Source organism: Rhagoletis zephyria, unplaced genomic scaffold (genome assembly GCF_001687245.7).
Source record: "Rhagoletis zephyria isolate East Lansing unplaced genomic scaffold, Rhagoletis_zephyria_1.1 Rzeph_scaffold_00611, whole genome shotgun sequence".
In the NCBI taxonomy this organism is placed as follows: Eukaryota; Metazoa; Arthropoda; class Insecta; order Diptera; family Tephritidae; genus Rhagoletis; species Rhagoletis zephyria.
The window spans coordinates 147,511-219,599 of NW_016157695.1; the positions used below are offsets into that span (position 1 = coordinate 147,511).

The 72,089-nt window shown below is 34.9% G+C and overlaps 1 protein-coding gene across 1 annotated transcript; it reads left to right on the forward strand.

Annotated features, from left to right (window-relative positions):
* Positions 1-14,192: 14,192 nt before the first annotated feature.
* trbl (tribbles pseudokinase 2) lies at positions 14,193-29,298 on the forward strand. The gene is made up of 2 exons (XM_017613103.1): positions 14,193-15,593; positions 27,660-29,298. The coding sequence occupies exons 1-2, from the start codon at positions 14,731-14,733 to the stop codon at positions 28,366-28,368; spliced, it is 1,572 nt and encodes a 523-aa protein (XP_017468592.1). The 5' UTR covers positions 14,193-14,730; the 3' UTR covers positions 28,369-29,298.
* Positions 29,299-72,089: the final 42,791 nt, after the last annotated feature.

The window sequence follows — 72,089 nt, forward strand, 5'->3', positions numbered from 1 at the left end:
ACTTCGCAGTGAGCGCTTGGAGAGCAGCGCGCGTTTGGGTGCTTTGTGTAGAGAACGCTACGAATCAACAAGTTTTCGTCGCTCATTTTGCCAACTCAAGATATTCGAGTGCTCTATGTGCGTAGCATTTACCTAAGCACTTGCGACAGTCTACTACACTCAGCTCCACAACGAACGAGAGATCACATTGATTTCTCCATTGCCATTGGGAAGCGCTCTGCCTTTTTGCACACTCAGCGCCAAGTCAGTTAAGTTTAACGTCGGCGCAAATTCAAAATTTTGAAAATTTTCGTTACAAAAACGAAATTCGAATGCGCTCCAAACAGCCACAGTCACAAGCAGCTGCCTAGGCAACGAAGTTTAGCCTTTTGTATGGCGCTTTGGTTGTTGATCGTTTTGGCGCATTTATGGAGCGTGTGTGTGTATGTTTGCTTATGAATGTTGTTTTTTTTTTTGTTAGTAGTTGGCACTGGACTGTTAAGTTAGCGACTGCGCGCCTTTTGTTGCTGGGGCAGTGTACGTTGAGTCTCGAATTGAATTTTTGCGCGCAACACCAGCAAGTGGCGGTTACATTTTAAATTGACTCACGTCTTATGGGTTTGAGCGCTGCTACACACATACATACATGCATGCATGTGCATATACAAATGTATGTTTGTATGTACGTACGTAAATTTTTGCAATTTAATGAAATGTCTGATTGATGAAATTCAAGTTTTTGTGAAATATGTAGGTTTTTTCGTTCGGCACTAAGGCTCGTGGGAAATTGTATTTAAGTTGGGCCGATATTATTGGTTGCATATGTTTCGCATGAGAGTTGTCTTGTCTAAAACCTTGTTTGATCTCCAACCGCGTGGATAGGCCTAAGAGGATCCCAAAATTTAGGTATACAGCATGCTTGGTCTGCAGGCTGACGCTAAGACAGCTGACACATACATATACCAGACTATTCCGACCATATTCTGCAAAAGAGTTGGTTTAGGGCGCCGTGATCACTTTTCCAATTCGTTCTTGGCACACACGTTTTCTGGCTTTTCTTTTCTTCTCTCGAATACTACGTCTTTTTTGCTTTCTCAGAAGTCGATCTGGTCTATGCCATTAACGATGATACACAATTTTCCAATCGTTGCACCAAATATCACGACTGACCTATCTTACCTCTGAATATACGCAGGTAACTGTTAACAACGCGAAAGCATCCAAGGCGTTAAGCCCAGACGGACTCTCTATAAAGATGCTGAAACAGCTAAGACCCGTGGGAGTCGAGTACAAGACCGCCGCGTTCAACTTGTCACTGTCCACCCTTATCATCCCCGAGATGTGGAAAATGGGTGGAATCATTCCCCTTCTTAACCCAGGAAAGGCGGACGCAGGAGACTCGTACAGACCCATCTCCCTCCTATCTCCAGTGGTAAAAACCATGGAAGCACTACTCCTCCCCAGACTGACGAAGCATCTGAAGCTAGCCGAACACCAGCATGGATTCCGGAAAATGCATAGCACGACTATATCATTGAACGCCACCATCACACAGATTGGCGAGGGTCTGAACTAACGTCGGCCCTGTGATAGGGCGGTCTAAGTTCCAGTTGACTTATCGAAGGCATTCGAGACGGTGACCCACGCGACCCTCTGCCATGACGTCCTGAACTCGTCGCTTCCAGCTTGGACAAAATGGTGGATAACCAGCTATCTGTGTGGCCGTCATTCTTCAGTCGAATTTCGAAACGCCAAGTCGAAGTCGCGTAGAATTAAACAGGAAGGGTCCTTCAAGGCGGCGTACTCTCCCCCTCTACTGTTTAATCTCTACATGGCAAAACTCAATCTGCCGCCAGCTGGAGTCAACTTGGTAAGCTACGCTGATGATTGCACAATAATGGCGACGGGACCCAACATCGACAGCCTTTGCCATCAAATAACCGACTATCTCACCGATCTTTCAAATTTCTTCACTGCAAGGAGCCTCAAAATCCCCGCCGAAAAATCCACCGCCACACTTTTCACAACCTGGACCAAAGAGATCAGGCTAGAACTGGACGTCTTCGTCAATGGCTCCAAAATACCGACGACCAGTCACCTCAAAATTCTGGGACTGACGTTCGATAGCCTTTTCTCCTTATCCGCGTACGCCTTAGCCACTTGCAAGAAACTACGGTCCAGGAACAAAGTCCTCAAGTCCCTAGCCGATAGCACCTGGGGAGCCCATAAAGAAACCCCGCTCGCAACCTACAAGGCAATCGGCCGGTCAGTGGCCAGCTACGTAGCGCCAGTGTGGACGGCGGGTACGAGCGACACGCAGTGAAGAAAACTGCACACATGCCAGAATGCAGCTCTAGGTTGCTATCTCATGTCGCCCGAGCATTACCTCCACGAAGAAAGTCAGATGCTGGCGGTGAAAGAGCATAACAACATGCTGTTGATGCAATACCTCGTGGGATGTCACCGGAACGACTGGAAGCTACACATGGAGCCGTACGTAGACCACCCGTTTGCTACAGCGAGATACAGAGCGGTGCCCAACAGCTCACATTACGATGCAGTCCGAACGACCCTCAGCACACAAAGACAAAATCGTCCTAGGGGTTCAACTACTGCCCGTCTTAACAGCTATCGCTCTCGGCCCACATGTGGCAAAGTCCTCACAACTCCCAGTACATGTTCACATGCACCTCCAACTCGACGGCACTGACACCTGAAGCGCTCTGGATCGCGGCCATCGCCGCCGCCCGCTTTCTCGGCCCCAGGCTTGCGGAGTCGGAGGATGAAGATAATAGTTCATGACAGAACCTGGGGAGTTGAGCACTGCTGCTAAAACAACAACAACAATTGACCTATCCTAGAACCTGGTAATAAAGCTTACCATTGCTCAGAGTATGTGCCAGAATCTATTGTTACAGACTGCTATGCTTACGGTCCCGGGTCACCAAATATCTCTCTCTATCTTTCGGTATTTCGTTGAGACTAAGGCTTATTTGAGCGTTTATGGCGTTAAGAGCAGTGGCGTTAGTATTCATAAAATATTCAGCCTCATTGCGTAAGTCGTATATTCGGATAAATCGTACGACTCGACAACATTGGCATTGTCTACTGTCGTGCTGAAATAAGTAAACGTCGAAAATCGTCGAAAACTATGCAGTGCTGTCAAGTTTTTCCGTTTTATACACTAGTCGAGTCGAAATTTTAGGCAATGACATGCAATTTTCGACTCTCGAAAAATTACTTGCATTCGACACGACTCTCGCAATGAGGATGATTAAATATTGATGCTAGAAAAGCCAACATTATAGTGTCTTTACTTCCCTCTCATATCTGGTATTTAATTGGTGAAGTAGTCGTTTCCCACTATGCATAAACCTTGTAGCTGATCTGTAGTCGACTAGCACCAATATTATAGTTGGGCAATATTATAGTTCAATGCCTCAATTTTTGTACCCGAAGGTACAAAAAAAAGTTATGCAATTTCGGATTTCACTCACAAACACACCTACAGAAGAATTAAAAAATACATTCAAAGATTGCTAAAGGTCGGTACGTTTGCAGGCCTCACACCCCGTTTTCAAATAGCCAAATTTTCTCCATGAGTATGGGCTTGATTTCAACTACATACATATCTCCATACGAAGTTCCAGTACTGTACCATGAATACTTTCAGAGATATGCAGTATAAAAATTCGATTTATATGGGAGGTGCCACGCCCCCCTTTCCAACAGCTGCCCTCTTTCTTCATGAGTATGCGATTGATTTCGTATATCTCCATACCAAGTTCCAGAACTATACCATGAACACTTCCAGAGATATGCAATATGAAAAATTTGGTTTGTATGGAAGATTACACGCCCCCTTTTCCAATAGTTCCAATTTTTCTCCAAGAGTATGCGATTTATTTCGTTCATCTCCATACAAAGTTCCAGAACTCTACCAAAAAATTTCCAGAGATATGCGGTATGAAAAATTCGATTTGTATGGGAGATGCCACACCCCTTTTTACAATAGCTTAAATTTTTCTCCAAGGGTATGCGATTGATTTCGTATATCTCCATACCAAGTTCCAGAACTTTACCATGCACACTTTTAGAAATATGTAGCATGAGAAATTCGGTTTGTATGGGAAGTGCCACGCCCCCTTTACATATAGATTTTTTTTTAGCCTAAAAACCATCTTTGGGACACGTGCGGCAGGTGGCAGTTTCAAAAAAAATCGATTCAACCGCTCTCGAGCCTTGCGAAAACTAAAAAAACGGCTTTCAAAATATATATTAGTTGAGATATATTATATTTATATTTTGACAGTATCCGTTGTTTCTGATTGGCGCAAAAAAATCTTGCCTAGTGACGAATTCGCCCCTTGATATGGTCGTTGCTCAAAGCTATTTATATTCGAAATTGCATGAAAATTGGAAAACAGGAATCTATAAGCTTATCCAGGCAAAANATGGATCATATATGCTAATATATACTAAAAAGCTACTTACATACCAAATTTTAAGCAAATCGGACCATAATAAGATTGTTTCGAATAGATCGGTCCCTGGTCCTCTTTCCGGAAAAAATGGAGCATATGCATATGCTAAAAGTTACCTACGTACCGAATTTTAAGCAAATCGGACCGTAAATACGATTTTTTCAAATAGATCGGTCCCTGGTTCGCTTCTCGGAAAAGTTGGATCATATATGCTAATATATGCCAAAAAGCTACCTGCGTACCGAATTTTAGCCAATCGGACCGTAAATACGATTTTGTCGAATAGACCGGTCCCTGGTCCATCTACCCGAAAAAGGTAAATTTGTTTAGCCTAAAACATGGTGGTTACCGAAAGCTATTTATATACAAAATTTCATGAAAATCGGTCCAGCCATTCGCGAGATTACCTGTTACAAAAAAGGGACTTCTCTTTATATAATTAGTATAGATAGTATAGATATAGATGTACCGGACTTTCAGATTTCATGACCAGTATGACTAAGGAATTCGTCAATATTTAATAAAAAAAAAGAAATATACAATGTCTCTTAAGGAATGAAATGTGCGTGACCCGCCCACTTATGACCACGTATGGGTATGGAAGCTAATTTACTCAAAATTTATACTAACAACAATCCCTTGAAAACCAGTAACATTAATATGGAATTTGGAAAAATGGGAGTGATACCGCCCACATATAACGATATAAGTTTATCTCATTATGTCTAACTGAACGTTCTATCGAAGATGTTTGAAATAGCGGTAAAACCACCTCTACATAGTAAGGTAGCAGTAGTTTTCGGAGAGGTGAAAAACGTATATTTAATAGTTGCGCCGTGTATTTAATGTTCGGATACGCATGAACTTAGACTTTTTTACTTGTTCCGTTAAGGATTATTCCAATAGACAAATAGATTTCTAGTTGACTCAGTGAGTAAATGCAATGCTTTTAGATGCAAAATCTACAATGTGAAGTCGTTTATTTCAGAATACATACATTCAATATAATTTACAATTGATCAAGTCATAACTCATCTTTGTATTAATGTTTATTTACATTATTTATCTATTGCTTTTGATGCACTTTAGATAAAATTCCAATCCCTACTCGTAATAGAAGTTCAAAAATCAATAATTTAATATCGAAAAAGACGTTACAATGGCATCATCAAGCGAAGCCAGAAGAGCATTCCTTTGCATTTCCCAATAACAACTAACAAAAATCACTTTGCACAGCGCAAGCGCATAACAAACAGCCGGCTTAAATTTATGTATGTGTGTCGTATGTATATAAATTAGAGGGTTGGCGGTTGCATGGGATGGGAAGGCATCTGTACGATGGGATGGTGCATACTACGCGCAGGACATGTGTGAGGTGGTTTAACAACTACCTGCACAACATGCAGCTTGCAACCCTTAAAATTAATTTATGTACATATATATCTGTACACACAAAGGATATTGAAATGAATAAAAAAAAATTTATGATATGATGGTGACTTTGGTTACCCGCATGGTGGTCCACACGACTAGATGGTGGGGGCATGTTTTTACCTTTTGCCTATCATGAGTTTCCTCGATTAATGAAATTAATTTGAAAATCATCACTGACTAGGAATTGTGAAAATAACAGCTGTACTGAATATCTCATACCAATTAGAAAACTTACAGTAGACTTAGTATCTTAACCATCAACATGAAATCCTATTTTTGTTGCCGATTCATTTTTACCGAGCAACGTTTTGCCGCTTGGGGCTAACGCGTAATCGCGCTCTTTCTTTGCTTTCAAATGCTCAGTATCGATTTTCGTATATAATTTCAAATTATTGTTTTTGAGCAGAACAAATCAATTTTGTGTTTTTTTTTATTCATTTATTTTATTAAGTAATGATTTCATCAGCTTATGTTAATTATAATGACAATGCTTTGTTTTGTTTATCATTGTTTTTGTTATTGTTGACTTGACGCTACCCAACTTGTATTACGTCGTATTTCCTAAAATCACTTATCAGCTGCGGTTCTCAGTGAGCGCGAGTGAGAACGTTCTCAAAAGTTCGCGCTGACGCAAACTAGGGCTGCCAGTTCTAGGTAGTTGATGTGTAGATAATATGGATTTTGGAATTTTTTCAAGATAATATGCGGTATTTACGAAAACAAGAACTGAGCTCGAGGTAAAAATGCGTTTACTTGTGAAATCGTTAGCTTAATTAATTATGATTCAACTTTTAGCTTACAATTCATATGTTTTGTTTAGAAGTTCTTGATAACAATGTGGTTTGGGTTTTGTTTTTTTTTTTTTTTTGTACCTGATACTATTTTATGCATACATTTTTTGTAAGCAGTCAGCATACGTTTCTCAAAACAAAGAACAGCTGATGCGCAAAAACTGTATTGAAATAGAGGTCATTGCTGCTCATGAATGCAAGTGTCATATTGCGAAATGTTTCAATGACAAATAATTTCGCGCTGCTTTGGAGAACATCCGCTCTGGAATAATAGAAATATTGTAAAATGTTTCGATGCTTATTCCGCTCTTCAATGGAACTCTTTCTTGGCAGCTGTTTACTTTTATGACAGTCTACATGCGTCTATTTATGAAGAGCGCGTGAGCAGTTCTGCTCTTTTAATTAAAAAGTACCAGGTTGATGAAGTGCATATACTTTTTAAAGTTTTTAAGATTTGGATAGCTTTAAAATATAATTTTGGAAATAGAAAAAAGAAATTGGATTTCGATATCTATTAAGTACATTTTTTACCCCAAAATTTAGGTGGCAACTCTGAAATACGCTGGAATGAATAGTACATAACTTGAGCGTATATGTACCGTGTATACATAAAAAAATGCTGATTGAAATTAACAAAATAAAAATTTGTATTACATAGAAGAGTAGCAACCCTGACGGAAAATATTTTCTGACCAAAGTTGCGAACAATACCTTTTCTTTGATATCCATATTGCGATGTTTTAGATAAATTTTGTAGAATCGAAAATAAGTGGTAACCTTACAATATTATCCTAAGGGGTAACATTTTGTATATAGGGAAAGCATTGTTTAAGAACTTCTCTTGGTACCCATGAATAGTAATATTTTACCTTTTTTTGCAAAAAAAAATAAATTCATATGCGATTCAAAATAGGTGGCAACCGTATAAAAATATTTTTGAATTAGGGATCTTTAAAATACCTTCCATTTGATATCCATATTATGATGTTTTAATTAACTTGTAACTTATTTCGAATAGGTGGCAACCTTATACGAGTCTTCTCGGCGATAGTGCCTATTCAGATAACCTTAAAATCCTTTACATTATATGTGTACAAAATTTCATCAAAATCGTTAGAGCCGTTTCCGAGAACGCTATGGTTATATATCGTCGATGTTTTTGCAAAACCGCCCATCGACCCGTAGCGAAACCGCCTAAATCGCCGTTGTGGCAAAAATGAGATTTGGTAAACCTGAACTCCAGGCATCGAGATTTATGCATAAAAATCGTTAAATCGTTAAATCTTTATTAAAATGCCTTCAAAGAATAAACCGTTTTTTCGCTCTCCTGTAAAATTTGAGTGCCGTAAGATAGGATATGACTCTTACACACTTTCCTGTGAAGTACTATGACAACTTTTTGCATTTCACCATTTTTCGAAAATATTTTCCCCAATTTCAGTGCATGTTTTGCTTTTTTTTATGTGCCGCTGCAAGTTGCTACGTGCCACTATTGTTACGGCTATGGTGGCGCTGCGGTTTATTATGACTTTGTTTTGCAAATATGTTTTGATAAGTGGTTCACATGGTTACTATAGTATATATATATATATATATATATATATATATATATACAGTAGGAATGCACACTGATGTACATAAAAATAAATTATTAGATTTAAAAGTGGACAGAATTCTCGCAACAACATTCAATTGGCTTCAAATCATCTCAAAAATATAGTATCCATTTATGAATACTTTATGAGTTCAAGCGACATTAGTGTGACCTTCGATGCCACTTTCGTCTAGTTAACATAAGAGTTAATATTAAAAACAAAAGGTGTTGGTATTAGGGTTTGTACTAGGAACGATCCGATTTCATGTTTGTCAAAAATTATCACTCGCTTATTGATTTATTGTGATTATAGGCTATATAGATTGCTATTACTTAAATATCGATTGCGCCCGCAGCGTCGAAGAACGCTCGGGACCAGTCAACCCGACACCCCGCAAAGCCCGCGTATCATCACATCTAGCAACAGGTCTTAGACCTCTGCCTCCTCTCAGGTTAAAACCTCGACCCACTTCCCTAACACATGCACACAGATCAGGGATTAATTAATTAATAAATTAATTAATTAATTAGTTACTTGTAGAAATTTGGGAAATTATAATTAAAATTTCAAGGTCTAAACAGAAATTTTAGATGTACTTTTCATAAATTTATAAAATTTTGCAAAAGTATCATGTGTTTGAGCATTTTTGAGTTTAAAATAAAAGCCTACAAGTTTTTAACAAAATTTTTATTTTCTAATGCAACCACCCTAACAAAATGTATACTACCGTTCCTTAATTCGAATCAAATGCGTCCACAATTAGTTCATAAGCAGCATTACTCTAATCGGCAACAATGTTGCTAACGAGCGTTGATCAGTGCAACAAGATCGCTAGAAAAATGCACAAAAGCAACTTTAGCCTTATTTGATAAAATGCACGCACGCGCAACTGTACAAAAAATGTTGAGAAGCTAGGTACATACATATGTATATGAAATAGAGAGAGATTGGAGAAGCGAATATAACAACAGCCAGTGATGGTTGGCAATCAGAAGGTACATTTGCATCCTTTCTTAGATGCGTTTAGAATAATTTGCAGAAGCCTATAAACTTTAAATGAATTCTAAGGATTTGTATGAAATACACGGCGGAGTTTTGAATTTACATTTTTGATGTTGAATACAAATACTGCTGTTCTAGTGTTCTAATTAAAACTTAAACTATATATGTACATACTAGGAATATTAATGCCGGGATCCCCATAATAAAATTGTGTTTTTTTGACCAGTGTTGGCTATATTTCTTTTTTATTTAATAATTAATACTTTTTTTATAAATGTCTAGCTCATTATACATATAACACCGCGCGATAGTAAATTTTAAATACAAATTTCAATATATTCGCGAAACCATGGGCCAAATATAATAAAATTGTGTTTTTAGTTTTTCACTCTGACGTCAATAATTCAAAAATGATATAAAAAAATTCAGAGAAATGTGCTTAGAAAAGAAGTATGGAAATCAAATTAAAGAGGAAATCCTGTAGAATTTAATCAGATTCAAGTTTTTGGTAAGTATTGAAAGTATGTATGTAAAAACAAACAGTTCTTATTTAATTTAAAGAATGCTAACATATGAAAAATTGATACAATTTTTATTTATTTTTTTCATATATTAACCACATTTTATACCCAAACAAGGTACAGCTGATAAATCTAATTTTCCATCGCTTCTAAACTTATGTGTTGCAGCAACATACTTCCTTCGCATCATTGTTGACAAAGGAATTCCGGAGAAACAAGAAAGAATGAACAGCAGCACCGAGACCTATGAAGCGGACGTTATGCACGTCGATATATTCGTTCTCGGTTCTTCTCTTCCTTCTAGTTTCTCTGGAATTTCTCGCTGAGCCATACCTGAGCAAGCAGAGAAACGGGTAGCTTGAATTGTGATGGACAGTCCATTGACTGCGTGCCCTATAAGCCGAGCCGGCGTATATGGTCTGTCGTCAACTGTACTCATATGTACATATGTGCATTTCGAAGCAAATAAGAGTGGAAGCGTTGTTGCTTTGAGGGTTGAAAATTTGTACAAATGTATGTGCCATAGAGAGTTGGATGGAGAAGAACATTGAAAACTGTATGGAAATTTGTTAAAATTTATTTGTATGAAAATGCTAGGAAAAATATGCAAGCTGAGGGGGGGTTGCGTAGGCAAGGCATTAAATTTCGATAGCTCAATGTTTTTTCCTGATTTTTGATGAAAGGTGTTTTTGGCTTGTTTTTGTAATTTACCTTGAAATCGTCATTGAAGGTTAATTGCGGTTTATAACGGCGATATGAAAAAAGAGTAAATATTTATAAGTCATAACTTTGTAAATTTTTACGATTATTAAAAATTTAAGCAAGAATTATCGCCTAAAATTCAAAAAGACGTAACAACATCGCACGATTCAATAATATTAATAAGTTCGCCTTGTGAATTATTATTGCTTTTTTCCACTAATTTAGCACAGTGCGTAGGCAATTGGCTGAGTCAGTGGGATCGCCGGTTCGAATCCTAATGAAAGTCTGATGAGGAAATGTGGTGATTTCCAAAATAGCTATCACTTCTACCATTTTTTCAAAAAATAAAAATTATTGTTGCCTAACTAAGGAGTTATGGAAATCAGTTTTTGTATCTTTTGTAATCAAGATACATACATATGTATGTAAAAATTCGCCCTTTTAAGGATCGATAGTACTAGTTATATTACGCCCTACAAATACCATAAAGGACTTACATTCAACAATTTTATAATGAGCTCGAGGCCATTTTTAAATGAAAAATTTATTGTGGAAAAGCAACAACAATTTGAAAAAATGGTAGAAGTGATAGCTATTTCGGAAATCACCACATTTCCTCATCAGACTTCTTTCAGTAGGATTCGAACCGNTGCTTTTCCACAATAAATTTTTCATTTAAAAATGGCCTCGAGCTCATTATAAAATTGTTGAATATAATTGTTAAATGGCCAAAAAATAACAAAAAACAAATAAAGGACTTACGTTTATATGATACGTATTGCTTGCCTCCCAACTAACTGCTCATCAATTCCTTTAGACACGGATTAGGTGAGTGAAATTCGTGTTGATTGTAGTGGAATCTAATATTGAAGGTTACCACGATATCTAGGTTCTGTCCATAATTATCAAATATATAAATATTTTCTTGACTGCCGAAGGTGTCTTCGCCGAGGCTCGTCATTCCAGCAACATACCATAAACAAACACAAGCAGCCGATTATACTTAGCATTTAGACATTAGTGACCTTCACGAAGCCCCATATCAGTTGTAGCTCTGGAAAGAATGCACTAAATCAACGTGTGATGCACCTGTCGAAATAATTTATTTACTATGTTGCAGTACTCAAAGATTTGGTCACAATTCGATCCCGTACATACATTTATAATATCTTCCTGACTAAATCTGTCGTATCTGCTGTACTGGAACAGATTAATTATAAACGTATCGGAAATGATGATCTGAACATTGGCCATCCATATTGAAGAATGGAAAGACGGCGATCCATTGCATTTACATATATACATATGTATTTGTCTAATAATCCTTTATTTAATCTTCAGCTGATCTTAAAATTTTAATTACCAATTATGTATATAATTCAATTTATATACAATTCCGGACCACTGATTAGATTATCAATGCTAACCATTCTCTTATCTTTATCGCCGTTTTCTAACCACGTATTTCATAACATCCTTCGTCATGTGCTATGGTACTTGGTGTAAAGAAACGGGAAACAACGTGACTAGGGTTGCCACAACAATCTTATATTAGTTCCCAAAAAATTACCAAATTTCATAAGTTATTCCCAATTTTATTTATTGCGGAAAAATTTAATGTATAGATAACATGTTTATATATCCATAGACACTAGGTCGCTATATCGGTCTAAGTGGTACCGAAGCAATATATGTGTCGATTCCTCGTCATTCTCAGAAATTGTTATATGTATGTATATAAAAAGAAAAGTCCTTCCCAATGAAAACTCTTACGGGCCACATCCCCATGTAGAATCGAATTGACCTGTTTTGATATACACGCAAGCCTTACCACGACTTTTTTTTTAATTAGATAGAGCTTTGTAAATTAATTATGAAAAACATATTTTTTTTTATATAGTTAAAACCATAGAAAAAACTATGCAAACAAAAGTTTGCAATTTCTACAAAACTTAGAAAAATTAATACAATTTTCATCGAAATTTCAAACCTTTTAATCAAAATTTCAGAAAAAATCAGAAATTGTTATATGTATGTATATAAAAAGAAAAGTCCTTCCCAATGAAAACTCTTACGGGCCACATCCCCATGTAGAATCGAATTGACCTGTTTTGATATACACGCAAGCCTTACCACGATTTTTTTTTTTAATTAGATAGAGCTTTGTAAATTAATTATGAAAAACATATTTTTTTTTATATAGTTAAAACCATAGAAAAAACTATGCAAACAAAAGTTTGCAATTTCTACAAAACTTAGAAAAATTAATACAATTTTCATCGAAATTTCAAACCTTTTAATCAAAATTTTTAGGAAAATTTCGGGTAAACAGTTTAATAGCTCCGTTAATTTTAGTATAATAAATGAAAGTTTAAATAAGCTCAAAATTCTAGTTAATTTTTGATTTTTTTGCATTTAAAAATAAACAAGATCGTCGGGAAAATTTTTCCAAAAATTACCGAGAATTTTGGCCACTTCGAAATTGCACCTTGTTAGACTAAAATGTAATGCATACCCGGCATTTTTGTAAGAATTTTGATTACAAATTTTGAAATTCCTATGAAAATTGTGTGCAGTTGCCATTTGTCACAAAACCGAATTGGCTACCTTTTCTACGGAACAATTAATACGTTTATGCACGTATTTTTTTAACAAACTATATTGCAGAGAACTTTTTTAATTGAAAAAGCCGTAAAAAACATTTGGCTGTAAATAAATTCAAAGTTTGTATGGCTCAATCCATTTCAAACGTTGTTTCCTTTGTTTTGGAAAATTATAAAAATTAAATTGAGCGAAAATAAAAAGCAAAGCCAACTAAAAGTAAAAGAATTAACATTGAAATGCATCAAAATGAAAATAAGGGAGCACGAGTTTCGATGTGAAGCAGAACTCTCTGGGAAGACAATACTTGTAATTTTGTACCATGATCAATCACTAAATAGATATGAAATTTTGAGATGTGCCGTTATTGCAGAAGACCATCGATATACATATTTATATGAAGTAAATTTTTATTAAGGATATCGCACCTTTAATATAAAGAGGTGCTATTAAAAATTTAAGGTTCGTGGGAAAATGCAATCAAGCTAACTTGGTCATACTTTTAACAGAACTTAATCTCTAAAAAAGAAAATTTTGAATAACATAGATCGACCGCTGATATGCTCTGTATTTGGTACGCTCTTAACATTTGTTTAAAGTTGCAGAATATTGTTCATGAAATAAAATAAAACTAAAATGTATGAATTGGATTAAAAAAGGACGCATTTTCTGGAAAACGTTACCAAAGTACTATCGATAGAAAAATGTACCACTTCTGGTACCAAAGTATGAAGTCTGGCAACCGTGAAGAGAACGTTCCAAGAAAGAAGATAGAAGCTTCTTCTCTGCATCGAGCCAAAAACGTTTTAAAATTCGCAACAAAAAATTTAAAACGCGAAATCGTAAATTGACTAAACAGCGAAAACACGTACAACAATGTAGCGTGGCGTGTACAGTCGGTGAGAGAATACAAAAGGCAACACACACACACGCATGCTTTGCAATGTAACGTGAGAAGAGTGCGAAAAGAGCGAGCGAACAAAGAACTCAAAGCAATATAGCTGAAGAGAATAGCAAAACAAACATGTTGAAAATGAACACATACGAAAGGCAGAGTCGTTGTCGTCGCCGCCGTCGTTGGAAAAATTTTCAAATACACGTTGCTGGCAGTGAAATATTTCAGTTGATTTTCAGCGAGTGAGCGTGGTGGTTGTTTATTTAATTGCAGGCAGTACTGACAACCGTGCGACGGTAACAGAATTTTTCGAAGCACATTTGGTTGTTCTCAGTGTGAAAGTTGATATAATATTAAAAGAAATAAGATGTTATACCACTGCCTGGCTACGAAGTTTTAAAGTAAACGTTTCGTAAAATAATTGGATTAATTAAAGGATTCATTTTTTTGTGAGAGGTGGTAACTCATAGCTAACAGTAAATAGTGAAACAGACTGCCAAAGTAAAATTAGAATAAAAGGAGAAACAATGGCGTTTATATAGAAAGAAAGTTATAGAAAGGAGGGGTGAAGCAGAAGAAAGAATAAAGCACTAGAATTAAAGAAAAAGTGATAAAACGCGAATTTGTATATACCAGAGACTGTGATAAGAGCCTGTAAATCTCACAACTAAACTGTAACGCTGTAAATTTATAAAAGAAAAAATAAAAAAATAAATTGAACTTAAAATGGATACCATCAGCAGTGTTAGAACACAACATCCGTCAGTGCCTACTACTCCCAGCAGCGAAAGTCACATCAAAATGATAAACTTCGCACCTCCATCACCCGCCTCTTCCATGAGTTCTGAATCGCAGGATGTGGTGATAACGGCGACAACTGGTCCTTGTTCGCCTACAACGCCGTCAACAACACGACTGCTTCACAATCATGACAGCGAAGATCACTTTTGTACACCCAAGAAATCGCTGGCTGACTCTGGCGTGTTGGAGCGCATACGGGAAAAGCTTGGCACGCCTGGTGCCGCTTGCGAAATACATGCCTTGCGCCTGGAGCAAGGTGGAGAAGAAGAGACTGTGAAAGTGATTAAAAATCGATTTCTCATAAGCACACAGGTGTGTCATATATCACCAGCAGTTGCGGCCAAAACACCCGCCTCTTATCGCCACCTAATCGATCTGACTGCGTCTAGCCTTAAATGTACCGATGTCTTTACGGACGAGGAATTTATTTGTAAGATTATCAATGAACCTTATGGTAAAGTGCAACGTGCCTACTATGAAATAAAAGGGGCTGGCGAAGTGGCGCGTAGCTCCATTTTTGGCCATACACTAATACGTGACATACACGACATTGTGCCAATGGATAAGCAACGCACCTACCTGATAATTGCACCCCCAAAGACGGATGAAGGAGCGGAAGGCGTCTATGAGGATCTGCATACGTACATAAGAAATAAAAGGCGATTATGTGAGAAGGAGGCGCGGGCGCTGTTCCATCAAATCGCGGAAACCGTGCGACTTTGCCATCGAAAGGGAATAATTTTGAGGGACTTGAAGCTCAAACGATTCTTCTTCATCGACGAGGCGAGGTATGTATAAACTCTAATTATTTTAAGGTTATGATTGGGGAATGATTAGAACGATCCGTACCTACATATGTGTTTATCAGCCCACTGGTCAATTAGTAGCGCAAAATTGGCTGTGTTTAAAAGAGAAAGGATATGTATCACTGCTTTTTTCTGCAACACATTATTTATCAACATTTTATTTTAACATTTCAGCATACCGGTTAAAAATTTAATTTTTCACAAAATGTGCCTAGTAATGGTCATTGTAACAGAATCATTAATCATTAACGAAAATAATCGTTGATTTCTCATTTTATTTAGTAAATTGCCACAGCATAAATCACTTGCCTAATTTAATCTGAAATGTCAACATAAGCGTCAAGTAACCAGTCAACAATCTACCACAAATTAAAGCCGCCTAAAAAATCTTAAAAATACTTTTACAAACGTCAAAGTCACCGTCGTGTGGAGCAAACTCCACATATGGTATAGTTGTCAATTCTTGCCAAACCTTCAGTTGCGTTTATGTTCTGCTATTTAACAGAACCCCTTTACACCCATTTGCCTTATCGCTCCTCACCAGACACTTATTTACTAGTTATGTGCTGAATTGTCGATACCCAATACTTGAAAAAATGTCGGTACCCAATACTTCCTTTTCGATAAATCAAAGTGATACTATTCGAGTGACGAAAACATTCAGATCCATATAATTTGCAGAAATATATTTTTGGCCAAAAATGAATGAATGAAAATTTAACCATTCCTATTCTATGCGTGCTTAATGTTTTTAGATACTATATTTTATTATTTTATTTTATTGGTCCCTAGATTCGGCTATTCATAGGCGAGGCTCCCCTGAACTGCTTTTACTCCATATTTTTGGATGCTGTGCGACAATATTAGGAATTTGCAACATTTCGGTACCGAGTTTTGAAAGTATTGGACACTTTTTGAATCGGTACCGAGTATCGATCAATATACAAAAGTATCGACTCAGCGCATCACTATTATTTACTAATGCTGGGTTTAGCACTAGTGTTTTTATTTTATTTTATTTTATTTTTTCAAACTACTAAATTTGGTAATCCATGGATTGCGTGGAGAGCCAGTGAGGGAGTAATGACATAAATGGAGCTACCTACTGTTGTTTTACAGTTGCTTAACAGTCTCCAATGTACGGTGTTGATAAATGATTGCGGTGTTTTGCTCTCAACACGAAGCCATACATTTAATCTTTTGTTTTTTTATTTGTGTTTACGGGGAGATAAAGATTTGTGGCCTTAGGACATACATACATGTGTACAAATATATATAAGTGTACACACACTTGTATGCATACATTTGCGTTAATAATTTTGCAATGCGCGCTGCTGTGTGCAAAAGCCAAATCGGAAAACCAACAGCCAACTCAGCGCATGGAGCTCTGTTAAAAAACTCGTTATTGCCATTAACGCGAGCAAACTTGACTCGACGAACGTCGTTTTTTAGCCTCTTCGCGCGCACTGTTCCGAACATAATAACAATTGCAGTTCTCCTCTCCTCCCCACAACTACTGGGTACGCATTCGCAATAACATTGAATAAGATTTACAGACAGACGGATGGTGTTTGTGGGCGCAGCGCAGCCCAGCATAGTTGGGGGCAAAAAGGCGTGTGAGCGACACAGCCAAGCTGCGCTCAATGCAATTGTGTGGTGCAATGCACGCTGTGCTTATTGCAGCACCAATAACAGCTTTAGGCACTGAAATGCAATGCAATGTTGGTTTGGTGTTGTTGATGGAGGCCATTTATTAAGCTATGTCGTTGTTGTTGTTGTATGTCTGTAGAGAGCGGCAACTGTTTGATAATCAATGCTGAGGATTTATTATGCCGCCATTATCGTGGAGGCAACAGCATTGTGGCAAGGCGCACGTGCAATGTGTAATGTGCGTATACGCATGCAACAACAAGGACAACATATGTAAGTAGCAGACTTTTTTCTGCTGAGAGCACTAAATTGTGCAAGAATTCACTGAAATTCGTGCTCGAAAAATTTAAATGTTACTCATTTATCATTGAAGGCAATTTATTTACAAGACATAGCCGACAATCGAAAAATTGTACGAGTATTTATGCATTTCCAAACACATCGAGCAGCTCGCAAATTGCCGCATTTTTTTATATACATATGCATAGTATGTATTTGATTGTGTGCATATGTACATATGTATGTATGTATATAGTACACTAGGGCAAACGAGGTGTGCCCCCACAGCACTAGTAACAAATTGTCTGCGTCACTGCTACGCAATTTTGTTATTGCACATGCACACTCAGCGACATAAGTACTCATACGGTAAACAGGTAAGTCTTTTATTTCGAAAACAATAGAAGATTGCAAAAATTTTCATGTATTCTGAATGTCGCAGAATCGGTTTTGAGCCATGGTACAATAGTTACAGGTATTGCCTTCCCAGAGAGCGCATATTCCGATCTGCCTTATTTGAAACATCACTGTTGCCCACACTAAGAGGTTTACTGATAGGGAAAAGGGATATTTCCATAGCCCATATACCATATATGTATTTACACGATTTTTTTTAAACAATCCTTTGGCAAAAGCCAAAAAAAAAAAACATTTGCTTAGTAACTAAATTCAAAATTTGTATGGCTCTCTACATTCCCAACGTTTTTTCTTTTGATTTGAAAAAGTATAAAAATTAAATTGAGCGAAAACCAAAAGCAAAGCCAACTAAAAGTAAAAGAATCAACATTGAAATGCATCAAAATGAAAATAAGGGAGCAAGACAGTACCCGTAACTTTCGTAGGTATAATGGTTTTGAGCATGATTCTATATTTTTTGGGGAATTCAATAGCTTGACATTTTCGAATATAATTAAAGCACTTCATTTCTGAAAAAAAAAAAATTGTAAATGTCTAAATGATTTTGGTTTTAGTGTAGTTTGATTTTACAACTTAAAAAAAAAAATTACCCTACCCGGAATTGGCACTTTTAGCTTTTGTTTGGTTAATTTTGTGGCACACTGTATACAAAAACTGTTGACTTGTATTTTTTGGGCGCTAGTCTCACTTTTATTGGTGCTTTTAATATGCCGCAATTATTATGGTGAGAAATATGTAGTAGTATTTACTAGTTGTTGAAATCATTCAAAAACTGAGTTGATCAAGAGCAGCAAATGAGTTGTTTGAGTAGATAAAGAGCGCGCTGGAGAGTGTGTGATGAGTGGTTTTCAAGATCATTACGAAATGTTGATTAGCTCTTTTTTTTTTATGAAAACAATCTTTAATGGTTTCAAAATATTTTTGGTGTACCTAAAGACTGTGACAATAAAATAATTCGAAAAAAATTTTCAACAATAAACAAAAAAATACTATCTAATTAAAAATTTGCTGGGAAATATTGGAAAAAAATTATTGAAAATTCTTATCTTAATATTGTTTAAAATTAATAATATAATTCGGCGAAAATTTGAAGTAAACAAATTTTTAACTTAAATCTACTTAAAATTTAAATTTAAAATAACTCCAGCTAAAATGAATATTTTTTTTATATTTTTTTCCTCACAATTTGCCAGCATTTCAATTTACAGCAATTTTATTGTATTTTTCACATTAACCCTTTCCCATTGTTATCTCTTCGCACCCATTTTTAAAGTAGTGTAGTAACACAAAATCTGCAATCCGCATTTCGGGATTGTCGCAAGCGCGCGATGGTTATTTCCCAGCGCAACAGCTTTTGTGTAATGTGTATACACTGCAATGCAATACACCTCGGCATTGCTCGCTATCCGGCAATTAATACAACCACCCACCCAATTCACACACAGTCAAACACACAGCCACTTGCGCTCACACACTCTAGTATCTAGCCAGCGGCCAACTGGGAACCAACAAACCGGTCGGTCAAACAAACAAATATCTGTTCGCCGCTGAATTGCTTTAGGCCAGTAATTTTAAAACTCGCTCAGCAGTTAGACAAGTTGAGTCACTCACCCACCGCAGGCTGCTTTGGTGGCTGTATAATATTGTCACAACATTGACTGTTTTTTTTTTTTTTTGTTGGCGCTCCTAGAGAGCTGTGTGTAGTTTTTATGAATTGGTTAAGCAAAAAGTAGTATGTAGCAACAACAACAGAAAATAGTCAAGATTGTGCATTGTGCTCTTTATTAATGGTTTACATTTGTCTAAAGTAAGTTGTAATGTACAATAGGAGCTTTGGTGGCGTTTCTTCAAAAAAAAAAATAAAAATACGTTTAATGATACAACAAACATTTTTTACAAGAACAAATCCTCCATTTTTTTAATCTTTTCGTGTGATTGCCACACACACTCACTTTGCTCACAAACTACTTGTCATTTACACTCAGCAGCGCAAAAAAAGAACATATAAAACATTGAAAATGTTGCTAACATTGCCGCAACAGCTGCAAGAGCCGCCATTCTTGTTTGGCTACACTGTACGCTGTTGCCATGCCGTGTTTAAGCAACATGCTGCTGCTTGTTATTGCGACAAGAATTTTTGCGATTGCGAATGCTGCAATTCTTGTTCTAGTTATTAACATCGTGCATACATACATAGTTGATTTGATCGTTTTGTTGTTGCTGTTGTTTAGCACCAATAACGCAATCAGCTTGACTTGTTGCCAGCAATTTCAATGCTTTATTTTCTTGTGTCGATTTTTCGTCCGCCTGTGTTTTTGTCGTTTTTTGTTATAGTTTTTGTTTTGCCGCTTTTTTTGTTTTTTTTTTCTTTCGTTTTGCCTTTACCAATTTTTATACTTTTGGTGCCATTGCCATTGCAATTTGTAAATTGCTAGCGTTTTCCGCTCTTCTGAGTACTGTTGCTAAACACAGACAATGCCTTTGTTGCTGTTGTTGTTGTTATTGCTGGCGTTTAGTGTGGCTGCCACTGTCAGTGCTGCTGGCTGACGGCAGCCGTTGGCAGCAATGATGACCATCACTGTTGCCATTGCGCACTTGGCTGTACTTTGTTGTTGTTGCTGCAGTTGCTATTGTTGTTGTCATGTGGTAATAAGCGCAAACGCAACAGTTGTTAAGTGTTGATGTTGTTGTTGTTGTTGTTCTTTTTATTGCTATTGCTATTCATAGCTCATACGCCGCTTGCGGTTGTGGGCTGTCGATCTCGATTTTGTTTCATTTGCTTTTATTTATATTTTTTGTTTGTTTTTATTTCGTTTGCTTGCGGTGACGTAGGCGTTATTGAGGTTATTAGTGCTACGTTAAGCAACAAAAACAACAGCAGAACATTGTGTTATTGATTGGCAAGAATTAAGGCAAGCGAATTAATTAATTTCTTGCTGCTTTTGCAATCAGAATTCTTTTTATGAAATAAAGTTTGCAATAAAAATTTTATATATTTTTAATGAAATAGGCTATTGCAATAGCATTTTTGTTTGAAATAGTCAATTGCATTAATTAAGTGAAATAAATTGCCTTATATTTCAGCAATCACTCGTCAGTCAGCATACTTAGCTTGAGTTTGGTTAATTTGCATTTGAAGGCAGCAATTGTGTGCAAGGCCACAGCTGGTGTTCTACAGGCAGTTTGTTTGTGGCAAACTAATTTGAATACGCCTTAAAAAGTAATGTTTTAAGTGCTCAATTTTGCCTAAAATCACGAAACTGAAAATTATTGCATACCACAAGGCGCTCAACGTAGTTTTTACTCACTGAATACTATTCTGAGGCGCAGGTTCGAATAGTCCTTAAAAAAATAGTATTTGAAGCACTTAATTGTGCCTACAACCATAAAGCTGAAATTTATTGCATACCTTAAGGCGCTAAACCTGGTTGTTATCAGCTGTATCGCGTTACAAGCGCTTGCTTATTACATATATTGCAAGAAATCAAAATATAAATTAAAGCCAGCTGCTACTTTTCTCTATTAAAGAAATTAAAACTTTGCGAGTTAGTATTATTTAGTCTATAATCCTTGCACTAATTAGCATAATTTCAGGCGTCGTAGGGCGGCCGTTCGCCTAACGTTCCCCAAAACAGTCAATCAATTTTAATAAATATGCAACAGTTTAACGTTTTTCTACTAAATACAGATTTCGAGCGCCTTTTTTCTCGCTTGTTCCCACTTCGCTTACTACCCTCCAGTACCCTCTTTTTTTGTGCCCTCTTTTGAAATGCAAATTACAAAAGCCGCTGCACTGCACTAAATTTTCATGCTTCATTGGCTGCCTAATCCACACATTTTCAAAAAGAAAAAAAGAAGACAAAGGCCTTCCAACACTTTTTCCATACCTGCAGCGAAATGCTGTCGCACTCTGTCATTGTCACTTGTCAGACAATTGTTGTCAGACACGCAATTTGCGAAAATTTTGCGCCACAATCCATTTTAGCGTCTTTGTTGCTACTCTGCCACAACTGCAATTGTTTCAAGCCTGTCGCTGAACTAATTCGGTTTTACACTCAAACTGTGTTGCCAGATCAGAGGTTTTCCACCTAAATAAACCTAAAGAGACTTTTGACTGCCCTAGGGGTAAATTTAGGGGGACCAAATATTTAGGGGAAAACTTTAGAAGGAAAGGGATTTTTGGGGATAATCCGTTATCTATGTTAACAGTTTTATATACATAAAACCATATCTTCAAATTCAGCTACCAATGCCAATGCAAACCTATGTATTTATGTGTAAATATGCCATTATGTTTTGGTGCCAAATGAAAAATAACAACTATAATTAGTTAAAAGTGTAAGTGAAATGAAAAATGTAATCCCTCTGAAACGTGTACTCAATAAAAATACACTGTCTACAATTGACATTGAAAAAATAAAATTCTGTAACGGTGACAACATTTTTTTTGTATTGACAAATTTTAATCTTTTCATATATCGCTACCTAAAGGTGAAAAGGTGCCAAGTCAATTATTTTGAAATTGTTCAGGAGATACGAAAAATCGATGTAGATTCGCATTATCTGTCATTCTGCTTAAATCTAAATTTTGAAAAATAATGGACTTGGCACCTTTTCACCTTTAGGTAGCGATATTTTTTCGTAATAAAAACTGTGACAAGAATTTGTCAGTGATACAGAGTAAGTAGAGCTGTTAGGGTTACGAAAGGGAAATCTAGGGTAAATCTGCAATAACTTGGCAACACTGCACTCAAAGCAGAAATAGCAAAAAAAAAAATTAGCTCACCCCAGCACGCATTTTTGTCTTTTGTCCTGTGCCTTTGTTCAGCTGTTGCATTTAGCAGTCACGCGAGCGCATAAGAAGAAGTCAGTTTAGAAGGGTTGTTCCTTGTTTTGCTGCTGCGTCTTGTAAGCAAATAGTTTACTGTCCTTTAGCGCTTAGTCCTGTGCTGGAATTTACATACACATGTGCGCATTTTCTTGCGTTACAATTTTCTTTACTAGAACTGTTTTGTTTTTCTTCGTAGTTTTTTTTTTTTTGTTCTTTCCTTTATTTGTCGCTTATGCATAAAGCTTAGTTTTTCGCGCTTTGTTTCTGGTTTTTCTTGATCCTTTATCAGATGTGTGTTGCTTTTCTTTTGTATTGGCGCGCTGCTTGTTGGCTTTTCATTTTCCACTTTCATTTTTTTCTTTTCATGCCACTGGCTTTGATATGCAAATTATCGCCACCTTTGGTATTTCGACTACTTTATTATTCAGCGATAAAACCCGGTTATTGCGTGTTTGCCTTATCGAATTTTTGCTGGCCTCATGGGTGGCGTGTTTGAGGCATTCGTTGACGATTTTGCGCGTTTTGATGCCCACTGAGCGTGCAATTGTTTCATTTTAACGAGATCTTATCCTTTTAACTGCTCTGGAGTCATTTAAAAGTGTAAGCACTTCTATCCAGCTTTATTTGCTCCCATCGACCAGTATCTGGTGATCTTCAGAACACGATAAGCTGTTTACATTTTTGAAATCATATGAATTTAACTGCTCGTAACTCATATGAAGTCTATTGCCAGTCTGGTGATCCTCAGTGAGCGATCAATACCTGATGATCCTCAGTAAATATCCATATCTACTTCTCTGCTTTAAAGCCTCTGAACATATTTATACCCCATATGTATACAAACCGCTCGTTCATCCGTTTAGTGAATGAGCGCTCAGTTAGTACGCTTTTCGTAATTGTGTGTCAGTAAGCGATCAGGTGATTCTTTTCTTGAGGTTTTACCTATTTAACTGCTATTTACTGCTCCTAAAGATTTACTAGATTTATCGATCAGTGTCAGGTTATCCTCGAAAAGCGATTTATATATTTTTTTGAAATTATATCCCTTTAGCTGCTCCATACGGAGAACGGTATTAAACATTTTTAAGTGCTGTAAACGCCTACGATCCATATGTGGTAATACTCGGGGGAGTGTGGTTTTAAGCACTCTATATCTTTCATATCATCTTTCGATTTCTTCTTAACAGTTTTAAGGCTTGCAGGAGTATACCGATATTTAAAAGCAGTTTGCCTACTCCGGTCAGCGCCTGTCTGGTGATCCTCAGTAAGCGATCAGCAGTGTTTTTTTTCAGATATTATCGATTCCCCATCATATCTGCTTAATTGTCCTAGCTTCCTTCTAAAAACTACATAAAATCAAAGATTATTCTAATCCAACTGCATACAATAGCCTTGTCTTGTTAAATTCTCTCTGCCTCTCTGCCTCCCAGAAGCATTCATTTTTATTTAGTATATTTTCACCATCTACTTCTATTATTATTAAATTTTCAAGTTTACATCAGACTTTCAGCGTTTCTAATTTCAAGTTCATTTTTATTAGCACGATCGTCAGCGCCATTGTCTCATTGCCAACTTGTGATATTTCTCACTATTATGTATGCAAACATCAAAAAAATTGCGTGTCTGCAATGATTTTTACATGCAAGGTTCCTTCTAAATTTATGCAATTACAATTGCAATGCCATTTTTAAGTGTTGCTAATATTTTTATTTCTTTTTTAAGTTTTATTTTTTACCTTTTTGTTTTTTTTTTTTAGTTTGTATTTTGAAATTTCTTTTATTTTTCTTTATTTATTTAATTTTAACATCTTTGTTTTATCTGATTTTTTTTTATTATTAAAAATTGGTTGTTTAATCTTTATATTTTTTTTAATTTTTTTTAATTCAATTATTTTTTTATTTAAATTATTTTCCTTTTCTCGATTTCCAACTAAAAGCTTATAAGCTAAATTAACGCCCTTGTTCTCTTCAATTGCGTAGTTCTGCTTAAGTTTTGATCGTGCGGCTTTGAAAAAAGAAAAAAAAAAAATATTCAAAAACTTTTAGACAATTAATAGTTTTATCTAGCCTTGACTCTGATCTACAACCTGCAATTTTACTCCTAGTCTCCCTCTTCGCCACTTTATTTCCATTAAATCACATTAAAAATCGCCTACTAAAAAAAAGCTATTTAAACAATAAAATTTAACACATTTTTAAGTGTGTGAAAATGCGTAAATGATCGCGCGCGCTCTCTCAAGCAAACATTCCAAAGCAGACCTTCAAAGTATTTATTGTTTTATGATGGCTTCATAGCTGTAAAATTGCTTAGTTTTTTCCGCGCGCCTACGAGATATGTGAAAAAAGTAAAAAAAAACATTATTGCAAAATAACATAAGCACACAATTTTGTTGCTCTCCACGCGCGTCGAAGCTTGCAAAATGTGTATGTAAATTCATATGCCGTCGCCGCCACCTTAAATTACAAAATCGGTTCTTAAGCGCTCATTTTCCTAGATTTGTAGGCAAGCACGTGCCTCCTCATATTTTGCTTGGAAAATTTTTATTACATTAGCAATTTTTAATAACAAAACCATAGCTCCGGACTCACTCATACTCTGCCCGCTCTTTACAAGCGAGGTCAGCTGGTGAAGATCACTGAGCGCTTCCTCCACTCTTCGCCTCGTGCGATCGCATGCTTTTTTTTTAGCTTGCCTTGTTTTGACTTTTCATGTTTAAAGCACACATGGGTTGTTGTAATTTTATTGCATTGTTGGTAGATATTGTAGACAGCGGTTGTATCAGGGTCAGCACGAGGTTTTTTACTTCGTTTTGATTTGATTGCGCTATTCGCTTCATACATAACGTATTCTCTATATATTTCTTTCGACGTCGAAATGCATACATATACTATTTCTGTTATTATTATTTTTTTTTTTTAAATCTTTTTTTTTTAAATCTTTTTGACGTCGTCTCTCAGTGAATTTTTTCGCATAATGTTGCCTCTTAATGCCAACCGAGCCAAGCCCATTTGGTGTGCCGATCTACGCTGCATTGCTCACCTGCCCATTTATGGCACTCTTTTTTTTTTTTTGTTGTCTTCGGCAATATTTATTTGGCAATACTGCCATTACTCTGTTATTGTTATTATTACATATTTAGCTAATATGTTTGTCGCTCATCATACGAGAGGGTGCTCATGCCGGCGATCCTTAGCAGCATGCGATCGTTTTCGACCCGTATACAGTTCGATTTCAAGTCATTAGGTCACTACAGTCAGCTTTTTCCCATACAAATATCCACCTTCGCTTTGGCCAACGCCTACTTTTCGTTGCTTTGACAATTAATTCAATTAATGTATTATTTTTCCCCTATATCGGCTCGTTTAGTTTTCGTCATCAACACCTATCGTCTGTAACGATCGGCTTCATAGACTTTATAGCTCCAAATCTTCAACGCCATCGCTGTGGATTGCTCCACTCTACTTCAATCAAGATTGATTTGTTTTTGCTCAATTGTTGTTTCAATATCAGCCNAGAACAATTCATCTCAAGAAATGGACCGGTAAGTTGGCCACCAAGATCATGCGATTTGACGCCTTTAGACTATTTTTTGTGGGGCTACGTCAAGTCTAAAGTCTACAGAAATAAGCCAGCAACTATTCCAGCTTTGGAAGACAACATTTCCGAAGAAATTCGGGCTATTCCGGCCGAAATGCTCGAAAAAGTTGCCCAAAATTGGACTTTCCGAATGGACCACCTAAGACGCAGCCGCGGTCAACATTTAAATGAAATTATCTTCAAAAAGTAAATGTCATGGACCAATCTAACGTTTCAAATAAAGAACCGATGAGATTTTGCAAATTTTATGCGTTTTTTTTAAAAAAAAAGTTATCAAGCTCTTAAAAAATCACCCGTTACTTACAAAATAATACCCATATGGCTGAGCTACGATCGCTTTTTTCACAACACTTTGTATGTATTGCCCAGTGCTCATTCGCTCATTACATTCTGCCGTTTTGGCTCAATCAATCGTCATGTTTGTTGCAATTATTTCACAGTTTCAAATACATATTATATTGCCTGCTTGGCGGTTGCGGTTGATTGGCAATGGCGGTTGGGCTGGCTGTCGTCATAATCCGATTGCGCTGCCGCCACCTCAGTCGCCACCGTCGCCGCCGCTCGCACACTCTTTGGTTCGACTAAGACCAAATTTGTAATGCCAAACCCTTTAAACATGCGCCAAATGAGTGAGCAATTCGAATACGCGTTGGCTTCATTAAATATTCAAGTTTTTTTTTGACGATCAGTTGAAAGATCAGTGAACGTAATAATGTTGATCTGTTGCTCCATATCTGCTACAAAAAAAAAAAACTCGATGGCTGCAAGAGGCCTACTAAATATGTGGTGGAGTTTTATGGTGGCGTGCTCTCAACTTTTTTGTTATTGAATAATTGGTTTTAATTTTTAATTCGCCTGCGCTGCCATAGATTACTCAATTACATGCGTTTGAGCGATCGATGCCGACATTGAAAGCGCGCCGTTGCACAAAAGTAATTTTTTGTTGTGCGGTGAGAAATTACATTTCATTTACATTAGGGGTATTCACGATACGGTGCATACTGTCTAGCATGGTGGTGCATAGATAGCATAAATAGCATGATTGTTGTTATATCATGTGTTCAAACAACAACAAAAGTAGCCAAGCATGTTATTTATGCTATCTATGTACGATGCTTGACAGTATGCACTGTATCGTGAATACCCTTATTGTCTTTTCCTACATGCATAGTTGACCTCTTTCGACTTTTCATTAAATTATCTATCCTTAAATTAGTTATATCCTAACCGCAAATCAATCACTAATCTCATTTTATTTATATTATTTTTTGCAGAACGAAAATCCAATATGAATCACTGGAGGGCTCAATGATTCTCGACAATCCCTCGAACGATACACTGAGTGACAAAATTGGCTGTCCGCTCTACACCGCACCTGAATTGCTCTGCCCCAATCCCACCTACTTCGGCAAACCAGCCGATATGTGGTCGCTCGGCGTCATACTCTACACCATGCTTGTCGGTCAATATCCATTCTATGAGCGTGCCAACTGCAATCTCATCACCATCATTCGTCATTGTCAGGTGCAGATACCAATTAGCCTTTCCAAGCCCGTGCGTTGGCTGCTGCTGCTGTTGCTTTGTAAAAACTACAATGATCGGCTGCGCGCCGAGGAAGTATTTCTCACGCCATGGCTGCAGGAGCAGAAACCCTATGGCAATTTGTACCTGCATGTCGATACGAATTTGGATGATTTGGAAATGGAAGATGATGATGACAGCGTTGCGTTGACGCAATCACCAACAGCGGAAAAGGAGGAGGAGGCTGCGCTACAGCAAATGCATTTCGAAAAAGACTGCCAAGGGAACAACGCTAACGCGGATGTGCCCACAAACCACCACTATATACAAGACTGTCAAGTTGCTGATGACTGTGATATTAGCGCTAATGCTGCGGAACCGCTCAACTATTCGCGACATTCGCTGCAGACCGTCAACCATGCCATGCATTTAGGCGGTGACGTCGACGTCGAAATGGGATGATTACACACACGTGTGTATTTTGTACGTGCCGTTTTGAGGGCAGCAACAATTGCGGCGATATTCGCAGCGGGAAGTCAACATCGATCGTGGTCGTCGTCGTGGTGATGGTGGTGGTCGTCAGTTGCAAGGCAGGATATGCAAGCGCAGGCGCTGTAAAATTTCTACCTTCACTCCCTCCTCCTCCTACTACTACTACTACTACTGCTCTTCAGACAGGCGTATCCAAGCTCTATTATTGTTGCGTGCCGTCAGCTCAACATGAGTTTATTGTTGTTAGTTTACTGGAAGGTAATTAATACTGTATTAGTATGAAAAAGTACAACTCAGCTGGCTACAGCGCGCGAAGATGGCATTATTCGCGCGGGAGTACGATGCACGTGCTTGGAAGACAAGTACCGGAGCGCTGGCGGTGCCTGTGCGGCAGCTAGCAACTCGCTGAGACGCCAAAGACTTCGATGCTGCAACAGCAGTGGTGTTTCTGGCCTAAAGTGGCAACGTTGACTCTTTTGAGATGATTGAATTTTTTCTTAAGTATAGTGTAACAAATTGTTCCTCACATCACCCGCCTTCGATTGTTTTTCCCCCCCCCCCCCCCCAAGCAAATACTAAGTATTTTTCTTTCAAAGTAATTTTATTGGTGAACAAAAAATCTGAATTGCCTTTATGTACATAATTATGTTAATACTGTAGTTACAGTGAATTTGCGTATACTTGAATATTGTTGAGTTTTAATTCTTCCTACACCGAGATGTACAATTAAAATATAAGTTAAAAAAATTAATTTGCAAAAATTGCAACCACTGTACTTTTTAATAGTTTTGGTTTTGTATTCTCTTAATCTTGACAATAATTTTAGTAGAATCTGAACTTTCTAATAATGTTGCTTAAACATTTTAATTTTTTTTTATTTATAAAATAAGCAATTTCTTCCAAAAAATATAACTGTATATTTTTAATAATTTGCTCGTATTCATAAAAAAAAATGGTTAAAAATTATATAATGAAAAACAATCACGGGTAAACAGATAAAACCCCAACAGAATAAAAAATGAATGAAGCCAGAAAAAAAGGAATTAAAAAAAAAATGCAAAAATAAATACAATTTGAAATTTGATCTCAGCTGAATTAAAATTATATGCGGTTTTATTTGAAAGCGATCGAATAATAATATGAACGGAGCGGTAAGTATCTATGATAAGGTCATTCATTGATAAGTTTTGAGGTTTTTTTTCAAATTAATTTTAATTACTTTATTAGATATATTTATTATAAATGTATGGTTAGGTTTGGTTTTTGGCCGTTCATTGTAATCTTTTGTTTTTTTTTTTTAGCTCTAGACACTCGCAATAGGGGTGAAATGATCTAAACTTATCAGTATGGGGTGGCTTTATCATTATTTCGGGCAATATGTAAATAATATGCAGCTAAGGAGATGCTCGGTTCGCAACTTGGCGTACGTTAAAAATTTCCTTGGATAAGGGCAATATTTTTATATAATTGGCATTAGGAATTTGTGCTATTTTTTCAATATTTTTCAAACATTTAGCTGTTTTCTATTAAAATATTTGTTATTATATACTTGGACGCGAAGAGGCTTATTTTATAAATTTTTTTTACGATTAAATCCGGCAAAAACAGTCACCTTACAAATGATTTTATCAGGATAAAAAATGCCCAAGCACAAATATTGCCTCTGATAAAATTTATATCAGGCAGAGACGTGCCGTTAGTCCCATTATTCCTGGTTGCCGAGGAATTAAAAATGTATGTACTTGCTAAAAATATTGCATACACCCCTATTCGGCAACTCTTTCGTATTCGGGTTTTGCTACGAATCGTAGAAATAGTATGCTGCAATCCGAATCGTATTTGTCGAACTTTCGAAATTCGTAACAATTGCATGCCTCATGCCTAAAAACGAACGAGTAAGCTTTTTTGGGTAACTTTGTACGAAAACAATTCTTTGTCGGAGGCCAGATAAAAGACGTAAATCGATGTGTGTTTGCAGGAAATATTAGTGGTGTTCATTTATCCACTGCTTTAAATAAACGAGTAAAACAGAATCTTTGTTGCCCCTTATCGAGAAACTTGGGTCCGGTTTAGTTATTTGTATAATCATTTTCGGTTGTTGTGTCCAAACGCATAATCCGAATGCGAAAACTTTAACATGACGTGTAATCAAAGGATTATAATTTTGTTTGGCTTTAAAAACTATGTTATAACAAGATCTCATTTTTAAATTAAAAATGTGTTTAAGGTAATTTCATGAATTAAAAAAAAAAATTTTGCAATTTTTGGCGATTTTTACAGAAATACCACTTTTATTTTTAAATAATCTGGACACCCTATTCCTCACTAGCCGAGCCACACAAAATATTTATGTATGTAGATATGAGGCCAAAGTTCGAGGGGTATTCAATGCGGGCGTTTAGAATACGAAAATGTATCCACCAGTTTGGCATTTTCTAGATAGGCCACGAGGCAGTGCTTTTTTACTTTCATACAACTACGAATATATTTTTAACCGACTTCACAAAAAGGAGAAGGTTATCAGTTCGTCGGGTTTCTTTTTTTTTTTTGTGTATGTTACCGCATAACTATGGACCACATTAACCGATTTCGATAATTCGTTTCGCGTCGGTCATACCCATACTAATCTCGTTTAGATCCGAACATTGGATCATGAGATATATATACATATATATTTTTTTATATGAGAATTGAAGTCGGTTTTTTTTTTGCAAAAAATTACTTGTTGCTTAAAAATTACTTGTTTACTTGTAACTACATATGTTTGTATGTATGTACATACTTAGTAGAAGTCACGTTCACAGAAACTTTAGCGACTCGCTAAATGTTTATTGTCACTGTAATGCCTGGAAGCGTTGGGTCACGGAGCTCAGCGGAGATAGGCGGCATGTGTGGGGCGCATTAAACAAGCTCGTCGAACGCTTTCAAGCTGAGCGTGTGAGCAAATGAGCGCGTGAGCATATCACAAGTTGAGTCTTTTTGCTGTTTCGTTTTTTTTTTTTTTTTTAAATTTACTAGAAATAAAATTAACTTAAATTGCGAGTAAACACAAGTATATGAAATACGTACAACTAGCACTTGTACAAATATACCGACATACATACATTAATATACACATGTACAGTATAAGTATGCATATATGTAGAAGATATTTCGCAACCTGACTTTGAAAACGTACAATGAAGAGAACGAATAAGCGAGGGCCGAAGTACACAGTCGTATAAGTACATACGTACATATATGGCGTACTACCAGGGATGGAATTTCAAAATGTGCCAAATGGTCTTCAAAAATATTGCCAAAAACAAGATGAAAGTGCCACAAAATTAAATTTTTTTAAGGCGTTCTAAGAACAATATATTTGTAGAAATAATATTTTTAAAATACACTGAAGTAATAAAAATTATTAATTAGCTAAATTATTACAGTAAATCACTTGTATGAAGGATTCCTTAGGCATATACATAAATTCATACTAAAATTACACAGAATTCCAATAACGGAGGAGAAATACACCAAAATATAGGTACATATGTATATGTACATTAGACTGCATCACCAAAAAAAAAAGTTGCGGTTTTTCCGCGGGGACTACAAAATTGATTATATTTTAAGACGTTCACCAAAATATTTCGGAAAAATATTAAGATTTAAGCGAGCTGGACCGATTTGAAAATGCCCCCAAAAATGGAGTTTTTTTATAAATTAAAAATAATTTGTTGCTTGTTGTTGCGAAAACTTACTTTTCGTACTGCGTGTTCATAATAGAATTCAGTGGTTTGTATATATTTCTCACGGCCCTCATTTTAATTTTTAGTACTTTTAATTTTCACTTTTTGTATTTTTTAATCTATAATGTGGTATGTGATTTTTTGTTATATAGTGGCCTTTTATTTAAAATTTCTGTATTTTATGATTGTGCCAAAACAGAATGAATTGTGCCAAAAGTGCCTTTGTGAATAAAAGTGCCAAAAATGGCACTATTGTGCCTACTTTTCCATCACTATTGAATAAACATACATAAATGGGAAGTTTTAAAAATGAAAACCAAAAAAGAATCAGATAATAAATAGTAAAATAAAATGAAAAGTTAATATACACAATATTTAATTCAACTTAACTATACTTAACTAAAAAAAATAGATTTTCGTAACCATACGGGACTTTTCTTTGTTTTTAAAGGGTTTTTATGTAACTTTTCGGTTTTTGTTCGGAAGCTTTTGTGAAATTGCCTATTTTTAGGTATTTTTCGTAACTCTTTGTGTTTTATTTGGGTTATTCGTGACTTTTCGGTTCTGATTCGGAATGTTTCCAAATTCTTTTGGAATTATTTCATGTTTTATTCGGGTCCCTTCGCTATTTTTCTGATTGATCTCTTGAGATTTTAGGGATATTTCGGATTTGTTTGTAATTTTTCGGAACTTTTCGGGGAAATTTCTAAATTTTCGCGTTTTTATCAGAACTCTTCGAGATGTTCTTGGTATTATTTTCAGATTTCCGGAACATTTCTGGATTATTTACTATTTTTGATGTTTTATTCGGGATTGTTTGTATTCAGGACCATTTTGAAAATTTTGAAACTTTTTTTGAGATCTTTCGCGGTTGTTTCGGTTTTATCGAAATTTCTTCGGTATCTTTTGGAACTTTTTCGTTACCCTAATTTTTGGAGACTTTTCGAATTTAATTCAAGACTTTTATGGATTTTTCGGAAATCTTCAGGTTCAATAGCATATTTAAATCTCCTTTCCATATATATCTAACTTTTTTATGTATGTATGTATGTCTACGGCATAAATTGAAAACCGTCCGGTTATTTTTCATAAAGAATATCAGTCAATTCTTGCCCGAAATATTGTATTATAATTTTTTTTGCTTAATGCAAAAATGATTCTCGATATGGCCTCCTATAAAATGTACAAAAAAAATAATAATAATAATAAAATAGAACAAAAATCAATAAAATTAAAGAAAACGACAACTTAAAGCAAAAACTACGCATGTAATCACTTTTACAAACCTTTTTTCACTCAATAGTATTTTTTGTGGGTGGACCTGCGAAGTTTACCTCCATCCCAGCGTTCCACCAAAACCGGGAAACTTTGTCTATGTTGCCCTTATGTTAGTTGTTTTAGACCTAGAATGAAAGGATTGATCGTTTTATTACACCAAATTTTCTTTAATGGAAAAGGAAAAGAGAAAAAATCCTCATAGAATTTTTATTCATGATAAGAGAAAAGGTAAAAGAGAGAAAACTGCCAGGGAGTTTATGTGTACAATCGGGCTGATAATAAATTATACGAAAGTTTTTTTTAAGTAAATTTCATAAGTTTTAATACCTTTTCGTAATCAGAATTTTACACCTTCCATTTACATACGTACGTATCACACATAGATATACCTAGCCCTCAATTTCTCAACATTTCCGCTTCGATAAAATAAGAGACCCCATAACCTTCATTTATTTTATCAGTTTACTCGCCTAATTTACTAGTTATTCACCTTCGTCACCTGCTTTTCAACAGTGTGATAACAAAAATCAGTGATTTGTAAATACATATGCACCAAAAATGACGTAAGTGCAATTCACAAATACATACACACGTACAATATATTTGTACAAATGCTACATTTTCAAGTTCATTGAACAATTCACATACAAAATAAATATAAATGTCCTCGAATCGCTTACAAGTAGATATGTATGCATTTAAGCGCTAGCAGCGAGTTTCAAGTGTGTACAAGTAAGTATTGCAACACTTTCGCACAGTGGGTGTTATTAATTAATTGCTAGCGTATGAAAAGGTTAAAAAATTTACTGAAAATTGGCTTTTAATTTAAAAGATTATGAATGTCATGCTTTTGAGTCAATGCAATTGGACCTTAATACAATTTATGTACATGCATTCGAAATAAATTGAGGTTAGTTCATTTGTTTCAGATACATACATACAATTGTGTGTGGAGCAATGGGTTAAGGTATCTCATTGTTATTAGTCCAAATGAATGGATATGATATCTTAGAAACATTTGCATACATGTGAATATTTCGCGTTTCTTCGTCACGCTGATTTGAGTAATTGGGTATGACAAGGCGTATTCGGCATCATTTTTTTTGCTCTTTCTCATTGTTGTTTCACATACAGTTATTTAATAACAAAACCATTTGTTAGGGGGGTATTTGATGAATGTGAATGCAATATTTTGCAATCGGAATGTCCAAATGATTCTCATTACTACAGCAACAACAACAACGTGTAATTATGTGTTGAGTGCTATTTGAGTGACGCATACTTATAATACGTTTACAAAAAAAATTTAAGATTGTGGGAAACTTTGTAAAATTCAATGTCAATTGAGCGTAACCGTTAGACAATTGAAACACGAAAAACTGTGTATTTTGTAATCTATGATGAAATTAACGCAAACATCTAATGTTACAAATGGGATTGCTCGATTTCACGTATGACTATATGGGTTAAAGTGTTTTTGCTCGTCACCGTGTTTGCAACTCTCAGAAAGAAACAGGCCACGTGTGCCCATGTTGTTGTCGTTACTGTAATAGCATGAATGGAATACTGTCATAAAGAACCCCACTAGGGAGGAGGTTTCTATAAGGTTGGAAAATTAGTTGTGGAAAAAATTGTGGCTCAGCGTTTCGGATAGCCAGCCAAGTCAGCCAGTGTCATCTGCAGGAGTTTGAAGCGTATGTTCAACAAGAACACGACGGACAATAGTGTATGAGCGTATAGCACAAAATAATTGTACGTGTAATTCTAAGCAAATTTGCCGAAGAAACCATGGATCTAAAACCAATTCGGAGTTTGCCAAATTGCGAAAATATATAGGTGCAGAAATTATGCGCGGCAACACTGCTAGGCATTGAAATGACAAAAACTGTAAGCCATTTAAAAAAATGCCATGTGGAAATGAACTTAATGACAATTTTTTTAATGTAATGACACGATTATTTTATAATGCCCGACTTTGTCATTTGTCATTTTTGCCATTTAATGCCTAGTGGAAATCCAGCATTAGGGTAGTCATGATTAATATTTCTGAATTAATCTTGTTATTGGCTAAATATTACGTTGCCCGAGCAACGTTCAGGAAAACCGTACGAAGTTAGGCTGATTTTCACAACGTCAATTGCATTGCATATGTATGTACATACAAAATGTAAAGTAGCTTTATACGGCATTTCCACGATTCGTAATTCGCTCTCTTATTCGTAATTCGCTCTCCCTTTCGTCATTCGCCTTGCCAATTACCTTCCGAATTACGTAATTCGCCATACAAAATTTTGAGAGCGAATTACCTCATTTGTAGGTAATTCAGATCGAATTACTATGCGAATGACGAACGAATCGGTGCCTTCTCTAATATTTATCGGAAATATATCGAAGTTTTCACCGGCCTGGTCCCAGTTGTTGGCACTTTTTCTAGTTATAGAATAATATTAATAAAATATTCTCTATATAAATTAAAATTGTTGATGATAACTTAAATTTTAGCTCCATCTTCGATATTTGCAGTACACAAAAATAATAATAAATAGCGCAGAACAAGAACAAGAACTAGAGCTGCCAAACGAATTACTAATGTGTGTCGTGGAAACAGGGTAATTCACGAATTACTTAGCGAATTACTTAGAGAGCGAATTACAAATCCTGGAAACATCGTATTAGACGAGGTAAGTGCAAGTCCTCTTAAAAAATCTGACAAACTCAAGAGTTTTCAAAAGTGATATACGCATCAAAATATTTGGTAACACAGTTGAAAGTGGACTTGTCTGCATTCACCGTGTAAACAGACAAAAACTAGTATCGAAAAGTTTGATTTTCAGTAATAAAAATTGCTTTCGAGAGCCATAAGCTGTATCTCCTATTTGACTGATTGTTCAGATACCAGTTTTTGCGATATATCTCCTTTATGTAGGAAGCTAAGCTAAAATTGTATTACCGGTTTACATACCGGTCACATAGATTGCTTAGATATAATTTTTTATATATGCTGAGAATATATAAATTTTTTCAAATGGTAATCTGTTAAAGTAAAATTTTCAAATGTTCATGAAAGGTATGAAGCCTTCGGCATAGACATCGCTGCTCTTACTTGTGGGCGATTGGGATCAACTTGACAAATAACTTTAAATTACAGGCATATAACCCTAATTTATTGTTCATGCAAATATAGGTTTGAGTATTTTTTATGAAGTGTGAAGTAAAGTGTTTTGTGATATAATATTACTTTTCATTTTGTGAATTTGTTGCAAGGTCTAATAAAACAATTGCATGTACTAATAAAAAAAAAAATAAAAATAACACGCACAAGATGTAAAGTTATACCTTGGGTTTATTAATGCAATATATACATATAAATACTTATTTCTTGCTTACAATATTGGTAAAATGAAGGATGTAATTAAGTAACTTAACAACTTATTCTGAATTTTTATTGTAATAATTTAAATTGCAAATTCAATATAATTATTCAAAAAAGCTCGTATCCGTTTCCAAGCGATTTTACGCGTTCGATAGCATTATTTTTTTTTCGTCAGGCGTATTATGTTCCCCAATTTAAGATGGAAGTAATAAGTTCGAATCAAAAATGTTTAATGTCCCTTTCGGCAATCTTTCTCCGAGATTGAGCAAAATATTATGCAATAGCGGTATAAATATTGCCTTTCGATAATAATCTTTAGCGTTAGACGCACGGTAATTAGCCCGAAAATTTTGCCTATTCGCTCTCCGAGGAAGGAAAATGTCAAAATCCAATTTCCTTTGAAAATATATCAGAAAAATCAGACTATAAAGAATAATTAAATTTCGCTCATACATATGAATATTCACGAGATTTTTTACAAATGCATAGGGTGATTGACTCGGTTTTTGAAAACCGGCTTCAACCGGTTTTTTTTTATATCTATAGGTTTTTCTTGAAATCTTGATGTTTTGAATATTGAATAATCCGGATTTTTTTTTATCGAAGAAACGGTTTTTTCGCTTCATACAAATCTTGACCTCTCAATAAAAGTTAAGAGTTTTTCGAAGTAACAAGGCGTTTTCCAGTTTAAAAAAAGAAAACCCTAAATTGAGAGATCTAGATTTTTACTCCACCTCCGAAGAAGTACACTCGGAGGTTTGCTTTTTTTAATGTTACTGGGATCGGCTGGCTTATGCCGATCACATCGACATCATCTGTAACAAAAACCGCGAAGTCTGTTCTGCCTTTTCCAAGTTGGATAAGGAAGCAAAGCGTCTAGTCTAAGATTCCAGCTGTTTAATGGATGAAATCTATTTTGTATGAAATTTAACGTGTTAATAAATATTTCGCGAGTGTTTGGCTTAAAAAATTCGTTCATCAGTTGCGAAGATCTAGAAGGCTAATACAATGAATATGCAGAAAACTAGCTTAAATGTTATTCCTAATCTAGCAAAATTCACTCTCATCTATTAACCCATGAATAGCAAGAAGTCTGCCAATTTGCTATAAAAGGCCCATAAACAATAACACCGTTAAATGTTTACTTTTTCGGCATACCCATACAAACATATGTATGCACTTGAGTTTACAGTTATTTATTGCATTCGTTGCGAAATATAAATAAGTAGGTTCTTACATACATGCTTATTTATTATACTCCTCTAGGCCCCAAGTGGCGCTTTGCGTTGTGTTAACCATTCTCACGTAGTAGATTCCACTTTCCGAGAAGTTGTTAAGTTTACTTTGGACTTTTATTTAATTGAATATAAGTAGCTTTGGTGTAGTGGTAAGCAGTGGGCGCTTACGCTCCGCAGCGTCTGGGTTCGAGCCCTGGTCTAAGCAACATCGCAAAAAAATTTAGAAAAAAGGTTTTTTCTTAACAGCGGTCGCCCCTCGGCTGGCAATGGCAAACCACCGAGTGTATATCTGCCATAAAAAGCAGCTTCTCATAAAAATACAATCGACGTTCGGAGTCGGCTTAAAACTGTAGGTCTCTCCACTTTGTGTGAAAACTTCAAGGCGCACGCCACAAATCGGACGAGAAGCTCGGCCAAACGCTAACATATGTGTAAGCGCGAATCTATTATTATTATTATTATAAGTAGTAATACATTTAAATCTTACCATTAAATTGATCAATGAAACTTAAATTTAAGTAGAGGAAGTGTTTTGTCGGCCGCTGTGGTGTAGTGGTAAGCAGTGCGCGCTTCCACTCCGCAACGCCTGGGTTCAAGCCCTGGTCAAAGCAACATCGCAAAAAATATAGAAAAAATAAAGAAAAATGATAATAAAAGAGGTGTCCTATTAAAAGCACCCAATAGATATAGTTAAGAAATTTCAGTAGTATTTGGAATGACTTTCTTGAAATCCACACTTGGGCCCTTCTAATCTCAAAGAAGGGTACAAATTAAAAGATCCTAATTCCATTATCACCAATAAGTATTCTGTTCTGCTATCTAAAGCAAACGTGCAATTTTGCACAGTTTGCTTCATTCGCGGCTATGACCGCATTAGTGATATTCCCGATGTCTTGCACGTAGCACGGATTGTATGAAATGCAAAAATACTACGTACGAGAGCCCGCCATTGCGAAATGGAAGCATGCAGAGGTAGCAAGCAGCGAAATTCTCTATCAAATACAATAGGGGTATTCACGATTCGGTGCATACGGTCTAGCATAGTGCATAGATAGCATAAATAGCATGATTGTTTTTGTTTCATGTGTTCAAACCACAACAAAATAAGGTAGTAGTGCTATCCATGCACCGTGCTAGACAGTATACACCGGATCGTGAATACCCCTAATGACATGTTACAGCAAAAAAGAAGAAATGAAGAGAGCTAAATGAGTAAAGAAAAGCAATTCCAACAACAAAACATCTAGCACAGGGTCGAGTCTATCTCGCTATGCTTTTTGCAAAATATATATATGAGGGGTATTCTCCAAATCTTGCAAAGCCATTGCACGTAGCACGGATTGCATGGATTGCATAACTTGCAAACACACAACAACAAAATACATGGGAAACGACATTTCCTTACGCTGCAAAATATGCAACGTCGAAACCCATGTATATATTTTGCAAAATAGCATAGCAAGATATATGCGACCCTGTGCTAGTTGTTTTGTTGTTGGAATTGCTACATATTTCTCTCATTCCTCTCATCTCGCTCACTTCATTTTTTTCTGCTGTCTCTTGTTATTGTATTTGATACATAATTTCGCTGCTTGCTACCCATGCATTCTACCACTTTGCAATGGGGTGCTCTCGTACTCTTCGAAATTTGGGATAGTATTTTTGCATTTCGTGCAATACGTGCATCGTGCAATACTTCGAGAATACCCCTATTGATTGCATATTTTGCAGCAATAGGAAATATCATTTCACATGTGTTTTGTTGTTGTGTGTTTGCAAGTTATGCAATCCGTGCCATCCGTGCTATGCGCAACGGCTTTGCAAGATTTCGAGAATACCCCGATTGTGTTATCGCTACGCTTTGCTATGAATATAGACTTTGTTATCACTTGTCAAATATTTATATGTATAGATTTTATTCAAGTGGAGTACTTTCTCCGCATAGCAAAAAGAAAAAATCTAAGAGAGTACTCGAATTTGCTAGGCGTGCTTTAGGTCTCGTAGTATTTATATGCTTTAGTTGACAAATGTATGTATGTATGTATGAGCAAATCTCCAGAACCAAGTACAATAAAAAGTAAATCAAGTATTTGAACAATTTTAGCTTTAAAACATTTTTTTAGGCGAAAAGTACCAAAATTACTATTTTTTTCATTGTCACTCGAAAAAATCATAATCGTTTTTTTTTGTTAATTAATATGGGAAGTTTCCAAATAGAATGTTCGCATTAGAGGAAATGAAAGTTGGCATCAAATACAGCATATCTGTGAAGTTTCAAGAGTGTGCTACCAAATTAAAAAAAAAAAATTATGGCAGCATGCTGAATAAATTTAACGAATTTTCATTTCAAAAGTTTAAGATAGGCACTTCAAAATGTCAACATCAAACGGTGAAAACTTTCTTCTTGCCAAAACGAACCAATCTAGAGTAATAAAATTAGTGTGCCACGAAATGAACCAAAATTACATTGCTTATAAGATGATGATGATTTGCGAAACAAAAAATCCAAGTTTACAAATTTTATTGGCACACTCGAAATTGATTCTGAAATTGTTAATATACACCGTCTTCAAAAGAGGCAAAACTCAAAATTGGACGTTTTTGAAATTATGCGTNTGACGTTTCTTAACAAGGAGAGATGTTGCGGAGATTGCAGACTTATTGAATGCAACCATGTTCTCATTCAATTTCAGCTAGGTGGCAGCACTGACATCGGGTCACCTTGTAGTTATTTCACTTACCTTTTTTTTACTTTACTTTTTATCTACGTACTTTGCTAGAGAACACGCTACTATTTTTATATAGAATTAAATAAACTGGATTTTCTTAACAAATCGAACATTCTTTAATTCTGTTGGACCACAACAGTTATACATACACAATTACGGGTATATGAGGACGAGTTGTTATTTTGACTTTTTTAGTATATATTTTTTGAGTTTTCATTTAAAGACAATTTCGTGATGGAAACTTGTTTCTCATGCTAAACTGAAGATAATGCATTGTCTAAGATAAGTGTGTTACCATTTTCGACCGAAAACACTTTTTTGTCGAAAAATGTAGCAACACGTAAGATTTGCTCGTATGTTAGTATATGCATGATTGCTTCAGTATACAAAAGTGCTAATAGGGTTTCCAAGAAATTAGTGCACAATATCGAAAATATATGTATGTATGTACATTAGACCGTCAGGAAAAAAAGTTCACCGTACACCCCTGAGTTTAAGGTACTTTTGCAAGGCGATTAAAAAAAATAATAACAATTTTTTTGGCCGAATGTAGAGGCACCTTTTTACTTTTTTTGTTTCAAAGTTCATTGACCGTGATTAATCTAACAACCGATTTTCTGGAAATGGTGCCCATCCCTAATACAAATTTACGGTGATATTTCTTTACATCAGCGTAGCCAGAATGAAATTTAGGGGGGGGGAGCTTTTCAGGGTACTATTACATATATATATAAGGAAAATTTGAAAGTTAAGGGGGGGGCTCGAGCACCCCCCTGCCCCTACCTGGCTACGCCCATGTTTCTTTATCAATATTTATATTGCCTAGTATTTTTGGCAAACAAAAAAAAAACGCCCGCCAAATGACAAATAAAAGAACATGCAGCATTTTTTCCAGATAAGATTAGATAAAAATTTCGCTATTCCGACATTTTTTAATAAACAAATTTTTCGGCGCGCTCATATACGCGGCAAGTATTTTTTTTTTTTTTTTTGTAGAACTTTTGACACTAATTACATACAGTCTGCACTTTGTGAAGCTAGGAATTTACTGTTGTAGTATTTTAGCTTTATTTTTTATGACATTACTCGTTTTATCGTACCACAACAAACTATAAAACGAGTAATGTCATAAAAATAAAGCTAATCACTGCTAATTTTTGTTTCTCCCTAACAGATGGCACACAGTGGAAGGGCTCCATATAAAATGTGGCAAAAAGTAGTAAATTTGCTCCAATTTATTTTTCCAAAGTTATGGATTGTTATGAAACTTGGTATCCATGGGTTTTCGCCATCACTGATTCCGAATATTAAATTACATTTTTATGGAAGACGACTTCTTAAAAAATTTATAGATTGTTATGAAACTTGGTATCCAGAGAAGATTAAGGAAAATTTAACGAATTTTCATCAACATTTTAAGCTTTTTACTCAGATTAAATTCTGGTATGCAGTTTTGTAGCCTATTCAATTTTAGTATAACAATGCATAAATTTGAAGTTGCTAAAAATCGCGTTGATTTTTAATAATTTTTTTTCTGACGGCTTTAGGCATTTTCTCCAAACACAAACAAGGAATGAGCAACTTGTTTTTATATGGAGAACTCAGAGACTCTAGTTTAGCCATAAGGGCTAAATGGAAGAGAATTAAGGCAGGAAAGGGCAGCATAGCAATCGACGTGCTTCATGATAACCATCCTGCAGGAATGCGTGCTGGTTTAAGATCGAGGGAGGCCATGTAGGACATAAAATGAATTCTACAGAAACTACAAAATCGGATAAAAGTCTGAAATCTTAAGGCACTGGTTTAGTGGGCAAATAAAATATTAAGGGTAGCGAAAATTGTCTATTGTTAACTAAAAAATCTCAAAAAATTGCCAACAACATCTCTAAAAGTACCGAAATAACCTAGAAAAAAAGGAAAAAAACTTGAGGTAATATTGAGAGGTTTTGAAAATCCAAATGTTATTCTTTTTTTATAAATACCTAAAAATAAGCAAAGTTGTCCGCTTAAATTTCTGCTCAAGAAATATTTATAAGGCAAATTTTACCTATATGTTTTTCTTAAAATAAAAATAAAATATTTAGAAGGTATTCGGTGCGCTTTGTTTCGAAAAATCATCAAATTTAAATCAAAATAATAATTTATTAGCAGGTAATTATCACTGAAAGTTACAAAGAAAATTTATTTGATTGAATTTGTTGTTGTACTCGTAATTAGCACCTAAAAACTTCGAGTGCTAATAGATATGTATGTTAGTATGCATGTGTAATTATATAAAGAGAACTGCAAATAATCACAACTCAATCACAACAAAATAATATGCGGATTTTTGATCATTTGACGACTTCAAAATTTCTCAAATATTCAACATTATTTATCACCATTTAAAAAGAAAAAGCTTGAAAAGCAAATGCACCATTATTAGGATGGTGCAGGTTTAATTAGACTCGTGTACAGTGTGTATGGTGCTAGAACTGAACAATATACAGTTAAGGGCCGCCATAGTGTGGTCTTTTTCATTGGATTTCTATCTTACGTAGAGGATTTAAAGACCAATGTTGAGTCCATTGCTGGGAGGCATGGTTAAAGATGCACATTTATATATATAGCCAGCTGATTGGTCAATGCTGCTTACAGTGGTGGAAAGCTCCTTTTTCCTTTGCCATGAACCAAGGGCTACAGCCGCTAGTAAGCTTTAATGGGACACGCTGTTCAGAGAAGTACACGTTGCTCAATGGCACAATTGTAACTGCCTACCCGCAACAACCGCAAGCCATTACACTTCCGATCAGACAGCTGCTTAGGTCTAAAAAAAGGTCTTAATAAAATCCATAAACCTCACCACCATAAAGTTAGATTATTTATAGCTTTTACGCTTGAGGCACATGCCCGCGATTTCAGCTTATCGGAATCATTGAGTAGTCACAGGTACAAATCTACCTTCTCATTTCTGCTTAATCTAAAGTGTATTGTAAATTGGCCTAATATGTAAATTCACTTATATATATGTACATATATTTCTTCAACAAATAGATTTAGCCACAAACAGGCGACATTAAAACAAAAAAAATCACTCGCGTTCAAATGACCTAAATATCAAATATTCCAAATTTCAACACACCTACAGATTGCCACAGTAAAGCCATGAAAATCGCAATGGAGCAACAACATAAATTTAACGCGAGGTTGGCGCCAATTCACCAGAACTGAGAACTTAGAATGCAAGTACTTGCACACACACACACACACTGCTTTTTTGCATAACTAGAATATAGAGCAGATATGCACTGCAAGAATTTCACAAAAAGCACCAAGTCAAATTAAATTGCAAAAACAAAATAATTTTGCATATAAGTATGTAAGTATTTATGTACATATGTATGTGTCTATGTAAATAGCGCTGTTTCGCAATTTAAATGGCGCAATTTTTTCGTTGTGGTGCAAAACTGCACTGCAACTGCGACTGCAACGGCAATGCCAAATGCAACAGTTGTTGGGACAGCAGCATGCGTGCAACATGTGGCTCTGACTGCACTCGACGCGCAGTGAATCAAATTTTATTTATTTATTCAACAACAAAAAAAAAACACAAAAACGCAGTGAAAATTGAATTTAAGGTATTTTGAATGTGCAATCGAGCAAAATGACTGACTGACTGACTGGCTGACTGGCTGACTAATGGCTGGCATGTGGCAAGAAGGGCGGGTGGGTTGCCGTATCGGCTGTGTAAACAGGGAAGCAGCCAGGCAAGTGGGAGGTGCTGGTGTGGTAACCAAATGAGCTGTCGTCGAGAGAGAAACCGTTACTTACTTGTACGCTGTCACTGAATTTGCATACTTTGCATGATGCAGTGCATACACGCGCTACAAAAACAACTGCAGCAACGATAAAATGAATGCAACAGAAAAACGCGAGTGTGCGAATGCCGCTTTAGAATAGGTAATTGCAATTGTAATGCATTTTAAGGTGGGTGGATATTTGTTGGCGGCGCAGCTGCTGCCTGTGCTAGGCGTACACTTGGGGTGGAGCAGGTAGGAAATCGGTTGCCGTTACGTTCACAGACGTTCGCACCCGGCAGCAATGCATTCGACAGATGCGGTGCCGCATACGCCCCGGCGCGCGCGCGCGCGCTCTGACTGACGAGCTCCAACAAATAAAATGGCACGTGTGCGCAACTATTTGATTTGTATGCAAATGTGAATGCACGTAGTTGCAATACAATAAGTTTGCATTCAATAACGAATGAGGTAGCTAAGTGCTGAACGGTGTGTGCCGAACATGAAGTTGTGTTATAAAAAAGCAGTTGGCTTGTGGCATTTTTTTCTATTGACTATTGAATTGCGCACCAAAAATTGCTAGTTAGAACTTTTTTTGCCGATATTAAAACTTTATTGTTTAATTATTTATTAAGAGTTTAAAATGTTTATTGTTTATGGCTCATAAAGTTTATTGTTATATTTATTTATTATAGTTATTTATTGATTTATGTACTACGTGAATACATTTTTATTGACTTTAGCGAGCAATAAACAGGGTCACGCCACAATTCTCGACAGGGTGGTGGTGGGGTATAGTAGCTGTGACTATCAGGTCAGGGATACTAATTTCAATCGAAATTTCAATGCCCATGTTTTTGATAGAAGTGACTGCTGTCATTGATGATGAAATGCCCATTTTCACGGAAGGCTCCAAAATGAGTATCGGAACAGGATCTGGCCTCATCTCTCAGTAGTTATCTCTAAGAGAGTCCTATAGACTCTCAGATCACTGCAGTGTTTTTCAGGCTGAACTATACGCAGTCGACAAAGAGGCAAGGCTGGTGAGCATGAGTCAGACGGCTATCAAGGTCTTATGGTCGGCACTGCCTAACTCAATATGCGTTAAGGAATGTCGAAGATAAGTTCTACATCAACACATAATCAATCTTTAGGGCATAGTGGGTCCCAGAAAATGAGGAAGCGGACGAATAGGCTAGAAAGGGAACTGAGATGGGGCTTAGGAAAGAGATCCAGATCGTAAAAGCTGCCCTGCGATTTCTGTCTTCAGAAGTTTAGAGAGTGGCCAGGGCAGCATTCAACAGTAGGTGCAAAAATCTGCACACCTGCATGGTATTGCGCTTGCTCTGGCCACGGCTCTACGAATAAAGAACAAGGAGTTTATTAAGGCTTTCAAAGCTAAACGTTAGGCTTCTCATAGGAATACTAACGGGGCACTAGACCATTGGGCATATGGCCGCTGGATTGGGAGCACCGCATAACGAATTCTGTAGAAACTGCAGAGATGCGGAGGAGATAGAATCGAAACGAAATATACTTGTTAATTTTTTTGATATATTTTTTTTTATTTAATCAATATCTTCTTCGGACAAGTTCTTTTTCTTCCACAAATTGAATGACAACAAAAGAAAAGAAAATAAAAGAATGAGTTCACTTCCCATGCCTAGATCATAGATCTGTTGAAAATGCTTCGAGTTCTATTGTACCTTTTAACTGGAACATTTAATCGAATACAATCTAGACAGCGAAAAGCTGGAGTATTTTGATTGGAAAAGCGTAGTTGTAAAGAGACTGTTAGTGAATCCAGATACGGTATTATTATAGGCCGTAGCCAGTACTAATTTTCATTGAAAGATGGGGGTTACTTCAGTTTTTTTTTGTTTACCTGCTTCCTGGATCGACTGTAATCATACGAGCTTTTTAATTAACTCCGTCCGAAGGAGTCACTTCTGCATTCTTTCGATCATTCTTAACCACCTCCAAAATATTTTCAATATGCTGATCAACGGCGATGTGGTCTATTGTCTTCATTTGCAAAATATTTGCTGTAGGTTCCAGAGCCATGATGAACATCGGCCTTGTTATACTTAGTTGCACACAATTGATACGCAGACTTTCTTGTGGAAAAATTTGCCTGAATTGACAACTTTTCTAAAGCTTCCAAAACTTCAGGAAAATTTTCTGAAAATATCCTGATTGCCTTATATTTTTCCGGGCATCTTATTTAACACGAACGTGATATATCCGCTGCATAATTATTGTGTGTCATTGATTCGCAGCTGCCACCCCCTTCTCCCCCCTCCGCCCTCTCCCGCCTATGCCCCTACCTGGCTACGCCCTTGGCTGATTATAAATCGATAAACCTACCAAAAGAAGAGTTCCTCATAGCCTGGTAAATAAGGAGGTGTAAGAACTATTGCCATATTTTCAGCTATATCCAGGGGCTATATAGAAAATAAATACCTTGAGGGAGCTTGTATTGGATAATTTTCTGGCGGACTGTTGATGGCTGGTTGAAGGTGAGAATACGGTTTTAAAGCACGATCCAAGTTAGTGCATTGGAGACTGCTTTTAAGTTACACGTTGACCAAATCGCCAAATACATATATGAAGTAATTTCCTAAAATTTACTATCCACTAGTTCTAAATAGATATATGTACATACATATGTATAACCTACTAGTTGAGAATATATTTAATTTGTTCCATCCTTAAAAGGCCATCTACTCTAAAATACAGGCTTTTACATACTAAATTATAATTGACTCTGTATACTGCGAAAAAATGCTGTCATTGCATTTAATTTTTTTAATGGTTATAATGCATATTTTATTGAGTCGTCTAAATGAGTATGCATTTGCAGCGATTACATCATTCGCATGCGCTAAACTACTCGCTCTATTGATTAGCATGTGTTACATTAAAGTGCGAGTAGAACATTCGGACACTCATGTCAATATTTATTACATCAGATTGAATGAGAGACAGAAAATCGCTCTTCACAGTCTTAAACTGAAAACATTCTACGGCCACGTGTTGCAGTCTATAATATAAAAATTTGCCGATAAATGCATTGTGCATGCCCTGCACGAAAGTGATAAAGTAGCGGAATAATTTGAAAACGAATGTAGAGTTAATGTACATATATATATATATCGCTAATTTACTTAAACCACTTCTTCTAAATATGTTGTGTGAAAATTTCATAGCTGTATCGATTCCCAGTATATCACTTGAATAGGGCTGCCAGACGTCCTGGTTAAGACTAATTAACTAAGGCACCTAGCGGCCGTATAAGTTCGGGTGAAAGCGAACTTTATATACCCGGCGCACGTATTTAATGTCGTTTTTTCAACTATCAGTAAACTGCATGATAATTTTCCCAAAAAATTCCCTAAGTAGCTTTTTCTGCTGAGATTTGAGTAAATTGACTTAAATAGTTACTAATTTATCGCAGTTATCGTATTTATGTATATTACCGTTATATGTCTGATTTCAAAAATTTTCAAAGAGTTTCTTAGTGAGGCTCTAAGCAATGTTCATACCGAGTTTGTTGGAGATTGGTGAAGGGACTACAGAGATACGGCATTTTACCATGAGTGCGCGGTGCTACGCCCATTTTCAAAGAATTTCATAACTGTCTTATTTTATGCCAAAATTCTACTTCGCGTATCAACTTTCAACAATTTGGTTCAAGTATTTACGGAAATATCATAGTTTTTGCATATTTCAAAAATACCGTTATATGGGAGGTGGGCGTGTTTATTGTCCACGGACAGACGGGCGGACGGACAGACATGACTTAATCGATTTCTCTTTTTATTCTGAGCATTTATGTATGCATTTGTCTATATCTATCTCGATTCGGTTTGGCTGTTACCGTTATGCGAACAACGTTATAATACCCTTGTGTGCACAAGTGCGCTCGAGTATAAAAATTAATTGCAGATTCAGATTCCTCGCACCCAAAAACTTCGAAGTTGGGTTAACTTTTGAAACCTTATTGTATGGCTTTGCAATATTACAGCAGTGGAGATTTTATTTGCGGAAATTTTGTAGAGCTTAAGCTCTCAAGTCAACACGATATTGCATCTCTTATCAGCTGAGACTTGAACAATTCACTTATTAAGTGCGAAATTAAGAACTTTCCGGCATCTATAAGTATATATATGTAGGTAATATATGTACCTACATATTTATTGTCAACTACTGCTGACAACCTCTAATTAGTAAAAGCGTGCTGATGCAATAGGCAGGGAAATTTTTGCTAAGCGTACCTATTCCAATAAAGTAGATTAGGTGTTTGGACAGATCATAAAATTTCATATAGAACGAATTAAAAAAAATACGTGAAGAGACTACGATAGGAAATACTCGTGACATTTTTAATGAATGAAACGATTTTCGTGAGTTCGAACACGGAGACTCTTCATATGGACATAAATATATACATATGCATGAGATAACGATGTATTCATCAATTTTCGGCAGATTGATAAGAATTTGAGACGTCATTAATCACAGTTTTATGCATGGTATATATAGTGTTTCAACATGCATATGTGTATAAATAGTTTGACCGCAGACTAGCGTCCCTTTTATGTACCTATATATGTATGTATGTTGGTTAGGGTGGTCCAAAAATAAACAGAAAAATAAAATTTTTAGAATTTTTCGCGTCACAAGATTGTTTCCTCCTCTTCGCCGTCCTTGCAACTTCTGCAACATCTACGAAAAGGCACTCCGAGCCCGGTTGGAGTCCCCACAACGTTAGGTATATCCTCTCTTCTAAGAGAGTATACTCTATACCAAGTGAGGTAAAGTTTGTTTTGCTTGGCCATCTACTGTAGAAATAGACGGTTGTCCAGCGAAATTTTTGAATAAAACGTGAAACAGCTTAGAGCTTTGATTGCAGCCTGGCTATCACTAAGACATCCCTTCCATCATTTTGGTTCCAATATTCTCAGCAGCCTCCATGATAGCTCAAACTTGAAATACGCAGCTGTGGTCTAGTAACCTAAATACATTTTTAAAGCAGGATTTCTTGAGAAACGGCACCCTTATCTTCGATGGCAATACCATCGCCTGTGTAGATTTCAATACCATCGGATGGAGTGTTAAAATCTTCTTTCCACTTTCCAGTTGTATACACTATAGAAATTGGAAAATTTAAGCTGAGAAAAAGATGTACACGTAAAGGATTTCACAAAAATGTATTGAAGTATTACTATTTTTCAAAAGTGCCATTTGCAAAACAGGGCCAAGTTTGAGCCAAGTTGGCAGCCCTGTCTGCCTCCATCGCTACGACGGTTACGTTAGCGTCACACTCCCCGTCGCTGTGAAGCAGGTCGTCTTCCGCTAACATCCTATGCATTGTCCATGCGTAGTTCGACTTGGACGCGTCCGGGGTTCTCCAGCAGAACATCAAAAATTACGTTTGCCAAGGCTGTCTTCACCCACTGATCCTTCTGTATGGACCTGAGCTCGTTGCCTCGGACCGAAATCCCAATGAGGATTCGGTTGTTAGCAACCTCGACAAAGCTAGGTCTACTTATCCAGGAGTGTGGCCGAACTCTCTTGGGTGCAGGAAGTTTTTGCTCTACCGACCTTTGTCGCTTTGATGGAGGTTCCAGATTTTCCACCGAAGCCCCGAGAGTGACCTGTAAGTTGGGCAGTAGAGCTGGTATTGACTTAAGTTTAACTCAAAAAATATACCTACTAACTATTTTTTCAAAACATAGATACATGATGGAGAAAATATATTGGACCAAACTAATGTATATTCAATATTCTATAACAAGGTAGTTTAAATTGTATCTATCTGTCTTATCGCAAGCATTTCCAAAATATTTAGATACAAATGTATGAATATATTTACCTCCATCATTAATCTAATAATAGACTAGAATGTTAGGTTATATTTTAGCCAGTGGCGTAGCTGCCTAAGGCGCATGTGGACTTGAACCAGAAATTATCACAGAGAATGTTCGAATGGTTTTGAAAAGCCGGATATTGGTACATAAATTCAAGCGACAGGCTTCAGCCGCACACACGTCACTAATTAGTAGCGGCTATGTACGGCTTGACTGCAAACGGAAAGCCGTAATTAGCCAAGGGGGTCAAATTAATTTCAATTTAAAACGAAACAAAAAAAGTGGAATAGCGAAAGAATATGATGACCGAGAACCAGTTGAATGGCATGGATTCCAAATGAAAAGAAAATGCTAAACTTGCGTTTAAGCTTAAACAGTGTACTGGGCATAAATACATACTTACGGGCATGCATGTAAATATACACATACGCATGTATGCATGTAGAGGAGTGTGCGCACAATGTCAAAACCGCTTAAGCAATTTTTATAAATGTGGAACGGTGAATTATGACAGACAACGAGTGGGCGAAAGTTAAAGAATATAATTAACTTTTGTAATGCTACAAGTCGTTTTACATACATTATCTGTATGTATGTATGTATATAGTATATGCATTCTTGACTTTGAAGTGAATGTAGAACGTGCGTGGAAAACCTGAATTTAATTGCGGTTAAGAAAACGGAAAGCTAACTACATGTAAAATTTTTGGAAAGCGAAAATAGTAACTTTCTAAAAATTTAGTTTAAGTTGTAGCGTGTAGCCTCTTAATTGGCGCATAAAAATATGTAGGTCTTCATGTGTTAACAAGCATGGAAATTTTGATTGAGACACACAGCCATTGTTAAATGGTAAGATTTACAGTCTCTAGATGGCGCATAGAGCTTTATTGTTATCTGGCAAAGGGCGGATCCCTTTGTAATCTTTTTTTTTTTTTTGTGAAACTATAACAATGTTGTAAAAAGTGAAAACAGCGCTATTGTACCGTCGCGTTCCTGCCAACCAGCTAATCATCCGAAGATAAACTAGATGGTGTGTTTTGGGATTGCTTTCGTGTTCCGATATTGGTCCGAATGGGAGACTGTACGGTTTCTCAAATGCTCCTAATTTTATTTAGAATTAAGGAGTAGTCGATTTTTTTTTATTTTATTTTTGTAATCGATTTTGTTATATATGGGTGTTTCCATTAAAATGTAAACGGAAAATGCAAATGAGTTCCAACGGCTTTATGACTTTAAATTTACCGTTATCGGACGTTTCGTCGCGGAGGCTGAGTTTTCCGACAGTGGCGCCAAAGATGCCTTCCTTATCCACCTTGGCAGTAAAATCGCCGAGCACGATTTTGACATCGTGTCGCGAGCAGCGCTCATATGTACGCTCTAAGCGATCATAGAAGAAATTCTTGGAGGCCTCGTCCTTCTCTTTCATAAGGCTCCTACCACGAATCCAACACGGAATTTGCGCTCCTTTAAGTGGCAACTGTAGTAGACGTCGCAAGGCTTCACACTTACTTTTGCCTTGCCCCGTCCATCGCATTTCTTGGCTGGTGATGATGTCAGCCTTTATCTTCCCGAGGACATCAACCAGCCGGGAAGAGGGTTCGGATATTCCAGTTGCATATCCTTAAATCATGGTCCTTTATACGTTTGCCGTGGTCGTCATCAAAAAAAGGGGGTTTCATCCGAGGCTGTTTGTTCTTTTTCATTGGGCGGGGTTTTAACGTGGCACACATATGTATGTAAAATTTTACTAGTTGGGAAATGTTTTACATTCTCGTATTCTGCACATTTTTTAAACGATATTTTTGCAAAAAACCGCAACACAAGTTTAACCTAAGTAGCGACTAAAAAAGAATTAAAAGGATCCAAGTGACACAAAAATATTTCAGTTTTTTTCCTTCTGCAGTAAACATTCTTTGAATTAACTAATTAACCTGCATTCATTTAGGCAAGAATCATTTGAAATGCATTTGCCCAGAATTTACAATAAGTAATCAACTTTAATCTTGATTATCTCAAAACAATGATGCTAACCCCTTCATATGTACTACTTTAAATCTTTTCATTTATTTTCGCTTTTAGCTTTCCTGAATTCTTGGAGTAAGTTTCCACAATTTAAGAAGAAATTTATCCTTAAATAAAACAGTCAGTTTTTATAAATTATGTACATAAATGGTTTTTATTAATATTCGATTTCAATCGAAACCACCGATTAATCAATTTCTTATGATTAATTGCAATTAATAATCGAATGCTTTCGATTAATCAATTAACCGATATTACATAAAACTATGCCCATAATTTAGTATGCAGGTATTGTAAATGTTTCCTTTTTGTCATTTTTAAAAGGAAGAACTTTTCAAGAACACCCTCTCTCAGAATTTGGTTGAAGAACGCCCTATTTTACTTCAAAATGTATTGAAAACGTCCTGATATAGGTCGTTTTTAATCGGCAGCTGAGATAGGGCATTTTTGATACGAATACTGAAATAGGGCGTTCTTGAAAAGTTTTTTGAGATAGAGCGTTTTCGAGCTGGCTGCCGAGATAGGTCGATCTTCCACTCAGCAGTCGAAATAGAAAGTGCTTTCGAAGTAAAATAAATGCGTTTATTAATTTTCCTCAAAACATATAAAATTTAGTGCTTGGAGCCAAAAAAGTGTTGCAGGAGGTGGAATAAACGAGCAGGGTAGGTACACCGAATATCATCAAAATATAATTTTTTAGTTTTTCACCATTTTTTTTTTGGAGTTAGTGAACGATAATATTGACCGATTTTGGCGTTCTTTCAGGTTTTTGCTTTTCTGGTTAAGGCTAGCGTATACTCTGGATGTCATCAAAATCGTTTTACATTTATCATTTCCGCCCACTAGAGCTATGTATTTATACATATATGTATGTATGTATATGAATTGATCAAACTTTGGTTGTGTTTTTCTAAACAATAGAATTTTGAATTAATCCACTTTATTATAAAAGGTGCGATATGCATGTATGTATGTGTATATATTGCATTTAATCTAATCTTAATTTTGAACTTTGTCTTCATCAATTAATGAGGATTCACTTTGCAAATAAAGAAATCAATAATAAAAGCCGCATATACATATGTACATACTCTAATTGCGTATATAGTATACATACATACACATGCACTTGTTTAAATAATCATAAGCCTTTTATAAACACCTCGTAAATTCCACATTCGCCCTGGTTTACATTTTACATCAACTGTGACAAAGCTTTTCAACGCCACGCATAAATCAGGTACACTTCACTTCAAATAGATTTCATTAGAAACAAAATTTCCAACTAAAAAGAGAATAGAGCAAAAAAAAAGCAATGAAACGCATTAAAGTGAAAAATTGCAAATGTTTAAAGAGTGAGCATTCTCGCTTTGATATGAAATGTAATAAAAAGCGCAGCAAGGAGGCAGGCACAGAGCAGACAAATGTGCGTTTTGCTAGTAAATCGGAGGAACCACGCATTTTGTGGCTCATAGTATGCAATGCGCGTACATATGTACATATGTACATTTGTATAGCTAACGACAAAACGATAGCACTTCAACATTTTGAACAGTTTTGACTATTTATCTTTTCTTTGTGTAAAGTCTTTTAAATAAAACTATAGCTCTTTACCTATTTCACAAATAGCATATAAATCCAAATTAAAGACTTTGTAAAAAAATTTTAAAAAATCCAAAATACTTTTCATCCATTCCAAGCATTTTGATTTTAATTTCTGGAATAATTTTTGGTATGCAGTTTTATAGTCTATTAGTTTCTAGCATAATAAATTGCAAGTTTGAAGTTGCTAAAAAATCGCGTTTGTTTTTGATAATTTGTTTTTTGCTGGCAGTATCACGCATTTTCTTCCATACAAAGTAATTTTTTATATGGGAAAAAGTACATAACATCATCAGAAAAAATTATTATCAAACATCAATGTGATTTTTAGCAACTTCAAACTGTCACTTTATTATACTAGATTGTAATAAAAATACTTGGCATTGGGACGAAAAGCTTATGCAATTTTTAAAATTTCTTTAACTGAACTTTTATTAAAACTTTAATAGAAAATAAATGAACCTTAAAAAAAAGCAAAAGAAAAGTAGTCAAAATTGGTAAAAATGTTGATGTGCTATCTTCTGTCGCGGGCTGTAGGTATTTAGGTATACATATAAGAAGGCATGTTTGCACGCCAATTAAAATTTTATGAGCAGCAGCTTGCAAACTTGCAGCATGCAACACGCCAGTAGTTAGTGACGCCTGTTGCATTCCGATTTTCGTTCACTGCTTTTTGTTTTTTTTTTTTTTTTTGGCTAACAAATGGTCTGAAAAGCACGCTTCACACGCAGCGGAAATGAGCCACGAAATGGGTAGGATAATAAATAAATTTTCAAGTAGAAAATATTGTGAAAGTATGTGTGCTAGTTTGCGGAAAATTAGAAAAGAATTGTTCTAAAAAAGCTAATGTACGGAATTTCATTCATACGAAAAGAACACTAAGAGAAATCGCGAAGAATGTATTCGAAAAAAAAAAAAAACCAATGTAGATTTGGTAATAAATACGTATGTATGTGTGTTTAAAATTTATTGTGTATTGCGCTTGTTTACGTTTTGGCTGATGAAATAAAAAATAGAATTATTCTAAGTACATTTTTTAGCGTAAACACTTGCGCTTCGCTTCAGCTACAAATTCGCACTACGTGCTAATGGGAACGCCAGCCAGCCAGCAAGCGAGTTGCTAATGATAATGCTAGTGATAATGATACAAAATTTTGCTGATAGTAAAGTTGACTTAACACATTTCGCTAGCAAATAGTTTCAGCAATCTTTTTTGCAAATATTTCTGTTAATTTTTAAATTCCCCTTTCTCGTTAATAGTATTGACTAAGCAACAAGTCAGACATTTATTTAGTCAATGAAATCACTAGTGCGTGTGACTATAACATATATTTTATCTAGAAATACATTAACAATGAATTTAGGAGTATGTGCATACTTACATACAAATCTAGTTAAAAATAAAATTAAAAAACATTTTTTGAGCGATTTAGCGGAAAAATTAAAAAAAAATTTAAATTAATAAACAAGTGGCGTAGAAAATTTTGTGCCATAAAAATAAAAGAACCACATACAAGTACGCATTAGTGAATGTTGTTGACTTTCGCAAGGGGCTTGTTGTTTACTTCTTCGCGTAAATAAATACTTACATACCTACATATGTACTTATACAGATATATCGAAAAGAATTTTGATTAAAATTTATGTATTGTGAAGAATTTAAAATTTGTTCAAATAATTTTGAGTTTTTTGTTAGAAAATATTCTGCATGCCAATGCTTGTGCGCTAAGGTATACATATATATGTATGTATGTAGTTACATTAGATCGTACCAGAAAAAAAGTTCGCCGTACATCCCTGAGAACAAAGAATTTTTGCAAAGCAATTTTGAAAAAAAAAAATTCGTCATATCTTCGGCATTTATAGTGATAACTTAAAGTATGATATATCTAAAGTTCATTGACCTCAAGTTAACCAGCAGATCACATTTCGTATTAACCTAATGTACTGCCCTAATGCCAGTAAATTAAAGCTCGCCAAAAATAATTCAACTTTTGCTAAGGAAGTATTTCGATTCGAAGACAATTTCGATTTTTTTTTTTTTGGTCGAGTGCAGGGTGTCGTCTTTTGTCGTTTTTCGTCATATCTTCGATTTTTAGTTTACGTCCTATTATATCGATATTTTTGTTTTTACATTTCTCGTCATTTGTTTGTCTCGATGAGAAAATTTTCGTTCAAAAACTAAATATTTTTTTCTTGGAAATTACATCTGCAAAAAACCTTAGAATTTACTTTAGGGGCATATGGCGAACCTTTTTTGTTTGCTTGTAAGCTGGTATGATCTAATGTACATTGGAGTAGATCGCATTAGGCAACATCAGGATAGCCAATTCATTTTTGAGTATTCCCCGATTCCGACAATGAAATTCTCCGATTTAGCCCGAAATTTCGTCAAATTCCCGACCCATAGATATCTCCTTATTTATAAAAAAAAAAACATACAAAAATAGAATGTATTTCGATATACTGCTGGTCATTCTGTTTATTTTATTTTTAAATGTAACTCTCTATGTATTTATAAACCAAACCAAACTTTTATAAACTTAGTTAACAAATAAATAATAAAAAATGTATATATAATATTTACTAGAGTCCGACCGATTAATCGGCATCGGCATCAAAAAACATTTGCAGCTAGCCCACAAAAATTATTATTTTTTTCTTGGTTGAAGGTGTTTCACGTTTTTTCCATACAAAAGTATGTTCAACAATCTTTTTTTATATGGAGGACACTGCCAGCAAAAAAAGTGCCAAAAATGAAGGGGATTTTATAGCAGCTTGAAATTGCACTTCATTATTAAAACATAAAACTTAAAACAACAAAACGGCTAAGCTTTTTACGCCAAACTTTTAATTCAGAAACTAACGGCAGAGAAAATAACAAGTCTAGAATAGAAAAATCAATGACAAACAACCAAACAAGCAATAAGCACAAAATGTGTTCCACCGTCTCATCCTCTTTTCGATTGAGACTGCACCAGTTGAGAGGAATTTCGGTTATATTTTTTTTTTATTGCGGTGCAAAAAGTCCTTTTGAGAATTGATAGGGGCTGCAAATGTCGGATGTAAAGTGCTTCATTCGTGTAATGACTGTTCTTCCTCATCCATATTCGCATTTATTTTATTGGCAGCTTCTTCGTTGTCATATTCAGAATAGGAAACATTGTTTTCATCTTCTGCAGTAGTGGCTTTATTTAGTGTTATGTTTTCAGCGTCGAGCGATGGCTCATAGCTGCACTCGGATTGGCGAAAATCTTCACAATCAGAGCTTTCATACAGTATATCTGCCACCTCTTGTGCCGGGTACCTTTTCTTCGACATCTGGGAAACACGTATTAAGTTTCAAGTAAAACACAAACTGGGTTAATATATCCCAAAGTTATAAAAGTTATATTAAACTGGCCTTTACTGATATTTTAGAACTGCATTCAATAAAATTCAAACAGAATTGGAAAATATCTACGCACTATCTAGTTGTAAACAAAAGAGCTATTGCAAAACATACCTTTTTGTCACCACTTGTCCTGCCACATCGTCGAAATTTCTAAACATGTGCTCGCAAACTTCACCAGTGGTACCAGATATAACAGAGTAAATATGTTTTGGGAGATTTTTTATAAGTAAAACCCAGAACTTGTATCGAGACAGATAGAGGATGTCATAAATAATAAAACGGATAAATGATTTAAAATTATTGTCCCTGCAGTCGCTAAAGGGTTAAGTGCTGGATGACTAAATTATTATTTTATTGCATAAGAATTAAATATTAGCACGTACGTACTCAATACATATTTACTCATTCTTGAGCAACAAATTTTTTGTTGGTCCTACTTAACTTTTACTTACTTTTTCACAAAACTTCATTAACAAAAAATCCACTGTTTACTAGTAATCAGAACCCAATCTAAATAATTTATATCAAACTTTAAAAAAAATGAAATACTTTATCAATATTTATTTAATAATTTAAGCAAAGGCCACGTATTTCGCAATCGAAATGGAAGAATTTTCTTAAGCAAAACTGAAAAAAATAGCACAAAAAGCTTAGGAAATGTAAGCAGCAACACTTTGCAAAGAGCGTGAAAAGGCGTAATAAAATAGTAAATTAAAAAGGCAAACAAAAATTCTAAAATCAACAAATGCGGAATCGGCACTTGTATCACACCATTGGCATTGAAAAAAATTGTTGTCAGGTGTCGAAATGCGATGCGGTAATAGGCAATAAGCAACGTGAATTACAACAAATAAATAAAAACGCCAAATTTTCTAATGTATGTACATATGTACATACATAGTACCTATACATATATATGTACATATGTATGTATAGTAAATATGTCTGCCTGTTTGTACGAAAAACAAAAAGGTCCTTGGTGAAAACCAAAAATAAAATAAGTTTCAAGTGCATTTGATTACTAATGCTACCAAACGCTATTAAAATGTTGCCTTTCGCACAGTTTCTCGCCATCTCTTGGCATCTGTCTAGTCGTGGGAGGAGGCACCAAAAGCTGTACATAGTATTGTATTTAGCTATGTAAGTGTGTATATATGAATGTATAGTATTTCTTAAAGTTCGAAGACCTTATAAGAGCTATGAATATAAACACTGCTACAGCAATGAAGTGATTTTGAAATAAAAGCATGCATACGCCTGTGTTTTACACTTTACCCAGCAGTAAACATTTTTTTTTTTTTAATTTATTATGCAGCAAGTGATTTGACTTTTTTATCGAAATTTGTGGTTTTCAAAGTAGAAGCAGAAATGCCTACGTACAATAGAACTCAAGAATCGAATGTCTTATGTGGATTTTGTTAGTTACTGTCTGTATTTTTGGCTCTTCTGACCTGTTGTGTCGATTAGGTAATAAATACTACTACTAGTAATTAAGGAATCGAGTCCTCATTTAATACCGTGCCCAAATTATTTAGTTGCGTGCCATCAATGGCACGCGTGCCTTAGCTTCGCCAGCCCTGTTCTATATTGTACGTTGCATACATGCATATATGACTGAATAATAAGGTGATTGACTCGGTTTTTCCAAACCGGTTTCCACCAGTTTCTTTGGCCATCTATAGGCTTTGTTTTTTAATCTTGATATTTCGAAAACCGAAAAAGTCTGATTTTTCTATCGAGCAAACCGGTTTTTTTGGCCTAACAAATGTTATTAAATTATAAAAAAATATATAGATAGATGGCAACCTTCGTTTGGATATTTCTGTTAGAAAGCTATTTCAGTCCTCTTTCATTTAATACAAAATTTGTTTAAGTAGGATAAGTGGTTTGTTTATTATTTCAGACTAAAAAAATATTTGGCCAAGTTTAAAAGTTATTACTGATCTAAAAAAAATAAAAGTCCGGATTTTTTCAGTTATTATTGGACTTTTCCCAAAAAATTCGACTTTTATAACATCGAAAAAAATAACTGTTATTTTCGGTTCCTGAATAAATGAATGCTTGGCGCTTAAGCGTTGTCTACGTATTTCGTCGAGCTTCTCCAATTCGTGTTCTGTTTCTTGATGTTGTAACACAATTGGAGAAATCTACAAATTTTCTCCACCTCCGAGGGGTGACCGGTATTTGAAAAAAACCTTTTTTTATGTTGTTGATCGTGACTTCATACCAACATAAGCATATTCACTGTTTATTCGGTTAACTGGTTTATTCGGTTTTTTCTCAATTTCAAAATTGGATTTTTTTCAAATAACTCGAAACCGGCTTTTTTTTTGGGAAAAGCCGAATAATCGAACACCCTACTATTTGGACTTACAGACATGTACATATGTATGTATGTAGGTGCCATTCGACATTGAAAATTAGGTGAATGTTGATATTGCTTTACTGCCTGATTGAGAAATTCACCTAAGAATCGCTGATGTTTGCCAAATTTTACAAAATATCGTAAACACTTTTTCCCTCGATTTCTTTTATTGTATTTCGAAATGCTGACGGAAAGCAAAATAATATTGCGTTATACGTATTTACATACATACATACATACATACATACTTACGATGTATGTACCATATGAAAGTAGGCATATTTTTCCTAAATTCTATTTGTAAGTGAGAAATTCGTTAATTTTATTAAGCAAATTTTGCATTTGAATTCTTACTCACTGCTCTCATTTCTTTGTTTTTATTTTAGCAACAAAAGTATACATACATATACTTCCATCAACGTCATAAAATGCTTATTTTTGCATGGACATTTTTTATGTGAATTTTGATTGTCATTTCTTTCATCTAATTTTAGTACAAAAATGCTTGGTAATTCCATGTTGTTAAATTTTCAAAAATACCGTAGTATTTTTGGTTTAATGTCTCATTTGCAACATTTTTTTGGTTCAGAAATTATACATTTAATGCAGTAAAATAATAATTTGGTTGATGAATAATTCAATGCGCATACTTGGAAGAATGTTTCGTATTTTATTATAAAATTGTTTTGTGAGAAAAATATTTAAGAAATTTAAAGAGAGCGATAGAGAGTGTTATATCTACTGAGAATGAAAATTGCGTCAAAATTTAAAAACAGGGTATGTACATACATACATATGCACATTTACTTATATAGAATAAACTAAATTAAATAGAGCGGTGATGAAATCTTAAAATTCGGGTCCTGTAAGATTTTAACATTCAAATAATTTTAAAATCGTCATTTAAAGATTTTAATTTTTCGGTCATAATTTTTTTTGTTGTAATTATATTTTATCGATATTTTCCGATTTTTTTTTTTTAATAGCTTTGAGTTTATTTGGATCGAAAAATGTAAAGTTTGAAAAATCGGTTCTTTTCTAATGGCCACTCGGCTGACAATGACACACCTTCATTTTTTTTTTAATTATTTTGATAGAGTTTGAGATCCATTTTCCAGAATCGATTTTTTTCGACCAAATTGAAATAATTTGAGGAAACTGTATTAAAAAAAAATCTGGTTATTGTTCCTTGTATGTCCGGGTTTATCAAATAATTAATAATGTGTATATTTTAGAAACAAAAGAAAAATCAATATAACTCTTCTACTGCGGAACTTTATCACTAAAATTTTTATAACTTAATATCCGGTGGAAATCCCGCATAAGCCTATACAAAATTTTAATGTCGAACTTCCACTAGATATATATGAAAAATAAAACTGAAATGATAATTTGGAGCATTAAAGAATACTTGGTTTATAACTCGGCATAAAATTTCAATCGAAGAGTCCAAATATGGAAGTTAAAGCCGATACAACATGCATTATACAGTTTGTACTAACTCAGGCAAAATAAAGGGACAAAAATTTGAATGAGCATTTCAGGTACAGACCATACTTTGCTGTTCTCCATAGCATCTATCTCATATAAAATTAATTAAACTTCGCTAGACACTTAGTGCAAACAAAGCAAAAATGTCGTTAATGTAAATGATTTTGTCCAAAAATATTAAGTATGGAATAAACTTTTGATGGCCCGAATTCGGCGTTTTATGTTTTATTCAATTCAACTCCACTGAAATAGGAATAGGCGCGTGTTTAAGTATATGCATTTTAAGTTAATTGCATATAATGAAAAAAAGGTAAAATACATAGCTTGACCTTGACTTGGACATAAATACAAAAGATAAGGGGATGAACGCTTTAGAGGTAAGCCACTCCTTGTCCATGTTTTGTACCACAGCGAGGAGGCCTTATCTACCTGGTTTTCCATACGAAAGTCACAAAGCGCAATTATAAGAGTATGTATGTATATGTATACACCACATAAATTTGATGATTCGCAGGGAATGTTAACCGGTAGGTACAACATACATACATATACAGTGACTCAAACAAATGACCACGTGTCGACTTTTTTTGTTATATTCGTAATGTTTTTTGGGCAATTTTTTTATTTTTTTTTTCTATAAAAATACCATCCAAGCTTTATTCAAAACCAGTTTAAAACTTGATACAAAAGTTAGGAAACTTCAACAGATTTTCTTCAAATTTCTACTTTTTAATCTGAATCTTTAGAACATTTTTAGTATGCAGTTTTATAGCCCATAAAATTTTAGTCTACTGAAGTACAAGTCTACTGAAGTACAGGTTTCAACCGGCTAAAAAATCGTGTTGATTTTTCAGATTTTTTTTTTTTTGGAGACTGCTTTTGCGGTTTTTTATATAACAAGTGCAATTTACAAAAATTGGCGCTGATTTTTTGATATGTCCTTGCTAACGGTCTCCCGCACTTTATTTAATAAGAAATTCTTGATTATATTGAAAAAAGTGCATAAATCTGACACCAAAAAAAAGGAAAATCTCAAAAATTTGCAGGATTTTTTATCGATTTGAGACTTGCATTTCATTGAAGTAAAATTACCAAATTGCATAACCAAAAATGTTCTAAAGATTCAGATTAAAAAGTTGAAATTTTTATGAATATTTTTTGATTTTTCCTAAATTTTCGCTAAAGGTTGAAACTGTTATTTATATGGTTTGGTTAAAGCTTGGACGGTATTTTTATAGAAAAAAAAACAATAATAATAATAATTTAGCCCGTAAAACATTACGGATGTTTAAAAAATCAACACGTGGTCATTTGTTTGAGTCACTGTATATAATGTGAAGGATACGTATAAAGCATATGCTTCTTGACTGACAGATATTTTGAATTTTTACACACATGGTCATTTGTTTGAGTCACTGTATGTAATGTGAATGATACGTATCAAGCATATGCTTCTTGATTGACAGATATTATGAATTTTTACACAGCAAAAAATAAGGATTGGCTGCCATTTCTGCATACTTAACCCAAATTTTTTAAGATTATTATTAGAATTAGAATCGAGATTACAATTAAAGATGAAGACTAAGAATAAGATTAAGACTTCAATTAAAGTAAAGACTAAGATTAAGATTATGATTAATATTAATATGAAATTAAGATTATGGTTATTATTAAAATTAATTCTTAGACTAAGATTAAAATTAAAGCTTTGATTCAGATTTAGATTAATTTAAATTATTTTTTTTTTTATTAAAATCTTCAATTTAGTGGTTCTACTAAAAGGTTAAATTAAAAAAAAAAATATTGATATACATACATATGTATGTATGACATGTGATGACGAAAAAACAAAAAAATGTTTTTTCAGAGATTACAGATATATATATACAGATATATATATAAGGTATGGCATCACCAGTACTACATCTTTCGGAACCTAGCTTAGCTTCTCCTGGCTATGGTGAGATGCTCGACTCGCCCAATAACGCTACGAGCACACTGCAGCCGTCATCGGTCAAATTGCGCTCCAATTAATCCAATTTTTATTGCCGTCTGCATTTGTTACATTAAAGAATTTTATTAGTTGTCACAAGGTAATAAATATTTTAATATAATGAATGGAGTGTGCACACTGGTACAACCAATACTTCCTGTTGATTATATAGAAAAACGTTATATGAGCAGATTAAAGGAATTGTAATTTTTAATTTTTTAAATTTGTTTGAGCAAAATCGGACTAGTGGTTCTCGAGTTATGTCAAAAAAAGACCACCAAAGGTGACAATTTCCCCTATATGATAGTTATATATATATCTCGATTCCTAGACGTGACCCAGCGAAACGCCGGGACACGTATAACTTCTTTTTTACCGATATAACTTTCCCTGGTAGTTTGAACCCTTCCCGATCACTGATCCCTACCATTTGTCTCACAGTGTTATAAATGGGTTAGTATGGGTATGGTCTTGGATTATAAAAGGACAGCAAGCTTTTTGATTTCTTCTGCAACGGTTAGGACTTTAAGATCACGATGCAGTTGCTCATTTGTGACATATTATGGTGCATTTACAATACTTCTGGGAGTTGTTGATTGGAATCTTTGAAGTATTTTTATGTTAGAGTTTGCTGCAGTTCCCCACCACTGACTTCCGTCGGTCCAGATCGGATTTATAATATTTTCATGCAGACCATTTAAGATTAAACTCTGCTACAATCTAAGGTGATTTTTTGAAAAAAATATTCTTAAAACTAGTTTTATTTATAAGCAATTCGATTGTGCATAGTATTTTAAAATCGGTTCAGCTCAGGTGATTCTTAAATTTTTCGGACATATTTTGGCGAAAGTCTTAAAAAAAATATAAATTTTGCAATTCCGTTGGAGAAACTCTACCTCTTTTTGTGAGACACCCTAATGTAAATACACATATAATGGCAAAAGAAATAGATGATTTAATAAGTATACCTACAGAAATGCGAATGAAAGAAAATCTAATAAGCAGATGAACGAACTAATTATGAGATAAGAAATTGATGATTGTGAAGTCATATAAAAAAACACTGCAAAATTTGCATGCATATACAAAAAAATGTAGAATAAAGAATTTAAGAGTAGCATTAAAAAACCATTAGTCGCACAGACTTTTACAGTCTTCAATTTCCTTCAAAAATATTAGTACAGCACGGATTGCGATACGTTGATTTAAAAATGAGTTATAAAATTTCAAAATTGTAAGTTGTGCTATTTATATGGAAAAGAAACTCGCGATGAGCGACCTCTAAATTTTAGTATTAAGGACTAAAAAAATAAGAAATAGTCGAGCGTTTTTGAACCAGTCTTGTACTATATACATATGTACGTACATACATATGTAAGTTGCTTGAGAGGATGAGTCACTCATATGTATATATGTATATAATATACAATATATGAATTGACCAATTGTCTGTATGACAATCAAGCACGTTGACAAATGACGGACATATTTACATCGCACATCTGTCTGGCATGCAAATATTCGTAATTACATCCGTATGCACAAATTAACATACATACTCTTGTCTACAAGCTCAGAAATATAATACATATATACATGCATACATATGTATGTAAATATATTCGAAAATACACAGATACAGATTTATCTATTCGAAAATACTATACTTAAACAAAAATAAATTTTATTTCAAACTCAGCCTCTCTGACGAATATTCCTCATTAATATACCATACAACTATGTAAGGCTGAATTGGTGTTTAAGTGGCAATAAAGTAGCCAGCATGAATGAATTGCACTGTGACAAATACTTACAGCGCAATTCCGGCAACTGTCTTTCAATTCACCACAGTCTTCCGAAAGAATTTTGCCGGCAATGTCAATTCTGGCAACTATCTTGAAAGCTCTTTAATTTTAATTGTCATAATGCAATCTGTGTTTTAAAAATTAAATTAAATATAAAAACCAATATTTTCTTTTCTACAGCAATAAAAAGTAAATAAAATTAAAAAAGAAAATGAAATTAAAGCAAAAATATCGTATTAATAATATTTTTTAAATGAAATTAATAAATAAAATCTTTTAAAACAATAAAATTTTAAAATTAAATCACAAAAAGAAAATATAAATTAAAAAAGAAGAAAATAGTACCTACTTTAAAAATAAATGAAATTTAAAAAAAATACTTTTATGTTTAAGACAAAATCCAAAAATTTTACTTAAAAAAAGTCAAAAAAGTTAATTGACCGTTTTCATATCTTGTGGAAAAATAAAAACAACATTTTTTCATTTGAAAACGGTCTTAAGCTTAATAAAATTGTTGAATACAACTTTTAAAAGGCCACTACTAACAAAAAAAAATAAAAAATAAAAAATAAAATAAGGTCCTAAAAATTAAATGAAATCAGACAAATACATTAGGGGAGCTCACGTTGAGTAGCATTTTAGGTGTAACTACATATTTTGTTGCTCTTCCAACAACAAAATGCGTGCTACATTGCTACCTAGCAACTTTACACTTAAATGCTACGGAAAGTTAGTACCGTTATTGTTTTGTTGGTGTTGGCTAATTTTTCTGACAGGGTGGTAAGATGATTTATTTTGGTACGAATTTCTGTCATGGTTTACAGACAAACCGGTTTCGGCGATGTGCCATCTTCAGTGTCATTTTTCCTTCGTGGCGGAAATTCATTCCAAAATAAATCAAATATAATTTTATTTTTTAAACAATAATGTATAAAAATGAAAAGAAATTGAAATTAACAATAGAAAAACAGAAATAAATTTAAAAAATAAGGCTCTAAAAATTAAATGTAATTTAAAAATATATATTTTTTTAACAATAAAATCTAAAAATTAGAAGAAATTGAAATTAAAAAAAGAAAAAATAGTCAGTTAAATAAATAAAATAAGTTCCTAAAATTTAAATGAATTAAAGACACATTCTTTCTTTAACAATAACATCTAAAAATTTAGGGGAAATTTAATTAATAAAGAAAAAACATAAAATAAGTTTCTAAAAATTAAAAAAAAATTTAAAAAATATATATTTTTCTTTGTAAATCAATTAAATCTAAAAATTATAAGAAACTTAAATTAAAAAGACAAAGTATGTAAATTTAAAAAAAAAATCCTTTGCCCGAGGACTCGAAGTCGGAACCAGGGAACGTTTATAAATAACGTATGTGCAAACGTTCTCTGGAAGTTACATAGAAACATATCAAGCTTGCTGTTGATAGAAAAAGGGAGATGCAACGTCTACGTCACGGCCATGCGGTGGTGAGTTTTTGTTAACACGCAGATCCCACAAGATAAATTGAGTCAGCTGACACCAGTGTTGCCATTTTTGTGCTTTTGGAGCTAGATTTAGCTCTTTAGATTTCTTTTTAGCTCCGAAAATTGGGCTTTAGCACCTTATTTTGATTTTAACATTTTTTTTCAGCACTTAAACTTATAAAATTCGTTATTTTTATTAAAATTGCGGAAAATGTAAAAACCAACCTTACGTCAATAACTGTTCAACTTAAAAAAACTAGCTCATTTTAGCTTCTATTAGTATTATTTAGCTCTTTTTTTTCGGCCGTTTTAGGTCCAAATGAATTTTTTTTCTGGCAACACTGGCTCGACACGTTTTTACGTCCGTCGGTAACTGCGCTTTTCCGTCCGCGGGCGTTGTTTTGAGCATCACTACTATAACGTTAGTTGCAGCTTTTTTGAGAGATACTCTATTGAAAATTATGTTAAAAACCTGCTACTAATTAATTAGCTTCTAGAAGGTTGCCAGCTGTCTAAAAAATTATAAGATCCACACCGTTCGTTGGTTTTCAAAAAATGAGGTGTCAAATGAAAGGGCCTCTAGAAGTTCAGCAATGTATTATTTTTTGAGTAGCATTGCCGCCTTTTTAAATATTATAAGATCTTCATCGTTCGTTCGACTAAAAAATTAGGTACCAAATGAAAGAAAAAGGTTTATTTTTTTAGTGAAGTTCTAACATATTTAAAAAATACTACATTTCGAACATGTCCCATTATGTTTAGAATAGAAATTTTATTAAAATGAAGCATCACTAACCGACCTCACAAAAAGGAGAAAGAAAGGTTATCATTTCGTAGGAATATTTTTTTATTTTTAATGCTACCGCATAACTTTGGCCAACGTTAACCGATTTCTATAATTATTTTTTTAAAGCAAAGGTGTTACTCATATTCCCTCTTTTGATCTTGTTTTGTGAAAAAAATTAACTTGGCAATCTCCAAACACGAAAAGTGAAAAATCGAAAATATGTAACAATTTGCTTATCAATTTTATTAAACTTTGAAACTTACGAGGTATTCCAAGTGATTTTCGAATAAAATCGAATTTTGCAAAGATTTTTGATATTCTTAAATTTTTTCATTCCATTAGAGGAACATCTCTTTAATTTCGCACCTATGTATACATACACGTATGTAGCTGTCAGCCAATGTTATGTACATAGATATATGTATTATGTATTAATCATATCTATAAATGTAGGCAGCGTAAAATTTAAGAAAATACAGGAAATTACATTGCCGGCAATAAAGCGTCGAAGGCAAGAAAATAAACATTTCACCCACAACAATGCGAAAAATGCGAGCAATGCACAAGTGGCTACAACGACACAGATACTTGTGCTGATTTGCCATGTCAAAGTGGACGCTCACCCACCCACCTCAGCCTGTCCAGCAATGAGGCAATCAAGCACTTGTGTGCATCCGTTAGTATTGTATATATATGTGCATCTATTTATTTATAAACAATACTGTCAATTATTTAGCGCAATTTTTTTTTTTTTAGCTTTTCTTAAATGCATTTACGTTGCTGCGTACCGCAGCCGAGATAATTGTGCCAAATTGTTGCCGTCACTTATGGCGGTGCGGAGATGTGGTGTATGCAAGGTACATAGGTAGAGCCGGCATGCAATTAGTCCGCAGATTTGCAGATCTGCTATATATTTACTATATCCGCTACTCTGTCTATCTCGCCGCGGAAGCCGCCTCTCTAACACTTCTGGTTCCCGTTTTTCGCTCATTGAAAACACTTCTCGCTTTCTTTCAACTATTCTTAGACCACTCGAGTCAACGAAGATATTTCGCAATGTAATTTTATTTGAAATTTCAACATCAGTTTATGGTATTTAGAACAGGTGGTATTAAAATAAATATACGCTGTCCCATTGAGGCGACAATTCGCAGGCAGGGCGGGCGCCTTACAAAAATGCGAAAATTTAATTCAATTCATTCTGAATGCTACCTGGCGCACTTTTCCTTGCTTAACAACAGGTTCTTTGTAGTAGTATTGCAGTGTTGCGCTGAGAATATTGCAATTGCTAAAATATTTTGTGTTTATTGACTGTATGATTTCCGCATTCTATTCTATGCGAAAGCAGTCGTTACAAATATTGATTTTTGCTCAACTGGGTAATAACATACATATATACATGATTATTTGAATTATTGAAATATTTTATGTTTATTGCGCATTTGTCCGTGCTGTTATATGAAAAGTTAATTAATAGTTCGTTCGTGAGTGTTTCCTATAAAAATATTGAAAAGTCTTACTCCCATGTTGTAATACTAATTTTCCCATACATACGATGGTGGCCTTTTGAATTTCTCGCGTTGGCACGTAAACACGACTCCCATCCAGTACTATCTGTTTTTACTAAAACTACTGCAAGGTATTGAGCGACCTGCATTGTTTCGTCTTTGTATGACAGCCGCCATATTCTTTGCATTAGGGAACCATTGGTTCTCTTTGTCGGGTTTACTATATCGACTCTGGTTGAGATTGCATTCCGATTACGAATAAATTTTTTTTTGCCGATACCTTTCACATCATTGGAATTAACTAAATTAATTAAGTAAACAAGTATTTACTTACATTTTTCATTTTAAAATCGCTCAAGTTTGTAAATTTAACTAACTTGTTTATTCAAATTATCGTCGACGAAAAATCCAACCATGTGCCACAATCATAGGTTTTTCCTAATTGCAAATTGTTGCTGCCAAATTTTTTCCGGCTTAAATTTGAAACTTCTCTCCAAGAAATAGTCTTTCTACTCATTATGTATTTAAATAAAACATGTGAAACTTAGTTGAAACAGTTTAGCCGTTTTTAGGCGGTTTTTTTTTTGCCAATTTAGCCGATTGGTCCAAAAAGTTCTGGCAACACTGTTTCCATTGTAGGTGAGCATGCCCAATAAACATTTAGGTTTGAGCTCAACTTGCGGTTAAGTTGAAAACTAAGGTATTTCTCAAATCTCCAACGTTGTTTCTCAACAGTACCTCAAGTGGAGGATCATAGCGTTCTCAACAAAAAGGGCTTCTTTTTTTTGTATGAAAAAAGGACTGGTTCTCAAGTTGAGAAAATGCTAGTTCTTATAGTTGTTGTGAACTTTTTAATTAAAATTAAACTCCAAAACATTTTACCAACTTGAGAGAATTATGTAAAATAATACCTAAATTTAAAAAATATTGTTTGGAAGCACTCGGAGTGGGGACCGAGCCTGGGTGCTACTGCGTTTACTACTTCAGCAGCAAAACAAAACCAACCAAAACCATTTTAAAATCACGTTCCCCCTTTTTAAAGTTAAAATTCTGTTTTTGGTTTGTTTTTGTCTTTTAAATTGACTATGAAATAGATAAACTGGTGTTTACTATAAAACACAATTTTAATCGTTAAAACCTTTTTCTAACTTTTTTGTGACTACAGGCCAATAAGTTTTACATATAATTCCGTTGGGAACACAATACCTTTTTTTTGTATTGCGAGTGATGCACTCTAATGTATATAAGATTTATTTAGTAAGGTGTATTTTTCAATAAACCTTGAAACTGTACGTCCCATAACTAACGTAGATGGATTTAAAATATTCAGCCTAAAAAACGTAGATTTTACGCAACACAAAACTAACCATGAATAGAAAAAAACTGCAAATAAATCCTAAAAACTTTCAATATTTTCGGCATAACAAATTCGTAATTACATAAAATGTACTGAAAAGGGAAGTAAATTCACTCAAGACAAGCGGATGTGTTTATTTTTTATATTTTTTAGCTATGTACCTTAATTGCCATCACAACGCCCGCAAATCCTTTAAATGCACACTTAAGCCGGGTTGGATCCTGTGCGTGGTGTTGCCGCATATTGCGGACAACGATTATTTTTTGGCCAGCATTAACTATTCCACACTTGACGTTCCTTTTTTTCGGTTTTCAATTTATGATTCGCCCTTTATTTCGAGGCAGGCAGCTGAAGTATCATTTTTGTAAACCGGAAAATGCGATTAACTGTAGAGGTGCGAAAGGAAGAGATGGGCGAGAAGTGAATGGCACAACCAACAGCTGGTGAAGCGGTGAGTATGTAGAAAAAAAATCTAAACTGAAATCTTAAGTATCTTGCTGCGTGGCGAGTTGAACGCCGCAATCGAGCGGTGGCATCACCAGCGCGCAAGGAGCGCAACTGTACCGCTGTACCATTTTAGCCTGCTGGCGGGCCACACACATCCAACCATACTATGAATATGAGTATGAATTTATTTGTACATATATGACAGCAAGGGTCATCAGCAACAGGTGGGTGCTTAAATGATTGGAGTGTGGCGCATTGTTTGACCCAAACAATCGACGACAGTTTCTTGCTTTTGTTTCAGCATAAAATATTTATGTTCATTTTTTGCGTGTGGCCGTTATAGTGAATAGCTCTATTAAAAAATGAAGTTACAATTAAAGTGGCATCTAAAAAAAGTGCAATAGAAAAAAAATTCATTTCGCTTTGTTTTATTTTCGGTTTTATGAATGGTGTAACAGTTACAGTTTCTTCTTGTACCTCAAGCCAGTATTGTTCACACTTTTGCAAATCACTCTCTTGACATGAATGCCATTTGTTCGAGGGAACATAATATATACATATATATGTAAGTCATAAACAATGCAATTTTGTCAAGGGGTTTGCAAAAGTTTTAAAAACAAATACTCAAAAGGAGTCGACCAACAGCAGCGACAAAAAGTGCAAAATAAATTTGTCAATTTTAAATTTTTTGAGGACCACCCTTGATAAAATTATACTTCTGGGGAATTAGTTGGCACTTTTTCAGAATAACTAGAATTTATTGTGGCCAATATGCTTCATAGAAATGCATAAATAATACAAAAATATTTAGTAGAAGTAGAAGAAGAATAAACAAAAGATTCAGAGAAAAGAATTAAAATTTAAAATAGATTTGATAATGATCATCTTTTCAAACAGTACAGTACAGGACTTTTCAAAAAAGTAAAAAATAGAAACAGTTCATACATATGAAGCTGATCGATTTCGCCATGTCGTGAAACGTGGCAGGACTAGGTTCTAGAGTAAGCTAGATCCGTAAAGCAATATGGCTGTCTCTTTTTATGAATTGTAAAAGTACTAAAGCCAATGTAATAAAATTTTGCGACTGAAAACAACTTATCTTTGACCTGGTAAATTCGCCATAGGCCAGCAGCCGTATTCCAACATTTGCCATCGCTAATTTTGATCGCCAAAAATCTCCAAAATAATAGCAGGTGCCCCTAACAACACGCAATACATTCCCCCCATACTGCCAGAGTTGGCTTATATGAATTAATTTATATATTTTTTTTGCTAACAGTGTTACGCATTTTCTTCCATATAAAAACGAACTTCTTTGTATAGAAGAAAATGCGTGGAGCTGTTTATTATACTAAAATTTAATGGACTACAAAATTGCATACCAAACATTTTTCTCAAAATTCTGATTCCAAAGTTTGAAATTTTGGTGAAACAGTGAGGAATTTTATT

What these genes read in the sequence shown, in the direction of transcription:
- trbl (XM_017613103.1), top strand. Translation starts at nt 14,731, where the DNA reads ATGGATACCATCAGCAGTGTTAGAACACAACATCCGTCAGTGCCTACT. An exon ending in TTCTTCATCGACGAGGCGAG is followed by an intron (nt 15,594 to 27,659) that starts GTATGTATAAAC and finishes TATTTTTTGCAG; the next exon opens with AACGAAAATCCAATATGAAT.